At 35.8% G+C, this 67794-nt stretch overlaps 5 protein-coding genes and 2 non-coding genes across 10 annotated transcripts; 2 read left to right on the forward strand and 5 right to left on the reverse strand.

Moving 5' to 3' along the window:
- Positions 1–21673: 21673 nt before the first annotated feature.
- Positions 21674–21747, reverse strand: TRNAN-GUU. Its single transcript has one exon. It is a non-coding gene; the product is annotated as a tRNA-Asn (tRNA).
- Positions 21748–21947: 200 nt separating this feature from the next.
- LOC122024618 (CCR4-NOT transcription complex subunit 9-like) lies at positions 21948–25242 on the reverse strand. Of its 4 annotated transcripts, none has more exons than XR_006123476.1 (5): positions 24913–25242; positions 24786–24802; positions 22640–22830; positions 22476–22545; positions 21948–22314 (listed from the first exon to the last, which is right to left on the reverse strand). XR_006123476.1 is itself a non-coding variant. In XM_042583275.1 (4 exons), the coding sequence occupies exons 2-4, from the start codon at positions 22723–22725 to the stop codon at positions 22204–22206; spliced, it is 267 nt and encodes an 88-aa protein (XP_042439209.1). In that variant the 5' UTR covers positions 22726–22830; positions 24786–25242; the 3' UTR covers positions 21948–22203. The 4 variants fall into 4 exon arrangements, 2 of the variants coding, with proteins under 2 accessions (XP_042439209.1, XP_042439210.1); XR_006123477.1 differs by having other exon boundaries at positions 24764–24802; XM_042583275.1 differs by having other exon boundaries at positions 24786–25242.
- Positions 25243–28571: 3329 nt separating this feature from the next.
- On the forward strand, positions 28572–29300 carry LOC122022833. The gene is made up of 3 exons (XM_042580948.1): positions 28572–28677; positions 28843–28898; positions 28983–29300. Exons 1-3 carry the CDS (start codon positions 28572–28574, stop codon positions 29298–29300), a joined length of 480 nt encoding a protein of 159 aa, XP_042436882.1.
- Positions 29301–30291: 991 nt separating this feature from the next.
- Positions 30292–31259, forward strand: LOC122023495. Its single transcript, XM_042581620.1, has 3 exons — positions 30292–30370; positions 30445–30670; positions 31099–31259. Exons 1-3 carry the CDS (start codon positions 30299–30301, stop codon positions 31257–31259), a joined length of 459 nt encoding a protein of 152 aa, XP_042437554.1. The 5' UTR covers positions 30292–30298.
- Positions 31260–40030: 8771 nt separating this feature from the next.
- On the reverse strand, positions 40031–40104 carry TRNAN-GUU. The gene has a single exon. It is a non-coding gene; the product is annotated as a tRNA-Asn (tRNA).
- Positions 40105–40379: 275 nt separating this feature from the next.
- LOC122025143 (CCR4-NOT transcription complex subunit 9-like) lies at positions 40380–46589 on the reverse strand. The gene is made up of 9 exons (XM_042583909.1): positions 46386–46589; positions 45188–45259; positions 44470–44559; positions 43276–43318; positions 42160–42266; positions 41506–41601; positions 40951–41141; positions 40787–40856; positions 40380–40652 (listed from the first exon to the last, which is right to left on the reverse strand). The coding sequence occupies exons 1-9, from the start codon at positions 46572–46574 to the stop codon at positions 40542–40544; spliced, it is 969 nt and encodes a 322-aa protein (XP_042439843.1). The 5' UTR covers positions 46575–46589; the 3' UTR covers positions 40380–40541.
- Positions 46590–47215: 626 nt separating this feature from the next.
- LOC122022770 (homeobox-leucine zipper protein HOX32-like) lies at positions 47216–54308 on the reverse strand. The gene is made up of 18 exons (XM_042580879.1): positions 53788–54308; positions 52210–52369; positions 51624–51739; positions 51441–51531; positions 51251–51346; positions 51011–51124; positions 50835–50918; positions 50264–50419; positions 50105–50179; positions 49921–50027; positions 49643–49838; positions 49335–49526; positions 49167–49244; positions 48754–48888; positions 48157–48485; positions 47875–47980; positions 47611–47760; positions 47216–47520 (listed from the first exon to the last, which is right to left on the reverse strand). The coding sequence occupies exons 1-18, from the start codon at positions 53997–53999 to the stop codon at positions 47374–47376; spliced, it is 2544 nt and encodes an 847-aa protein (XP_042436813.1). The 5' UTR covers positions 54000–54308; the 3' UTR covers positions 47216–47373.
- Between the last annotated feature and the right edge of the window lie 13486 nt (positions 54309–67794).

The raw sequence follows: 67794 nt of genomic DNA on the forward strand, positions 1-67794 counted from the left end.
AACTATACTACCTATGTAGTACTTAATAACTTCTATGGATTGGCAAAAACTGTATATGCTGAATTATCTTATTTCTCTATATAGAAATGGACACTTTAATTTGACACTACGGTACTCTAAATGGATTGATATTATTATTTCTCACCAATTTTTTTTAACAAATTGTTTGTGACTTTTGTCTTTGCTAGGAGCATGCAAGGGATATATTCCAGACCAGTGATGGAAGTTAACATATATGTACCATTAGTTAAAAATAACTTTTTTTCGTGCTTATAAAATTGCACCTGCGTAGTTATTTTAGATTGTTCCTGGCGGTTAAAAGATGTCTCAAGTATATCTCTCCCAGCAAATTTTATATATTTTGTTGCCTTTAATCTTGGATCCAAGATTTTAGTTGGTCACTGGTGTATAGTAGTTGGTTCATATAAAATGATATTATTATCAATAGGTCTCTCATTGGTTGTCTCATAATACTATAGTACCTTTGGGAAGCCCAAAATAAAAAATAGAAGACATCTTTGGACTCTTAACAACCTCAGAAATCTACAGAATCTGAAATTGATATAATTTGAACTCTCTAAATTAATCAATGGATTTTAAACGAAACTCACTTATGAACCCAAGCTACTTAGATTTCTAGAAACTTACATCCATTTGATAGGATTGAGTGAGAGGAAGATAAATATCATGTCAAATCTGGATTATGAAAAAAAAAACTATAGTCAATGGGGAGACTATAACCACTTTAGGCCTGATATTGGAGATCAGACCTTGCACTTGGTCTAGTTTAAATTAGGCCCAAAGTGGGCCCGGTCTCCCTAGACATTAGGATCAAATTGGGCCGGATCTATTATTAGACCATGCCCAAAGTAGTCATGGTCTGCCCACACCAAGTCCATAGTTTCCCTCGATTAAAATCAAGGTTTGACATCATATTTATCTTTCTCTCACTCAACGATATCGGATGGGTGCAAGTTTATAGAAATCCAAATAATCCAAATTTATTAGTGAGTTTTAGTGAAAATCGATCTAAAGAGCTTATCTTGCACTCATTTAAGGTATTGTGGGCTTCTATGGTAGTAAGGAATTCAAATGTATCCTTCATTACTTATTGTAAGCTCTCCAGATATACTTTAGTATTATATTAACTTTTAGATAGAATAATTAGACATACTCTTTTAGAGACTAGAATCACATTAGACCTAATTTGAGAGTATGAAAGTTGGTCTTGATGTTTTCACCACCACGGTGTTAGGTTTTAGAAATTAGCACCATATCGTTCATGCATGCATGCATGTGAAAACAGAGAAACACAAAGAAAAATGTAAACGGATGAAATAGACGATAGAAAAAGTTGCATGTCCAAAAACAGTAAAAAGGGATTAAAAAGTGACAGAAAGGGTAGAACAGCAAAGCTATCCAAATCAATGTCTCTTTGATTATTCTCAAAGCATGATGCATGATGCATGATGTATAATGCATGATGAAAATTTTGCAAATCATGCGTACGCTGCTTGATCAATTCCCGTTTCTTTACGACAACTTTTCGATATTATGTTATTAGGTTGTTGTTAACTTTAGTATCTCTTTTTGAGGTCCTGTCTCCCTATGACGTCCATATTTTATATTTAGATGCCTATCAATTTCTTGGTCAATTAGTCTTTTGACTATAATTTACTACAAATTTACCAAAAAAACAAAACTCAAAACACAGACAAAAGTGATTTTTGACGGGAGTGAGAGCATGGACTTTTTATATTCAAATAAACGCTCGGGACATAATTATACGTGAGGTAGAAGTTCATAAATATTCCTATAAATTTTTTTTAAAGAAAACTAAGGCTTTAACGTCAACTTGTGTGACGATAGTCATATAATTAATTTATCTTGTAAACAGATATTATGTGAAAGAATCTTCTGATTCTATAAAGGATGATAATATGAATTATTTATTATTCTTTATATTATTATTATTATCCCAAGATAATCAAGTCAATCTTATCGTAATATAAAATTGTACTTGTTAATAAATTTCTTATTTCTTATTATATTTGTCTCAACTATCATTCTTATACAATGCATCTTAAAAGGTAGTGCATATAATTTTTCTTTTATTTACTCTTAGCCAGATATAATAAAAAGTATTCAATATTATTTCATTTAATTAACTCTAAAAAAAATATGATAGTATAGATTTTATCATTATCTGTTAGGCATTCGTATTGATATTAAAGAGTGCTATTGATAATGTGTGATAATTCAGTAGTAAATCTTTTCCAACCATTTGTATCTGCTTTGTTTATAATTATTACTGATCCTATTTAAAAACGATGAAAGTGGCACTGATATTGACAAATGAAAACTCCTCAGTCCTCACTGTCCTGCGTTTTAAAAAGTGTTAACAACCAAACTAAAGAAGAGATCTTTGACGCATACCTCTAACGTCTAAGTCAGTGACCGGTTTAAAGATGATAAATAGTAGAATAAATAGTAATAAATAAGGGGGTGTTTGGTTGATGGGTTTGGAAATAAGAGAATAGAATGATACTAAAAGATAGTGTTTGGATTGTGGGTTCGAGAATGACATTTTGAGAATGATTACTAGATTTATGGGAATCAACCAAACTCATATAATTTGATGGGTTTCATTTCCATTCCTATTCCCATTCCACCTTACTATCAAACTCATACCCATAGTCATTCCCATCATTTAACCAAACACCCCCTAAGTGTGTGTAATCACGTAGTATCACTTACATGTGCTTGTAGATGGAGACCCCTTTTTATAGTGTCACTATTGTGTCTATACATATTTGTGGGGCCGGACCCAGGGGGCCGCTAAGGTGGCGGTTCCACCTTTTTTGCAACTATTGTGTCTATACATGAATCTCAATGCATTTTCAAAAAAAGATAGACCATAAAGAGACACTAACACATTTCCCAAAATGGACTCGTAATCTTTACGCCTGATAGGTTGGAAGCTACGAATATGCAGCTTGCATACAAAATACTCTCTGTTATCCATGGCACACAATGCCAAAATGAATATTAGGATGTTGGGTTACAGAGATGACACTAGGCTTACCTAGCAAGCCGATCGAGTCCTTAATGCAAGAGCCTATAGGTTGGCTTTGATGAATGCAATCGGTGAATTAGTATTTCGCTCGACTTCTTTACTTGGGCAGAGAGCTATCGAGTGGACCAGGTGTCCAGTACATCCGATCAAACATAAATCCGATCGGTAGGAGCACTTGGTCGAGCTAGTTAATTGTGCTATTTCTGAACCAGGGATAATACTGTCTCTGTCGAATGATTCAGCTTGAAGCTTTAGCAATGTTGCATGCATCAGCGTCCGACCGGCCCCTTAGTTCGGTCGGCTATCAGTCTGGTCAGCCATTAGTCCTGTCGGCTATCTCTAGGCCGAAGTAATGAATTGTTCTAACCTTGAAGGTTGATCATTTCTTGACTTTGACTGCCATATCAGTTGGCCCTCGGGACTTTGACTCGACTCGGAGGGTCCTACATTATTAACTGTATCACAAACCTCTCATTCAAGTCTAGTTGAAGAAGGTTACAAGTCCGATTGACTGAACACTTGTATTGTTTGTACTCCTTATTCTCCGATCAAACATTCATTCATCATGTTGTCACTCGGTTGGAGTTGAGGCTATACTTAGTTGCTGACGATTCTAACATCCTCTATTTGCCAACTGGACGTTCATTCCATGCGCCGTCGGTCCTTTAGAATTGTCGTCAATCTGACACCTTCGAAGGAGGGCATGCCACTTGTCATTAATGCTAAACATGATGAGCACGACTTTTTACTGTAAGCCTGCTTATTGCCTCTCATCCCTCATAAATGTTGCTCATGTTTAGTTGCCACGTGTCACACGCTTGCACATAGAGAATACCCGATGTAATAGACGACTGTTGAGATTTGATGTGACTGTTGGCGGATTAAATTCAACGCTCTTGATTAACTATCTATTTTTTGTGCTCTTGATCAAACGATTGTGAGCGACCCTCATTAGGGTTTTTAAGTTTCACGTTTAGCGACACTTTATCATTTTCGTGGTCTCCATCTTCATTTTCTTTCTTCTTTGTTTGTTGCCGCCAGCGATTATTCAAACTTTCTACTCCTTTAGTTCCTAGTAAGTTCCATTTCTTTTTATCTTCTCGTCCTTCCTATCCTCTCTTTATGGCTTTCGGTCCATTTGTTGCTATCCAAGGGCTTTGATACACCTCCGTCACCTCCGATTTTAATGGCAACGAGATGGACGAGATGCACCATTCTTATCACATTCCCCCAAACCACCGCATTGTGATTCCTTCTAGTTATGACCATCCCCATCTTCCTCCAACTGATTTTATCACTTTCTTCAAGGACCAATTCATAGTCGGCCTCCACTTTCCCTTTCACCCTTTTCTTTCTGAGGTTTACTCTTATTTCCACATCCCTCTACAACAGTTAGCACCTAACTCCATTAGATTACTATGCAGGATTATCATATTATTATGACTGTATCGAGTCCCGTTACATCCTCAGGTTTTCCATTACTTTTACTATCCAAATAAATCCGAGTCGGGTGTTTTCCTCTTTCAAATCCAAGTGGGGTGGTATTCTTTAACAAAATGTTCTCTTCCAATAAAGGAAGGAAGTTCCATTCCTTCTTCCTCCAACCAGCTCGTCTGGTAACTTTCCCGATCGGATGACAAATGGAACTACCCAATCCTCCCAACCTACCCAAGTATCGCTGGGAGCGAGTCTACCTTGAAGCCTTTGCCCGGCTGGTTGGTCGGTCTAAAATATCACATCCATAAATTACTGACTAGGGCGTATTGTATGTGTTTGGGCTGCGTCCCATCCGCACTCGACTGTCTGCTACCTTCAGTGAGACGATAATCTTTTTATTATTGTTGGATTTAATTGATTTTTCTTGCTATCTTGCAGCTAAAACCACATGGAAAGCTTTGGTGAGCAACTTCACCAAGTTGGCAGACGAAGATATAGAGGATTGAGGGGAAGTAGAGCGAGAGGTCACTAGCTCCTGCCGATCGGACCATCTAAGGAGATGATTGGGAAAGAAGGGATGAGCCAAGCCGTAGGGAGTGGTGCGACCTCAAATACGAAGGAAATGCCCCCACCGCAACCTTCCTTAGTGCCAATAGAAATTCCCTCAGAGTCCACAACTTTTGCCGAGCTGTTGATCGAGCATCAATGCCACAAAAGACGCCGATCGACAACGCCGTTGCACATGGCTACTCTAGTTCCACAAAAATCTGCTGCATCCTCAACCGCGCGGCCACCATCCGAGTGGGGAGAAAGTTCCACCTCTACCATCCCTGAAGGCACTATCGGTCTTCCTACACCCACTTCGTCCTAGCGGACGCCTTCGCTCTCCGAGCTACCAGCTGGAGCAATTCCTATCGCACCAATTTCCTTTTTGTTGCCACTACCAATAGAACCAGTACGACCCCTCTCTACAATACACTCTACTCCCCTATCAAAATCTAGGAGCAAATAAAAATCCAACTCTACTAAACCGAGTGGACTAGGTAAGCAAAAGTAGGTTCAGGTGATTATTAGACTGCTCGCTCAGGATTTTATATCCACGCACTCTGCCGAGTCCCTAGACCTAGAGCATAAAATAAAGATTTGAGGACCCTTGGCCCAAATTTGGGGGGATGCACGAACCCGAGAGGCCAGTTCCTCCGAGGAGCTAATTGACTACTTTAGTCAAGGCACAACTAGGGTAAGCATATTTTGTCCTAGTATATTTGTTTATCATGTGCTTCATCTAACCTTCTTACTTTGATAGTTCATGGTGGAGGGCTTAGCACTTTGTCAGAAATTGGCTAGGTTGAGCCATAAACATAAAACTCTCCAGGGCTTGATCGGTGAAGCAGGAACCTCGCAAGGCACAGTCAAGTGGCTATCCACAGAGGTAGCTCAACTAAAGAAAGAATTAGAGAGCCAGTCGAAGATACTATTGAAGGCCAAGCGGGTCCTCTCCATAGAAAAAGATAAAAATCACAACCAGACCATTCAGCTCGAGAGGCAACAAAAGCAAGCTCAAACTTATGATTCTTGTCTCTAGTCGGCCAACGCTTGAAAGGTCAGAGCCATAGATGACTTAGACTTCATGAACAAGGAGGCTCCAACTCTGACCAAGAAGTTAGAAGAAACGAGCCAATCCTCTCGCAAAACAAGCTACCCGAGCGGCTAAGCAAGTGGCTAGGGAGATTTAGGTCGAGGAGCTTCAACAAGTCCTCACTATAAAAGATGTCGAGCTGGAGGCGCTGAAGGCCGAGCTTGAGGCCTCAAAGGTAGAGTTTACTAAGTATAAAGAGGGAGAGTCTGATCGGCTTGAGAGCTTTAGAGTAGACTATTTACGATCCAAAGACTTCAATGAAATGTTGGTCGATCGAACTACTAAAATGTTATGGAGCAAAGGGAACCATGGAGTATCTAAGGGAAGGTCACTATCTGATAGCTAGTGTCCCTAAAAATTTCATTAAGTGTCAGAAAATCATGGAGGATATCCCTGACGATGCTTTTCCTGACTTTGCCTGATGTTTTTTGTAAAAAATTTTGCTTTGTAAGAACTTAACCACTCTGTGGTTGTAAATATTCTCCTTTACTTTCCAGCTTCATCACTTGTTATGACTTAGCATTTTGTCCTTCCTTTTGCTTTCCTTAATCTTGCTTCCTCCAGTTTACACATATGCAACTCGAGCGAACCTCAACTTGGGTAACTTCAGCTTTGCAGGCTTTCTTAGAGTTATAAGTACGACACATTTAAATATTTAAGCAAGACCCTTTGCAATGTGAGTGAGTGAGATGCAAATCAGATACTTAGCCATGAGAGTAAATTCACTTATAAGTCGTTCACTCAACGAGAGAGTTTAGGACTTGGTCATGAGAACAAGCTCACTTATAACTCGATCGCTAGGCGCGAGAGTTTAGGACTAGGTCGTGAGAGCAAACTCACTTATAACTATGTTACTCGGTGTGAGTGTCTGGGATTGGGTCGTGAGAGTAATTTCACTTATAACTCGACCACTCAACACGAGAGTCTAGAACTTAGTCATGAGAGCAAGTTTAGTTATAACTTGGTCGCTCAGCATAAGAGTCTGAGGCTTGGTTGTGAGAGCAAACTTACTTACAACTCAACAGCTCGGTGCGAGAGTATGAGATTTGGTCGTGAGAGTGAGCTCACTTATAACTCACCCACTCGGCCAGAGAGTCTGGGACTTGGTTGTGAGAGCAAGCTCACTTATAACTCGATAGCTCGGTGCGAGAGTGTGAGGCTTGATCGTGAGAGCCATCTCACTTATAACTTGACCACTCGGTGCGAGAGTGTAAGACTTGGTCGTGAGAGGTAGCTCACTTATAACTCGGCTGCTCGGTGTGAGAATTTAGGACTTGGTCGTGAGAGTCAGCTCACTTATAACTCGATCGCTTGGCGCGAGAGTCTGAGACTTGGTCGCGAGAACAATCTCACTTATAACTCGGTTGTTTGGCGCGAAAGTTTGGGACTTAGTTTTTTCAACTTGAATTTGCCTACATTCATTAAGTGTAAGTTCTTACAAACTATGCTACTTTAGTACTAAAATACGCCCAGACCCAATAAGGCTATAGATAATTCGTGCTCTAAGGTCGGTTCAAGTATTTCCATTTGAATCTTGAAGGTAATAGGAGCTTGAACTGAGCTTTTGCACCACCTTGTACGGGTTGCTCCATTGTAGCTCCAATTTACTAACGTCGCTAACCGATTTAACTCACTTCCACACTAGGTCGCCAACCTGAAAAGATCTTGGAATAACTCTTTGATTATAGCACTACCTCATTCTCTGTCATACGCCATTAGTCGAGTGGTTGTATTGTCTTTGATTTCTTTTATAAGATCCAGCTCCATAAGATGTTGAGCGGAATTATTTTCATCATATAATTATCTCCGATTGGACTCAACATCAATTTTCACTGGAACAACTGCCTCTCCTCCATATACCAAATGGAAAGGGAGTATGCACGTAGCTTCCCGAGGTGTAGTACGATAAGCTCAAACTACACTGGAAAGTTCATCGACGCAACTCCCTCTAACATGGTTCAGCCAGGTTCTGAGTACTCTGATAATTTCTTTATTAGTGACTTTCATCTGACCATTGCTTTGGGTATAAGCCACTGAAGTGAAAGCTTATTGAATGTTATAACTCATGTACCATTCTCTAATCCTCTGCACTTAGAACTGCCTTTTGTTATCAGAGACAATCTTGTAAGGAATATTGAATCGGCACACGATGTTTTTCCATAAAAATTTTATGACCATCTATTCGGTAATCTTAGCAAGCGGCTCAGCTTCCACCCACTTGGAGAAGTAATCCACTGCTAATAGGAGGAACTTCCTTTGACCGGTCGCCATTGGGAATGACCCCACAATATCCACGCCCTATTAGTAAAACAGGCAAGAAACAATTGAAGTCTTTAATAATTGCGTGGGTTGGTGTGGAATGTTTTGGTACTTTTGACATGATAAACAAATGACTACTATGGGTCCCTTGGAGGTCGGCTAGAGGAGAATAAATAGCCTTGCAAATAAAAATGAACTTTCTCGATCTTTACAGCTTGATTAAACTAACATTTGCATAAAAGAATTAATAAGCTAATTAAATAAAGAAGATGTACAATAAGAGTTACTTGGTTTACAATAAGGGAATTGCTAATCCAAGGAAGTTGAAAAATCACTAAAATCTCCTTCGGGCAGAGAAACCTCTTACAGCAGTCAAATCTCACAACTACATAGCTAAACTGATTTAGAATTGATTACAAGCGTTGTTCTAAGCTACTAGGATCAGGGCTGTATTTATAGCCCTGGTTGGGACACCTGAAAGGGTTCCAAGCGCCTGGATGAGGATAAACTTTTATCCCCATAGTAACAAAATGCGCCACGTCGTGTTTCGATAAACTTCTGGTCCGGATGCCTGAATTTAAAAGTCAACATCCTATTGACTTTTTGGTCCGGGTCTTCCGCTTTGGTTCAGATCGCTTGGGTTTGGATCTTCCGCTCTGGCTCCGTTTACTTGGGTGATTTTGGCCATCCAAAATAGTGCTCACTTGAACTCATTTTTCGACTTTTGAGCAATCTTCTGCTTCGGCTTCTCGTCCCTCAGAAACGTCGCATGCCTCGTTCTCGTCTGCCAGCATACTCTTCCGCAGCGCCTTGTTCCTCGGACGCACCGAGTCCGTCAGCTCTCTCCCGTGCTGTCTTTCTCGCTAGCTGCGTCTTTCGCTCAACTTCCTATCCTCCTAAGTTTCTGCACACTTAGACACAATGCATTAAAATAACAACAGGACCTAACTTGACTTGGTTAATCACATCAAAACTACCATGGGGTACTTACAATCTTTCTCTTTTTGATGTGAGCAACCCAAGTTAAGTTAGAGTAAACCAAACAAAAATAACAATAAGGTAATGAATTTTGCAAGTACAAAATATGAAAAAAAATCTACCTCCCCCTAGACTTCACTAATTCTCCCCCTTTGATCACATTAAAATGGGGTAGTCCAAGAAAATAATATGAAATAGAATATAAGGGTTAAAAAACTGACTGATATCCAAAAGAATGCATTTTTAAATTTTGGATAAAGACGTTTTTGTTTCAATTTAAAAAGTATTTTTAGACTAAAAATAATTCTGAAGATTTTATAACAGTAGAACAAATATATTTAAAGCATATTTAAAAATTTTCACAAAAGATTAAAAATTATTTAAAGAAGAAATAAATTCATTTTATCATGCATTTAAGAAGTTAAAAATATTTATTAACCTCAAAAAATCTTGAAATATTTTATGAGAATGTATAATAGCTAGTAACTTTGTAGAAAAAATTTCAAAAATTGAAAAAAAATTAATGTTAGAAATTTACATTTGGATAAATAATTCATTGAAAATTCATCAACAGTAAAAATTTTCATAGATAGAGAAAAGAATAAAGTTTCACAGAAAATATTTTTTTTGTAAAAAATAGCACTGCAAGATATTTTTAAATCGAAGAATACGAATTTTGTAAAAAAATCATAAAAAAATAGTACAACGGTAAAAAAAATTTTTAAAAAATTCTATAGATGAATATTGAAATTCTCTTTCTTAAAAAAATAATTTTAATTAAAATTTTTAACAAAAATTATGCAAAATTATTTATTTGATAATTCTAAGCAAGAATATGAAATCAAAATACAAGTGTCACGTGTATTATGATTTTTCAATTTAAGCATGATTTTGAAACTCACTATAGGTTTCTTCCAACTAAATTAATTAAAAATTTCTTCAAAATATATTTTTGTGATATTCTTTTAACTTGGCCCTTATGAAATCTAAAATGCCAATTAAATCCTCGATCATATTTAAAATTTCTCTCATTAGCATCTTAGAAAATTTGAGCATAAATCATCTTTTTCTGGTATTTCAATTTTATCTTTTAATTTTGTATTTTTATTTATTAGTTTTTCAAATTCTTCATTTTGCATGCATGTTCTTTCTTTGACTTTATATACTTTGTTCTATTTTTATATAATAATTTACTTAGCACTTGCTCAATTTTAAATAATTTCTCTCAAGGAAGCTTACTTACCTAACTTACATATATTCGTCGGTAGACGCTCCCCTTTCATTGTTGCTTTCTTCTGCAGTGTCTCCCCCTTCATCGATGCTCTCGATGCTCATTTTCGAGGTGCTTTCGTCATCTTCGGATAGGTACTCGACAATTAGCATTGTTCCAGTAATCTACTCGGATCTTGATACTTTTGAAGACGAGTCAGTATCCATAGCATAATCAGATTTTTCTTTGGTTGATTTTTCATAGAGCTCCAAGAACTTTTTCTAAAGTTCTTTTGTGCTTTGGTAGTTGCCAATTTTTTGAAGTTTTAGAGCAGGAAGAACACTCAGTAGGTGGAACTCGGTCATACCATTTGCTATGAATTTCTCACGCTGCTTCTAAGTCCAAAGATGCTCCTCGAATTTTTTTCCATCTTTACTTTTGAAGACATCAAAACCAAATTTCATAGAAAGCATTATATCAAAATCCATTCAAAAAAATACCTCCACTTTCATTTCCAGAATAAGAACTCCCCCTTAAATATTGGCGGGTAGATGCCAGCTCCGGCCATTTCTTGTACTTCGGTCGACGATTAGCCCTTTTGAAGTGGTTGGACTCTGATACCACTTGTGGGTCCCTTGGCGGCAGGCTAGAGGGTGTTGAATAACCCTACAAATAAAAATAAACCTTTCTCGATCTTTACATCTTGATTAAACTAACACTCGCATAAAAGAGTTAATAAGCTAATTAAAGAAAGAAGTGGCACAGTAAGAGTTACTTGGTTTGCAATTAGGGGATTGCTAATCCAAGGAAGTTGAAAGCTCACTAAAATTTCCTCTTGACAGAGAATCCTCTTACAGCAGTCAAATCTCACAACTACAAAGTTAAACTGAATTAGAATCAATTACAAGTGTCATTCTAAGTTACTGGGATTAGTGTATTTATAGCCCTAGTCGAGACGCCTGGAAGGGTTCCAGGTGCCTGGAGGGGTAAAATTTTATCATCGTCATAATGGAATAAGCCACATCGTGTTCTGATAAACTTCTGGTCTGGGCGTCCGGAAGGGTTCTGAAAGCCCGAAGTACGGGCGCCCGGACTCAAAAGTCAACACCCTATTGATTTTTTGGTCCGGATCTTCCGCTCCAGTTCCGCTCGCTTGGGTCCGGATCTTCCGCTCCGGCTTTGCTTACTTAGGTGATTTCATCCATCCAGAATAGGGCTCACCCAAACCAATTTTCTAGTCTTCGAGCAGTCTTCCGCTCCGACTTCTCGTCCCTTGGAAATGCCACGTGTATCATTCTTGTTTGCCAACGTACTCTTCCCTAGCGCCTCGTCTCTCGGACGCACTGAGCTCGTCGGCTCTCTCCCATGCCGTCATTCTCGCTAGCTGTGTCTTTCGCTCAACTTCCTGTGCTCCTAAGTTCCTACACACTTAGACACAAGACATTAAAATAACAATAGGACCTAACTTGACTTAGTTGATCACATCAAAACTACCATAGGGTTCTTACAAAAGTTGAGTTGAGTCCTCTTACAGGGTGGACCAAAAATATCCAGCTAATAGAATCTTGGGCGATCAACCGCTCGAATGGCTTTCACATAAACCCTGATGTACTTCTTGAAAAATGTAATGAATGGCGTCCAATCCGATATAATTGAACAATGATCTTAAAAATGCTCTCTTGTATAAATGATCTTCAATCAGTGTGAACCAACCGATTGTCTTCTTTATCATACGTGATTGCTCCCGGTCTGCCAGTAAACTTCCCAATCGGAGGAACACAATCAATGGTGATTGCCAATCGCTTTGTGTTTTTGCTTTAACTGGTCGTTCGATATGAGCCACTAATAGTGTTTGCTTGATTGGCTTATCCAATGACCAAGGGCTCAAGGAACTAGCTAGCTAGCTTGGCCAGCTGATCCGCATACTGGTTCTCCGCTCGGAGAATTTTTTGTAGCACCACCTCTTGAAATCTTGACTCTAACTTTTCAAATGCTTCTGCATATAACTTTAATCGTTCATTATTTATTCCAAAATTACCTGAGAGTTGTTGAGCTACTAATTAAGAATCTGATTAAATGAAGACTCTAACGGCTCCCACATATCTCTCTGCCTGTAGGCCGATTATTAGTGTCTCATACTCCACCTCATTATTAGTGGCCTAATAGTCCAACCGAACGGACAATTGCATTCTATCTTCACTAGACGATATTAAAAGGATTCCAACTCCACTATCTTACCGAGTGGACGATCCATCCACATATATTCTCCAAGTTTTGTTCGACTCAAGATTTTGTATCCCCGTCACAAAATCGGCTAAAGGCTAAGATTTGATGGTCGATCGAGATTGGTATTGTATGTCATACTCACTTAACTCCATGGTCCACTTAATCAATCTTCCAGATGCCTCCGAGTTGATGAGTACTAGACCCAACGTACTGTTAGTTAAATAATTATGGGGTGAGAGATAAAGTAAGAGTGTAACCTCCGAGTGGCTAAGACCAACCCGTACACCAACTTCTCAATAGCAGTATATAAGCATTCAACATATTTCAATAAATAGCTTAAAAGATACACCAGCTGTTGTTCATTGTCGTCCCGCCATACCAACACCAACTTGAGATCCCTCTTATTGGAAGACAAGTATATCCACAGTGGCTCACCGACGATGGGTTCCGTGAATACAAGTAAAGAAGATAAGTACTTTGTAAGCTCTTCTAGCACTTTATCACATCCAACATCCCACTGAAATTTTATGATTTGGCGAAGTACTTTGAAGAAAGGTAAACTCCGATCGGAGAACTTCGAGATAAACCAAGAGAGAGTCATAATCCGTTCAGTAAAACGTTGAGCTTCCTTTAGATTGCGTGGTAGAGACATATCTTGGAGGGTCTTCACCTTGCTCAGGTTTGCTTTGATTTCCCACTCATAATATAACCAAGAAAGCGTCCACTCTTATCCCCAAATAAGTATTTGTTGGACTTGAGCTTGACCTGTATTTCCTGAGGGTCTGACACATCTTCTCAACATCTACACATAAATTAGCAGTTTGGAGGGATTTGATTAGTATATCATTAACATATACCTCTATATTTCTGCCGATCTACTTTCGGAATACCTAGTTCATAAGTCATCGATATGTTGCTCTGGCGTTCTTTAGTTCGAACGACATGACATTATAGCAGTATGTTCCCTCCGCAATGATGAAGCTAACTTTCTCTTAATCTTCCTTGGTGAGCAGGACTTGGTGGTAACCCTGACATTATAGCAGTATGTTCCCTCCATAGTGATGAAGCTAACTTTCTCTTGATCTTCCTTAGTGAGCGGGACTTGGTGGTAATCCTGATATACATCCATCATGCATGTCAACTCATAGCCAGCAGTCGACTCTACCACTTGGACAATGCATGGCAATGGATAATCGTCTTTTGGGCACGTCTTGTTCAAATCTCTAAAATCAACGCAGACTCGCCACTTTTCCGGGCTTGGACACCAGTACTACATTTGCTAGCCAGCTCAGGAACTGCACTTAATAGATATGTCCGGTCTCGAGTAATTTGTCCACCTCCGCTCGGATGATTTGGTTCTGCTCTACTCTGAAATCTCTTTTTCTTTGTTTAACTAGTTGAGCGTCTGGTCGAACATGCAACGCATGCTCCATTATTGTTGGCGAGATTCCTGTGAACTCGTGAGGTATCCAAGAGAAGACATCATTGTTGCATTTCAAGCAAGCGATCAATTATGCTTTATCCTCGGGACCCAAATCGGCTGCAACATAAGTCGTGGCCATCAGTCAGTTGTGATGGATCTGAACTTCCTCTTTTTCTTTATAGACTAAGGCCGAAGGAGCTTCTTGAATTGCATTAACTTCCATCCGTTGTGTTTTTTGAGCGATGCAAGCCTCGGTCTTCACAATCTCTACTTAGCATTTGCGTGTCACCAACTAATCCCCTTTGACTTTGTCGATCGGGAATTTTATCTTCTGGCAAAATGTGAAAACGATGACTCAAAATTCATTTAGCACCGGTCGACCCAAAATTGCTTTATACGCCGATGGTGCATCTACCACAATGAAGTTTGACTGACAAGTTCTCATGAGCGACTCTTCCCTCAAATAGATAGCTACCTTGACTTGTCTGATCGGCTGCACCTCATTATGAGTTAACTCGTACAGAGGTGTAGTTATTGGCTGAAGCTCACTTTGTCTATCTAAAGTTGCTCGAATGCCTTCTTGAAAATGATATTGATCTAGCTCCCTATGTCAACAAAAGTACGGTGAATATTATAATTGACGATCACAACTTTAATAATTAATGCATCATCATAGGGTATTCCACCCTCATCAAATCTTTGGGACTAAAACTAATCTCTAACCCTTGTGCTTTCTCTTGACTACACCCAACTATGTGGATCTCCAGTCGACGTGCATGCAACTTCCTGATCCGATTGAAATTACCATCTGTCGGACCACCTGCTATTATACCGATGTCACCTCGAGAGGCATTGCTATAATTTTCTTCCTCCCGAGTGTGTTAGCACAGAGAGCGCTTGGCAGGCGCTCGAGCCGGTGCTTGGTTATTTCCTTGTTGGGCCCATTGCTAGTTCCTATCAGTTGCAACAGGGTTCTGACCCGGGGGTATATTCAGTCGACGTTGATGCTGGGGGTTAGAAGAAGGGGATTGTTGACAAAATCCCTAATTAGCTGGTCGACGCAACTCTTGATTATAATAGTAGCAATCTTATGTAATATGAGTCCTCGAGCGGTGGTAAGTACAAAACATAGGAGCCCATTGTTGGGGCTTGGGGAGGTGCACTCGATCGACCTCAATATGTTGGACTACGTGTAGCCTTAGAACATGTTGTGGTTGGGGCCCTTTTGGAGGCACGGTATTGGGGGCCGCTCGACGCTTAGTAGCGGTGACGAGAGTAGGAGCCACCTCTTTTTTCTGAGTAGACTGAGTTTCTTCAACATTGATGCATTTGTTGCTCATCCGAGTAGGTGATCGAAATCCCTCGGAGGCTTCTTGATGAGGGATCGAAAAAAATCACTATTCGTGAGTCCCTATGAGAAGTCACTCACTAAAATCTCCTAGGTGGCAGAGGGGGCGTCCATGACCGCCTGATTGAATCTTTTTATGTAGGCCCTCAATATCTCCTTGGGCCCCTGCTTGAGCGAAAACAGACTTAACACCGTCTTGTGATAACAACGGCTACTTGCAAAATGATGGAGGAGCGCCCGGCAAAAGTCTTTGAAACAACATATGGACTCAGCTGGAAGTCGGTTGAACCATTGCTATGTCGAACCCGACAGAATGGTGAGGAACACTCTGCACTTGACTTTACTGGCGAAGGATAGCCGCATTTTCAAATTTGAGTAAGTGATCCTCGAAGTCGGTCGCGCCTCTATACTCGCCAATAGACAAGGGTCAGAAATGAGCCGACAGTTTATCATCCAAGATTTCTTGGAAGAACAGCAAACTCACCCACTCGAGAGAGACGCTCAGCCCATGTCATCAACACTACAAAATTAAGGGTTTTAGAACTGGTTGTTTAAATTTTTCGAAGCGGTTTCTGACCGCTTCAAATATATTAGAAGCGGTTTTATTTACGGCCCAATTTCTACCACCCCAAATGGGGCACGCAACTAAAGGATACTGGGCTCTTGGGCTGTACGATGCGAGCGCTTCCCAATTTACCCTGATGGCCGGTAGAAAACTTCTATAAAACTAGGCCGATCATTCCAAGTTTGATGTTATCCAGTTTGATTAATATTTTTTTTTTATTGTATCGTAATACCCACCGGTGGTGGTGAAACAAAAAATAACCGGTCCAAATAATTGTTTTTGAAGCGGTTAGTAACTGTATCAAAATGCAAGTACTTGGAGCGTTTTATTAACCGCTCATGTTGTTTGAGTATAGAAACGGTTTTTAACCGATCGGAAATGTCCTCATAGCAACCGCTTCAAAATAAAGATGTATGAGCGGTTTCCCTGAACGCATGTATTGTTTTCATGTTCTCGAGTTTTAAGCTTTGCTGTTGCTTCATTAATGAAGCGGTTAGGAACTGCTTCAAAATTAAGATGTTGGAGCGTTCTTATTTTCAAGAGCCATTTAAAACTGCTTCGGAAATCAATTTTTTATAAATTTAAAATATTTTTAGATTTTTTCATTCCATTCCCCCACAAGCAACTTGACAATGGGAAAAATATTATATATCCAATAGAAATAACTTGGCAATAACAAAAATAAACAGCCAATTACTGGCAAACAAAAAAACTGCACTTTATAATCCACAAAATCAATATCTAAGCGTAAAGAAACATTAAATTCTAAAAAGAAAAAAAAACATACTAATGATCACAAAAGATGGCTCAAACTAAAATATGTTTCCCCTTTAAAATTTTATCTAATTACCATCTGATTCTTCTGATGAAGGAGTTCTACGATCATTTTACTGTGAATTTGATGTGTCATCCATGTGTTGATGCATGATATTTATCATTATAGATGTCATCTGTAAAAAAAAATTCAAAATTAACATCATACACTTGTAAAAGTAATTGACTTGTTCATTTGATATTATACAATATGTAAATACCTATATTGGTAACAATTATATTCAAGTCCACTAGACTCTCCATTTTTGTCTTGTGCTTTTTGTGCCTTAATTTCTATCCACCACTGTGACTCACGAATCTCTATATCTTTCTTCATTTGTTCTTTCATTTCATTGAATTTCTCTGTAATATCTGCAGCAGACTGATAGCTTTTCCTCTATAATGAGCTACGTCTACATTGATCAAGGAAGACTTGGCTAGGTAGTGCACGGAGTAGACATCGAACTCGACCAGAATACTCAGGTCCGAAAACATCACTACATATAACTTATAATTAATACATACACATTATATTGTAGCTTTAACAAAAATGATATGAAATTTTAAAGAAAATATAATCGAAATACATACTCGTGCACTTTCATTACTTGTGTTCCCTTAGGCATGTCTTGTATGCGACACTGCACAGCCTCATCCAACAAATTCTAACAAACAAAATTTAAATTGAATGAAAAAATAAAACTTATATTGCTAATTCACACATTTCAAACTACAAAATAAATATGAAAAAAAAAAAACTACAACCAATAGTTAACAACAAAAAAAAAAAAAAAAAAAAACGTTAACTGCATTGTTACAATACTATATATATATATATATATATATATAAAAGGCGCGCAGCACCTCATTGTCGCCTGATAAATATACTCAAAATATGTTTTTTATTCGGTGCTTTAATACTATTAAAAAAGAATTAATCATATATATATATAGAGAGAGAGAGAGAGGAGTGCGCGCGCAGGAGATCGTTCGGGTTTTTTTTTTTTTTCCGTTTTTTTTAATATTTTAAATTTAAAAAATCAATTAAAAAATTAAATATTTCCTTATATAAATTTTTAATACCTTAATATATCCCCTTAACATATTACAATATTCAATAAATACTTAAATTAATTTTATTTTAATATTTTTTTTAAATCAAATACTATAACCTAATTGGAAAGCCTAAACCCCATAGGTAAAATCTAAAAAAAAAAATAACTTTAACACTACAACTAAAGCCTGAATCCTAGAAATAAAATTATAAAGAAATTTTTTAATTTAAAAACTAATAATAATACAAAATTATAATAGCGAAGAAGATGGTAAAGATACCTAAAGAATAAATGGACGAATGTAAAGAGAAAGAATACACCAATTAATTTACACCAGTATGTAATAGCTGATTTCTGATGTGGTAAAGTTATTGATCGCTAATATTTTAACAACAAGAATTAGGTTGACACAAATTTTTAACATAACACTGGAACACTTAATAAAATCAAAACTCAGAAGGGTTCGCGATCAATTTATATTTTATAGCAAATAACCTAAAAATTTACGATAGGTTCACACAGATATCTAAACACTAAATTCATTATTTAAAACATAATAGGCAAAGAATTTACCTCCAGAAACCATAATCTATTACAGCTTAGGGTAGAGCGATGGTGGCACAAGATAAGGGGGAAAATCGATCGTGAGGTATATTAACTTCATAATAGACGGGAATGTAAAATAGAAAGCGGGAGTCTGAAATAGGGCAGGTGGTTCATGGGTATTGCTTTTAAGAGAAATAAATGAGCCTTTTTATTTTCATAGTTTTTTTTTTTAAAAAAAATAATGCCGACCATGTTTCCAAGTTTTTTTGAAAGAAAATAACTGATTACTCAAATAAGGCCGACCATGTTTCCAAGTTTTTTTGAAAGAAAATAACTGATTACTCAAATAAGTTGAGAGATTACCAAAACAATGGCAAAATCAATTCCTAGTAACAGTGGACATGGTGGCTGGCCGATTGGACTGATGAAATATGAGAGTTGTAAATGACAGAGTTAGAACCCTTCTGTTCCTATTTCTAAAAAAAATATCGTGCTTTTAGGACGGTTGTAACCGCTTCTATAAGTAATCTATAGGGCCGGTCTCAGCAACTGCTTCTAAACGTGTATTTTCTAACTTATTAGAAACGTGTGATGTTTTAAGAGTGGTTTCGCCCGCTTCAAAAAAATAACATGTAGAAGTAGGGATGTAAACGAGCCGAACCGAGCCGAACAGTATCAGGCTCGAGCTCGGCTCGTTTAAGTTATATTCGGGCTTGAGCTCGGCTCGAGCTCGAATCAAGCTTTTATCACAAGGCTCGAGCTCGGCTCGTTTTAGAATTATCAAGCTCGCGAACAGTTCGAGCTCGGCTCGTTATTAGCTCGATTATCAAAATTAACGAGCCTAACTCGTTAAGCGAGCTCGGACTCGTTTTCAGACTCTTTTAGAGCCCGTTTTTTGCTAGTTTTAGAGCTCATTTTTTGGCTCATTTTAAGGCTCGTTTTAGAGCTCGTTTTTTTGGCTCATTTTAGAGCTCGTTTTTTGGCTCATTTTAAGGCTCGTTTTAGAGCTCGTTTTAGAGCTCGTTTTTTTGGCTCGTTTAAGGCTCGTTTTAAGGCTCGATTTAAGGCTCGTTTTAAGGCTCGTTTTTTTGGCTCGCGAGCTTATAAACGAACATGTTCGCGAGCTCACGAGCCGAATATCCTTAAGCTCGAGCTCGGCTCGATAAAACTGTCGAGCTCGAAATCGAGCTCGAGCTCGGCTCGATAAGATAAACGAACGAACTCGAACGAGCTTTTTACCGAATCGAGCTTCGAATAGCTCGCAAACCGTTTGGTTCATTTACATCCCTATGTAGAAGTGATTAATGTAACTGCTTCAATATATGATAATTAGAAGCAGTTATATTGAAACGCTTCTAAACCATTTCTATTGAAGCGGTGTTTCGATAAACGGTTTGATATCTGCAGGTTTTTCATGCGGTTGTAAAACCGCTGGTAAAATACCGATTCTAAAACACCATTTTTTTTTTATTTTTAGTGCAAGGGGCGTTCAGAACAACGCTGGGTGATGGGCAATTCGTGATGAGGAGATGGGTGGAAGGTTGGTCGGCTGCATAAGTATTTGCGGGAGGGTGGATCAATTGGAACGCACTCGGGCCTTCCACTTGGATCACTCGATCGGCTTAATGGTCGGTCGTAGATATTGCGGGGTCATTCGGCTAAGGGCACTCGGTCGCCACTTGTTGTTACATTATCTTTGTCGCTCGGGCAATTATCAATAGTTATAAATCTTCTTATGTCAGAGTTACGGTGGTGAGTCGTCATGTCTCATCCATCTTAACATTTCAAATACAGGTGAAGTTTCTACAGACGACGTCAAATATGATCCTGTTCAAAATGGTGAAGGTGGTTATATAGCTGGGAAGGTGGCTCCGATGTTGACCAAACGAAGACTCCTCGTTGTCATGCATGTCAAAAGGAGCGTTAGAAACTGTGTCAGGGAAGAGATCCCAATGCACAGTTTAAAGATGATGAATAGTGGAATGAACAGTAGCAAATAAGCATGTGTAATCGCATAGCATCGCGTACTTTCACCTGTAGATGGAGACCCCATTTTATAGTATTACTGTTATATCTATGCACGAATTCTAAAATATTTTTAAAAAAGGGCAGACCATAGATAGGCCCGGACACCTTTCCCAAAATAAAATCGCAATCTCTACAATTGACAAGTTGGAAGTTTCGAATGTGCAGCTTGCATGCAGAATATTCTCTGTCCTCCGTGATGCAAAATGCTAAAAAAGAATATTAGGTTGTTGGGCTACGGGGCCCACAATATGCTTACCTAGCAAGCTGACCGAGTACTTAATGTAGTCCGATCGATCATCACTCGGAAGAGCCGCTAGGTTGGCCTTGATGAATGCAGTCGATGACTCGGTATTCACTCGACTTCTTTACTGAGATAGAGAGCTCGGGTGGATCAGGTGTCCAGTATGTCCAATCGGGCATATATCTGATCGATAGGAGCACTTGGTCGAGATAGTTAATTATATTATTTCTGAATTAGAACTAAGACGGTCTCTATTGAATGATTCGACTTGAAGTTTTAGCAATGCTACATGGATTGGCATCTAACCGGACCCTTAGTCCGGTCGACTATCAGTTCGGTCTGCCATTGGTCCGGTAGACTATCTCTAGGCCAAAGTAATCAACTGCACTGGTCTTGAAAGTTGATCATTTCTTGACTTTGACTGCTATGTCAGCCGACCTCTAAGACTTTGACCCAACTCGGTCTGCATTACTCTCTGTATCAATTACAATCTAAAATGTTTTAATTAAAATTTTGTATAGTAGGCTCTTTGGTATTTTTTTAGAACAGTATAACCTAATAAAATTCTTTTGATTTTAATCCTTACCATCAGTTAAGAGATGTAAAAAATCAAATAAATTGTGGAATAAAATATTTTTTTTAAAAAACGCACCGTATCAATTACAATCTAAAATATTTTAATTTAATTTTTGTATAGTAGCTAGAATGATATTTTTGGTATTTTTTTTTAGAATAGTATATCCTAATAATTTTTTTATTTTATTTTAATCCTGACCATCTAAGAGATGTAAAAAATCGAATAAATTGTGTAATAATAAAATAGGAAAAACGCTAGAAGGAGGGCTTGAACCTCCGACCTTGTGGTTAACAGCCACACGCTCTAACCAACTGAGCTATTCCAGCGTTCTATGTGAACCTATTTATAAATATTCTATGCCATAATACGAATTAAAAGAAGCATACCTATTTTTAAAAGGTGCATTTTGTTCAAAAATGAACTCATATTTACTCATCGCATGAACAAAAAGATTAGTACTATTCGCGCTCAATTTGATTCTAAATATAATGAATTAATGAAGAAAAATTAAAAAAAATCGCCTTAAATAGAACTTCACAAGCATTACATTTTCATGAGTCTTGGAACGAATCAAGAACTATACAAGCTTCTGAGCTCAATGAGTCCCTTCATCACCCGACCGTGGAAGAGTAAACAAAATGAAAACATGCTGCTTTGTGGCTTAGTATTTAAAGAACAATAAATACAATACAATACAATACACAACAGTCATATAAATTAAGAACCTACGACATGATCTCTGCAATGGCCCTCGTCCCTACAAAGGAGTGATGAAATCCATACTAGTTGCCCATCAGGTGATCGAACCCTCCCTGTTGAAGAGATGCCCCTAGGTTAGTGTTGGACACATTGTGTAGTAGTTGTGTAAGCCAACGACGAGTTGCTGGGTCATCCTGCAAAATAAGAGAGCGCCATGGTTAAGGTTGATGGAAGGAACATAAAGGACTGGATTTGATCATTTGCTAATAACATAAGCTTTCAAAATAACTGTTAACCTGCTCACTCATGCACAAGGAGTGTTTCCTGTGGATGACTTAGTTTTTCTAGCACTTACCCGAAGACAGTTGTTGAATGTTCCATCTTTCAGCATCTCCGGGAGACAACCACGCAGTCCTCCACATGCCCTGCAAATAAGGGGAACAGAGTTACAAGAGCAGCAGTCATTAGTAAACACAAAATCATGATGTTAATAATCCCCTAATGGTTTGTAAAACAGACCTTTGATTATCCGACAGCCTCAGGTAACATCTGATTATGTGCTTAAGCAATCTTGTAGAAGGTTGGTCAGCCAGAGACGCAACCATGTTGCCCAAAACGCTGCCGACAGCGAAGAACCGCTCTGCAGTAGCACAAATATAGCGAAGGCCTACATTGTCCAACAAGATCTTCTGAACAATGAATGTCGCCACCTAATAAAAGATGGATGCAGAAAAATTAATTATCTTAGATGAAGAATAATATTTTCCACCCAGAAATGACTCAAGGACAATAACAGATATCACCGCTTAGAAATGAGTTACATATTGAGTGATCGACAAGGCCAAAAACTTATCGACGCTAAGAATTTAGATTCATCCCTCTGTCAGTGAGAGCAACCCTACATTGTTTAAGATCATTTCAACCAGATGGGAATCCTGATTTTTGGATACAGGCTTTGAGTTTTCAATATCAATCTTCTGACTAGGCAAGTTTTTTGTAGCTTTCCATGCAGTGGGCACCCTAGACATGACAGTGCTTGGGTAGGTCTACAAAGTTACATACAATGGCAATTGAGAGAAAGGAAACATGGGAGATTCATGTCAAAGGAATACAATAGAAAACCAACATTTATATATAGTAAAATGCATATCATACTTTTTATGCATACCATGCAGAAAAAACAAACAGTATTTATGAATCTTCAACTTACATGCCCCTAGAAGAGTAGAATCAAATGTGAACTGGAATAAAGATTAAATTAAAGACATGAACCGAGATATATCACATCCTAAGCTATATAATGATCCTATTTCTTATTTTGAGATGATCCTAAATAAAGACAATACTGTGAGGAATAATGATTCAGGCTGAATACATAAGTGCCACTACATGAGAATGTATTTAGGGAATCAAAGTGGGGAACAATTTTTTTTTAATTATAATACATGGGTGTTAAGGTTAAAATGTAATTAGTATTCCATCTAGATCATGGTATGTAAGAGTTAGCATCTTTTCCATCCTTGACCAAAGTATCGTGCACTAACAGCATGCTCAGGCAGCAACATTGATTGTAAACACCATGTTTCAGCCTGAAAGATGAGGATGCAGTTGCAGCTTTGCTGAAAGACAATGCATAGGGTAGGGCACTGCTTTAATTATAGATCCATACACATAGGGAGACACTAATTGGATACATTTGAACCAGGTGACCCATAAACCTTATTCCGCAGTTGATTAACTCATTTAGGCCTTAAAAATAATCCAGATACCTTGCACCCTTAGTTTGGATTAAATCATTAACTCAGAGTGTTATAATCACCCAGCTTAATGCTTGAAGAACTCATCAAATCCTTGGTATGCTTGGCACAAAACACTTTTTTTTGACTAAAATACATATAGGTAGGATCCATACCAAGTGGCCAAAATGCTTAGACACAAGTCAATGGCAGCATCTGGCAGCATCCTTTTCAACCATTACGACTAGTCTATAACCTCTTCAAGATTAAATCATGTGCTAAAAATGATCCTTGTTCACATTCTCATTTCTCTTGCATTGAGGGATAAGAAATTCTACAAATATCTTTAGATTCTTTATAGTTTAGTTGAAGACAATAAACAGGTGCTCCAAGGAAAAGGCCTAGATATAGAGTTTTTTTCTCTAGTGATGGTTCCTGTTTCTTAATGGGTAATGTGTGTGTACTAATCTTCTTCTAGGATACACTACTGATTCCATCATTATTTGCAAAACGGTAGATTCATTTGGTTCTGATAATATTTCCAAAACCCTCAACTTCTTGATCATATGCAGCAGCTATTGTTGAACCCAACAACAAAACAAAGAACTCCTGTGACAATTTAGAATCTCAAAACTAGATTATTTTAGCAAGCAAAAACCTTTGAATACCTGAAAGAAAAATTAAAAATATTAAGCACTCCTATTCAGTTCTCAACAGCAGCATATAAAGTTAGAGAAGAGACTAAATCAATATACAGCAGCGTTGCAAATCGCTAGATAAGTCATAGGACGCAAGAATCTAACATCCATCTCTCAAATTGCACCAGAGAATGATATGGTTCAATCGAATAAGTGATGATGGTGTTTGAATGCATTCAAATTGACTTCATAGTTGAGAAATTACTCACAATTCAACTAGGAGATGCATACCTTAGTGGACGGCGCAGCTTATCATGCGAAAGAAGAAAAGCAAATAGTTAGTTTTCTAGGAAAACAAGGAAAAGACGTTCTAGAAAGAAGCATTCACAATCGATTTGCTTTCCATAAAAAGGATTACCTGTCCTCTGCGATAGCACCTGTAGTAAACCTTTAATCGCATCGGACCAATAAATCCCTTCGAATGACCGACCTCAAAAGAGAGGACATCAGGGACTCGAACGGCCTTAGCCTCGAGCATGACGCGCTGCGCGTTTCGGTAGTGGGCGATGGCGTCGTCTGCGAACTGCGAAGTCCCACTCCTCGGCCCGGACGGTCATGTCAATCTCCTCCTTGGCCAGCTCGAAATATCCTTTGAGCTTGAGGGCGACGACCTCGGGAGGCGCAGCGGAGGGAAGGGAATCCGTGGCGCCGTTGAATTCGATCGAACGAGGCGAGTGGACGAGGAAAAGGAAAGATCCACAACAAATCGAAGAATAATGAAAAAATTCTAAAAATTTTCTTAACGTTCAACGAGAGTATATAGATTAGACTAAAAAATTTTATGAAAAATATCTAAATATTTTTACAGAAATAATTTACTTTACAGACATAATTTTTAACAAAATAAATATTAAAAATAGATTCTGATTAAAAAAAATATTCCGAATTTTTTAAAGTAAAAAATGTAACAAGCGGAATTCAAACCGAGCCAGATCGCCTTGACAAGTGAATCTGTTCGCAAATTGATTAACCCAGATTAGATAGGGTTTCTGTAATAAGAACTAAGAAGAGTCTTAGGGGACGTTTAATTCTTTCCTAGGAATAGAATCGGAATGAGAATCATTGTATTGTGGAATAAGAATAAGTATGAATATAATATCACTCTTAAAAGTAATATTTGGTTAGCTGCATAGTTTCTATTGGAATAAATCAAAATTTCCTTTTTTACCCTTCAAGGAAAATAAGAGGAAAAATTAGATATGAAAGAAAAATATGATGAAAGAGTGTGATGAGAGAGAAAGTATGATGAGAAAGAATGAAGAGAGAGAAAGTATGATGAGAGAAAATGAAAAAAGCGAGTGTGATAGGAGAGAGCATGATGAGAGAAGATGAGAGAGAAAAAATGATGTGAGAGAGAGTATGATGGGAGAGGATGAAAAGAGAGAAAATATAATGAGAAAAAATAAGGAGAGATAGTGTGATGAGAGAGATTGAGGAGAGAGAAAGTATGGTGAGAGAGAAAAGTATGATGAGAGAGAAAGTGTGATGAGAAAAAAAGAGAACAATGAGTGTGATGGAAGAGATTGAGGAGAGAGAAAGTATGATGAGGGAGAAAGTGTGTTGAGAAAAAAAAAAGAGGGAGTGTGGCAAAAGAGATTGAGGAGAGAGAAAGTGTGATGAGAAAAAAAAAGAGTGTGATGGGAGAGATTGAGGAGAGAGAAAGTATGATGAGAAAAAAGAAGAAAAAGAGTGCGATGGAAAAGATTGAGGAGAGAGAAAATATTATGAAAGAGAAAGTGTAATGAGAAAAAAAGAGGAAATAGAGTGTGATAGGAGAGATTAAGGAGAGAGAAAGTGTGTGATAAAATGATAAGAGAGAAAATATTACAGCAAAAGGCGAAAACCCTCGCCCCCAGGGCCCCCACCGACCGGACCCACGGTCATTGTGAGGGAGGTAAATCACAGCACCCGAGCTAACATGGGACGGACCGGGTGGGATACAGGGATAGGGGATTTATTCTCCCGTTGCCACTGAGTTTCGACCGGGCGGCCTCATTGCAGCAACCTCCGCCCCATGCCATCTCGGATAAGAGAGAAAATATGATTAGAGAGAACAAGAAGAGAGAAGTGATATGCAAGAAAAATAAATAAATATATTTTGATATTTGATATTTGATATTAAGGGAGAAAATTTTAGTTTTAGGTCAAGGGTATTTTTGGAATAAGGGCATATTTTGATTGATGAAAATAGAGTAATGACTCATTGAAGGGGAGGTACATGGAAATAAGTTATTACCCAATTTCAAGGATTCATTCCCTTATTTATATTCCTATTCCTATAATCCAAACATTAACAATGACAATCAATGATTCTCATTCCCATTCTCCACTCCTATTTCCCTAAATCAAATGCCCCCTTAGTAATTGAAAGCTTAAACCCTAAATTCTAAATTCAAATAGCATCATAAATAAATATGCAGCTCTAATATGTTTGTATAGTCTAGTGTTTAATAAAAAAATTTTGTCAGGACTAGTTGGATTTATTATTTTTTTCTATTACATTTGTATATATTTAAACAGAAAAGCTCAAGGATAAAATTATAATCAAATTATTAGAGAACTTTATTTTTGAACCATTCCTAAATATCTTTGATTTATTTTATATTGAATGAATATAAATGAGAACTTAAGGACTGTCAAGTTTAAGGGGGGTGTATTAAAACTAGACTTTTAATGACTCTTCTAAAATTTAAAAGTCTAGAGGTATTGAAATTAGACTTTTATAAACTCTTTACAAATTTAGTGGTATTCAAAATAGATTTTCAAAGAGTTATAAAAAATCATGTGGTATTCAAACTTGACTTTTAAAGACTCCATAAAAGTTTAAAGGTATCCAAAATTGCAATAGATTTCCAAGGATTCTTAGAAAATTCTTTAGTATATATTTAAATGCCTTAGGTATTATCATAAAAAGTAAAAAATTGTCTTCCATTTTACCTAGAGATTTTGACAGATTTTAATCACACTAAACTCTCTCAAGACGTCTCTAGGGTTGTCTCCTCTCACGATAAAAAAAACCTCCTCTCACGACCAAAAAATTCTCCTTCAAAGGTATGATTGTTACTGTTTCGATTGTTCGTCTACAATTTTTCTCTTATTTCATAACGATTAGTACTGTTTTAATTGTTCGTCTATATATCTACAATTTTTCCCATCCCGATTGGTACCATAAACCTATATATTTGTCTACCGTCTCTAACACAATCTCTAACTATTAGTATATACTTTTTTCAACTCTATGAGTCAACGTAAGTAAATATTGAATTATTATACGAATAGTGGAGCAAAATTTTTTGTTTGATTTCATTTTTTAATGGGGTTTGATTTTATTTTTTCTTTTATAAAGCACAATTTGTATATGGAAAATTAATAGTAGCATTTATTATATCTCTAACGATTACTATTATATGAATAGTGGAGCAGAATTTTTTATTTGATTTCATTTTTTAGTGGGTGTTTGATTTTATTTTATGGAGCACAATTTGTATATAGAAAATTAATCGTAGAAACTTCGTGTAAAATATTTTTCTTTCGTGGTTCATAGGTGGCTATTTTTGCATCATTCTAACTCAAAATCGACTTTGAAATGTTGCTGGTTTTGGATTTATATAATTTGGGAAAAATGGAGCAGCTGCTCTATGTTTTGTAATTTCCAATATTCATTTTAGCAAAGAACAAAGGATTAAAGAAAATATCAATTATTTATCAATTTTTATACATGATGGCTTGCTTTTATAAACATGTGCAAATATGTAACCAAGAATATATGAACTTTGAGGCATTAGGGAGAGCATATAAATAACATAGTATTTTATTTTCATTGAAGGAGTCAATGAAAATCTCATATAATTTAATAGTGAAATTAATAAATTAAGAAGCATTTGATTGTTGAAATTTTCTTTTTCTGTTTAATTGGTTGTATAAGCCAAACTTTTATTATAAAACAGCAAAGAATATTGTTATATATGTGCTCATCCACCATTTTTCTATCTTATGCATGCTAAAGAAGTACTATCAATGGGGGATTCACAAGCAAAATATAATATATGGACTGCGGAGGAGAACAATGAATTATTAAGACTTATGGTTGATGCTGCAATGCGAGGATGGCGTGATAGGAATGGTGTGTTGAACAAAAGAACAGTGGAAATAAAAATACTTCCCACTCTTAATGCAAAACTTGGGTGTGAAAAGACTTTTGCACGGTATCAAAGTCGTTTGAAGTGGTTCAAACAACGATATAACAACTACTGTAAGCTTATGCGTCATAGTTCTGGGTTTGGATGAGATTCTATGACAAAGAAATTCACAGCTAGTGATGAAGTATGGGAGGATTATTTTAAGGTTAGAATAATAAATTGTATATTTACAAACTGTATATTTACAATTAGAATTTGAATTACACTTATGATTTTTGTTCTTTGGCAGTCTCACCCTAAACATGAACATTATCGGACTGATACTTTTGAGGATTATGAAGACTTAAGACTTGTAGTTGGGAATGGAACTGCTACAGGAAAATACGCAATTGGACTTGGAGATGACACTGATGCGAGAACCTTTGAAACAGAAGAAAATGGGGGTACTAACTTATTAGATGATTACGTGTTTGATCACAACAGTGGTGAATTCATACAAAGCAATAGGCAAGAATCTTCATATCAGCCTCTATTTTCTGAGGACCTTGCTTCACCATTACCATCTCAACCTATGAGTTCTGAGGTTCCACAAGCAACTAGAAAATGAGATAGGAGCGAATTTGAAGCAAAATCAAGCACTTCAAAGAATATAGACCCAAATGTTTTAAATAGGCTCTCTTACACCATTGAGAAAGCATCTTCTAAGATTGAATTAGTTGGCGTTGCAGATGATAACTGTTTGGATGCTATAAAACAAGTCCCAAACTTGGATAATCGTACTCGTTACAAGGCGCTTGACTGACTCAATACTAGAGCAAAGAAGGTGGCTTTCTTGAAAATGACAATTGAAGATCGTTTGGAGTGGATAGATTTTAAAATGAGTGAATGAGTAGTTTTTGGGGGCATAAATAAGTAATTAATGTTAGAATTTTTATTTATAGTATTTTGAATTGGTTTCTAATTATTGAACTAGTAGCGAATTATTAGCTCTTGAATGTTTTCTAGTTCTACAAGGTTTGGATTGTTTATTGAACACATCTTTATTTTGGTTATGCATGGTATGTTTTTTTTATGATTTCGTAGATGTTCTTTCATTTTAATTGCTTGTTAATGTCAGGCATTTAAATGGCAAATATCAATATGCATGAAGTAGATGAACAAATGGAAGAAGAAGAATTGCAACAAGAGTTGCATGAAACCATTGAGTCTTTGTTGATGGAAATTTCCAAGACCCTCTATGTGCTATATCAATATATAGCAAACATACAAGATGAATATGTTCATCGTCCCTTAAATAGACAACCAATAAGTACAAGTGGATATAATTATATTCATAGAATATTAAAAGAGAATCCAATAAACTTTCGAGAAATTTATAGAATGTACCCAGACATATTTTTAAAATTATGCAAGATCCTTAGAGAAAGAACCTCCTTACAAGATACAAGACACATCTGCGTCGAAGAAATGTTTGCCATGTTTTTACTTGTTGTTGGTCATAATACTCGGTATTGCTTGATTCGTAAAACATTTGGTCGATCACATTACAATACTAGCCAAAACTTCAACAAGGTGTTGAAAGCATTGAAGAGCATTGCAGTAGATATGATGGTCAAACCTGGATCTGCAGTGCCAGAAAAAATAAGAGAGAGTACAAGATTTTACCCTTACTTTAAAGTAAGTATGAAATTCTTTTATTATTATTATTATTATTAGTGATGACGATGGTGGTTATGTTATTGTTGTTGTAGGATTGTATTGGAGCTATTGATGGCACTCACATTCCAGCTATGGTACCTGGGCAAGATATTAACAGTTATCGTAACCGTCATGGAGAAATTTCTCAAAATGTTTTAGCAGCTTGTAACTTTGATTTAGAATTTATATATGTACTCAGTGGGTGGGAGGGGTTTGCCCATGATTCACTTGTGTTGACAGATGCTTTATCAAGAAATAATGGGCTTAAAGTGCCCGGAGGTATTTTTTTGTTCTATATGTTTCTTAACTATTTATATTTTTGTAATTTTAAAGAATATATATGTTACTCATTGGTTATTTGATACTACATATATATGGTTTGACAGGTAAATATTTTTTAGTGGATGGCGGGTATCCAAATCGATGTCAATTCTTGGCTCCTTTTCGAGGTGTACGTTCTCATCTTCAAGAATTCACTGGTCAGGGTCGTCACCCTGAAAATGCAAAAGAGTTGTTCAATCTTCATCATGCTTCTTTGAGGAATGCAATTGAGAGGATATTTGGTATATTTAAATCGAGGTTCAAAATATTCAAAACAGCTCCGCCATTTCCATATACAACACAAGCAGAGCTTGTATTGGCTTGTGTCGGATTGCACAATTTTCTTCACAGGGAGTGTCATTCTGATGAATTTTCAATCGAACTAGATAATGAAGTCCCATCATCTTCATCAGAACAAGTTTATGAAGATGACAACTTTGATCAATTATTTTCTCAAGAACAACAACGAGCGAATGCTAACTCATGGAGAGAGAGTATAGTCAATCAAATGTGGAGTGATATTGATCATGTTGTCAATAACAATTAGATTTTTTCCATACAAGACTATCTTGGTATGTATTATTAAAAACAATTGATTAATGAATTATATACGTTGAATTGACTTGAAGAATTTAAATTTGATTTTAATAAATTGAATAGTGATTCACTCATCATTTTTCTTAAATTAAAGTTAATTTGATTTTAAGCTAAGAAAAATTCACTTATACAAATAAATAATAAAAAGTTGAAGATGTTATCGTTCATTTACTAGTTAAAAGAAATCAATAAAAAAAATGACATAATTATACAAGTTACAAAATCCATAAAAATCCAGAACTCTATAAAAAATATTACGAATGTCTATAAAAATCTTGCAAAAAAAGTCAATAAGAGTCTATGAAATTTTGTTTATAAAAGTCTGTGAAATTCTATTAAAGTCAATAGAAATCAATCAACTCTATAAAAATCTATTATTTTAAAAACTCATTAAAAGTTATTAGAAGTCTAGAATGAATACACCCCTAAGTTTATCATTAATACTTTGACAACAAACAGCTGGTAAAACAGTCACACGATTCCATTTGTCAGTTTATAAACCAATTTTTAAATCAGATCCGATGAGAAAATTTTCAAATGGAAACCGAACAAAAATCAAATAACTAGAGAGCCAAATTGACCGACCAATAAGGAAAAAAGAAAAAATTTCCTTTTCATTTTTAGTGGTAAATGGACGAAATGGTTGCTTAATGTGTTCTCGTGTTACTAGGAGACGATCCTGATGAAGTTAAAGCAAGGCTGAAGTATCGGGCTCAAGCAGTAGTCTGTACTATCAGATTATGCAACTGAGCATCAATGTTTCTGATGATCCAAAGGCCTAATCATCAAGTGCAGTCAAGGGCCGAACAAATGAATCCGGCAATGGAGCAATGAGAATGAGGAGATGGCATTGGAAGGACGAAAAGAAGGAAGTAGTAGAAGAGGAGGTTGACAACATATTCTTACTGCATTATTCCTGTAGGAAGTGAGAATAATGCGCTATTCTGCAAGGTGACATTGATTTCGATGATTCGCAAGAGTTTAGCAAATTGTAAATGGCAGCAAACAATGAGGATAACCCGCATTACCTGAATCATATGCCAGACACATCTCCATGCATCCCTAGAGAATATAATACAGTTGTCATTATCTCTACAAATCTAGTTAGACAAAGAACAAAGTCATAATTTTCAGAGACACTTGCAAAAATATAATAATCATTGATGCTGTGATAAAAAAGGTCATGTTACGCGATGATAAGAAGGGGTCTATATTGAAAAAGGTCTTCGTCATAATAGAGGTCAAAATTAAGACAGTCAACACTCCACTATCACTGGCTGGGCAAGTGAGTGGTTCGCCTGACCAAAACATGAAAGGCTCGATCCGACATCACTACTAGCTCGGCCACCAGCTGAGCTAAGACGCTCAAGATAGGAATGAACGCCAAGTGTCTGCAGAAGCAGGCCGAGCGGCTACCCCGCTCGGCCTTACATCAATGTCTAGATCAGCAGAGTAGAGTCATGGCCGAGCAAACCACACGCGGGCAACGCTACTACAGCCGAACGGCTATCCCATTCGATCTAGGTACACATGCAGCAACCAAACAATGGAAGTATATATCAGCCGAGCGGCTACCCTGCTTGGCCAAATAGTAGATTCATCAGCCAGACAATGGAGACTCCAGGTGAGTGGCCACCTCACTCGACCCAGCAATGGACGACACTGGAACAGAGGACTTTCACCCGAGCGATCATTCCGTTCGGCTGAGCAACAGACACAACAGGATATCCTTCGACATCCTTTTGGGAGTTAGTGTCATAGATGGGCGGCATGGTCACACAGAAGATCGTACGGGGGAAGCTTCCACTGTAACTTCAGATATATGCTCAGTCCATCAAGGTACCATGTCAGAGACACTTTACTTACATGTCTCTTTAGAGAAAGTTTGGGATTGCGTGTCTGCTTTAAAAAGCGTGCACCCATATACAAGAGTCCTATATAAAGGGAGGTCCAGACATCGGCGGAGATATACTTTTCCCGTGATCTCTACAGTTGCATTACAGTGCCCTTTGCTTCTTACTTCGCCTGACTTGAGCGTCGGAGGGTCATCGTCGGGATCCCTTCCCTGGCTCGACATTGACGCTACTTGTGTTACAGATAGGTGTGAAGTCCCTCGGAGATCAATAAAAATATCACGTCCTTAGTATCCACCTTCTCAACTTTCGGACAAAATGAATCATAAAATAGTACTTCAAAAGCTTATTTATGGACTTCACGATCACCTCTTATCTTGGTCATTTGCAAAGTTAGACCATTGTTCGGCTTTAAACCAGGCTGCGAAATCTCTAGGCCATGCTTCTTGAATAATTTAATATACCTAAAAGTGATTCTCACATGGTAGTCTGTGTTTACACTTCATAGTGACACTGATATATGTAATAATTATGATCATGACCCATTAATATGCAATAATTTTGAAACCATAACTAAACATAACCCATTAGGTGATGATTAATGTACATAGAAGTAGAGTAGCATATATATACTAAACATAACTAAGCTAAGCAACCATGCCACTTTTACTTTTCAATGAAAAATCATATTAGGTTATCTAAATATTTTAACAAAGTTAGCAAAAAATAAATAATTAATGCTTATTCAGAGCCACTTACTAGAACCGTACTTAATAGTTAACTATTCACCTTTTAAACTGCATCATTGATATATTTTTTTTATCATATCCAACAGTGAATGCTGTATGTGTCTGCTAGAAGTTATCAAATTGATCTATATATCGTAAATGAAAAAAAAAATCAAACATGCCATTACATGCACAAGGTTATATTTGTGTTGACCCTGAATATAGAATATACTGTTGATGCTCGAAGAGAATACAGGTCAAATTTATGATGTTCATGCGTAAAAAAAATATGATGATACGTCAAATGGATGAAAAATCCAATAATATATATTTTTAGACAGTTAAAATATGTACCAGTCATTTAATCCAATCAAAGATTCATAATTTCATAGATGTCAATGATCAAACTCGCTGTCAGCTATGCACCAAGAAACTATGAAAATAATTAAAAAAAAATTATACATTTCTTACAAGTTATACAGTTTAGAGCAATAATTTCACAGATTAATTAATAGTATATATGATAAATAATTTGATAGTGCAAACTAATATTTGTTGTTACAAGAGTTGCAAAACTTTGATATATGTATATATATAAATGGTGCGTACCAAAAAAATAAGTTAAGTTAAGAAACTATCTACCTCATTTGGGTTTTTCCATAATCTAAGTATATAAAAATCTGATTCAGGCGCAAGGACCCCAGGTGGTAGTCTCTCAGCACCGTTGGGATTTGTTGAAACATGAATATAGAAGAATCAATAAAAAAAATGAATGCAATATATTCAGAAAAGTATCAAATCCTTTGGCATAAACATAGCTTTTCATTGTTTCATCAACTATATATATATATATATATATATATATATATATATATATATATATATATATATATATTAACCAATTCAGTTTCATCAACTACAGTATGTGTCTAATATAGAATTGGGATTCGTTTTACATGGAAAATAAATAAATTTAGTGAAAAAGATAAATAATAAAGTATATCTTGATAACTAATAATTAGCATTTAACCAGAATCATGAAACGATATAGTTCAAAAGGAAAATGAGTAGAATACACTTGATGAGAACATAGTAGTAGACTAATAGATCACATTCGAAAAATGGTACAACATAAAAATAATTATTTTTCATATTACTCAAAACTACACTTCTCTTTTGTTAAATATCAAGATGGACCCATCTTATTTTATTTTTCAAATGTTTTTTTCTTATAAAAACTCAATCTGTCACCTCTTCCCTCCATTTTTCTCCAAGATCAGTTTCGAACTCCATTTTTCTGATCCAGTTTATGGCGGAGAGCTTTCCTTGCTCGTCCAAAGAGCAAGGGGCGTCATCGAACAAAAGGAGCTCCTGGCTGTGAACCTCTCCGGAGGTGCCTCCTCTGTTACCTTATTTGTTACCCTTATTTGTTGTGTTTTTGTATTTTCCGATTTCTTCTCCTTTATTTATCAAGTACAACATCCTCAGTGGTGGTTCAAGAGATCACGGAGATTGAGGAATCCCGAATGGCAGTGGTATCATCGAAATCGGTGCTTCCTCAACGCGACTATCTAAATTTTTAATTTCTCTTACTTATTTTAGAATACTTATTCTTTATAACTTAAGCCCATAGAATCAGATGACGAACCACTTACATTGAAAATCGAGGTAAGCATTAGGTCAATGTTAATCATAAATTAATCGAATTAATCAAAAATTGATTTAATATTTGTTAACGGACTCAAATCAAAATTTTATTAAAACTAAATTAACCGAATCAAATTAAAAATCAGTTATTTCGGTTAACACCGAATTAACAAAATTTATTTAAAAAATTATATAAAATTAATATCAAATTAACCGAATTATTCGAATGAAGAATTCAAAGCGATATTGAAGTTGGAACTGAATGATCTAAAGAAAATTTTCTTACCGAAGTCTGAGGAAAGTAATATATCTTTTTTTTAATGTTTTTTTAAATTAACTGAATATATTTATTTATCTTGTTAATAATGATGAACCACTTACATGGAAAGAATTCAAAACGATAAAATCTGAACTGAATGATTTAAAGGAAACTCTATTACTAAAGTCCTAGGAAGGTAATATATATTTTTTTCGTTTTTTTTTATAAATTAAGTAACTGATTATAATTTTTTATCTTGTTAATAAATAATAATGTTTTTTAGGCAACACTAGAAGAGCAACATATGCCAAGAAGATAGTTATTTTTACAGTGGGATTTATCTTGTATGTCATTGCTTGGGTATACAAAGAGAACTTTGCAATGGGATTGCCGATCCTAGCTACGATGGTTTTTAGTTTGATGTATTTTGTATAAATAGGATATATAGCACATAGAAGAGTTGGATGCTATAGGAAGGCAACTTTAACTTCTATTTTTGTTGTTGGATTAGCTTAGTACTTGAGCATACTCAACTCTTTTGTGGTGACAAAATATTATATCATTTATAGATATATACTGTTACAATATAAATACATACGTTTGATAGTTTGTTAATGTTTTGTGTTTTTTTTTATCTTGTTAATTTGATACTTATTTGATCCGGTCAATTAGATAGATATTGCTAGACTCCTTTTCTTTTCCCAAGTATTGCCACATATATTTTCATATCAGGAATAGACATTGGATGATGAAAATATATTCTTGATCTATGTCTATTTTTCTTGATGTTTTTTCATGTCAGTGTAGGAGAAGAAAGATAACTATGCAGAACTCTAATTTTGGAAGAATTAGGAATGTAGTAGATCAGTTCAGAAAGAGAGAAGTAATTAAACTGAAGAAAATGAATCTATCTGCTAGATTCTGAATCTCAGAAGTTGACAACTTTGCAATTTTAATTTTATGCACCATTCTTACTATGTATAAAATCTCTGAAAAGAATATATCTAATACCATTTACCTTCAACTGTATTAGCAATTACTGAAGGTATGTTATATATATCATCTTGATGGTTTACCTCAGATCTTATACCTAATGAAGAGCAAAGGATTGCAAATAGATATGCAATCCATCTTTTAAAATAAGAGTTATTACAGTTACTTTTGACCCAATGAACCCAAGTACCCAATTTGAAAATACAACACTTTAATCATATACCGAGTACCATAGCATCCTGGAATTATTTAGAATCATTTATCTTTGGTGAAAAAATGCTTTAGCAATCTGATATCTAATAAATAACAATATATTTGAAATTTAATAATGGGATTCTGAGTGAAAGGATTGCTAGTCCTCAACAATGACAACACTAGACTTTCTGCAAATTGGCAAGTGGTATCTAATGAAGGTGCATAGTCTCACATCCAAGCATTATCAGGACTTCAAATTGGAAATTCTTTGAATATTCTCATTATGTTATGAGACAAATATCATTATTTTTAAGAATTAAATAATCAATTTTTGAATGGAATGGCTAATATCTTTCATCATCTTCTATACAATAGACTTTCTGTAAATGTAATTTCTAATGAAAAGTGCACTAGCTAGCGGAACTTTAATTTATCAAATTGCATTAATTGTTTGAACATATGCTTATTTCATTCCATACCAAAGCCAACGCTTCTCATTGCCACTAAGCATGATATGGTCAAGTTAACAGTAGGCTCTAGCAGAGAAGGTTACATTGTTCAATGCTTGATAAATATCATGCCTTGTTTCATGATACTTGATATATATATATATATATATATATATGTTTATATCCTTTCACATTGTTCCTTATAGTTAATTATTTGTTATCTAAGCTAACGAGGTTTGCCTTTTGAAGATATTGATGCAGGTTGAGCAAGAACAGGAGGTTACAAAAGAAGCCCACCTCTTGGCAAAGCAAGAGGCTAGTGCTCAAAGACATTCTGCCTATGTCTTGCAGGTTATTCTCATGGTTGATTCTTTGTTTTGATCAAGTTTGAGTATTCATACCTTATTCTCATAATTAAAAATTATACAATAGACATATTCCAGGGATTAAATACTATCTATTGTTAAATAAGATGATGATTTGTATTAAACATCAGTTTTACAAGTTCTAAAATACAAAAATTTTATCAATGTTTTGGCATCAAATTTGAAAGTTACAATGCATAGAGATATATTTAATTATTTATTTGGTTCATGAATAATAATGCAGATGAAACCAACTCAGAGTATGATATATATGTGGTAGATAGCTAAGAACCAATTAGTGTGGAGCTCACAATTATGTCAGAATTTGTATTCTAAACCAATTTTCCAACAAAATTATAGGAATAGCAATTTTGTTGTATTAGACCGTGTTAAGACCATACTCAACTATTCTTGAGGCCTAGACATAATCATAGCACAATCTTATGTCAAATCCCACTTCTTTATTAATAAAATTAAAAAAAATAAAAATATTTTAAGTTAACTAATTTGAGAGTAATAAATTATTGTAATATTATTAATATACATTTTAATTACTAATTTTTTTAAAAAAATTATCAATTAATTTTAATTTTAATAAAGAAAAGTCTTGATGGAACGGTAAAATTTATTATTATGTAAACTAGATATAATAAGTTGAGTAATAAATATAAATATAAACTTGTTTATCAATTCCCGTTTCTTTATGACAACTTTTCAATATTATGTTATTATTACATTGTTAACTTAAGTAGCTCTCTTTCTCTTTAACCCATTACGTCTATATTTTATATTTAGATGCCTCGGTATTGCATCTATTTCTTGATCATTTCAATTAGTCTTTTGACCGTAATTTACTGCGAATTTACCAAAAAATAAAACTCAAAACACAAAGAAAAATGATTTTTTTGACAGGAGCAAGAGCATGAACTTTCAATATTCAAATAAACACTCGGGGCATAATTATATGTGATGGAGAGGTCTACAAATATCTCCGTTTAAATCATTTTCAAGAAAATTAGAGTATCAACGTCAACCTTTACAAGCAGGTCTTATAGTTAATTTGTCTTTAAATAAGTTATACATCAAAAGATTATTATATAAAAAAATCTTCTAATTCTTAAAGGAAGAATAAGTGAATTATTTATTCTTCTTCACATATTAGATGACTAAATCGTCATAATATGAAACTAAACTGTGTCAATAAACTTCTAATTTATTATTATATTTGTCTCAACTATTTTTATTATTTTACAATACATCCAAGAAAAGAGTACACATAATTTTTTTATATACTTCCAGTCAGATATAGTATAAAGATATTTAATATTATTTTCATTTAATGTTTCGATATAATATCCATTTGAGTTAATAAAATTTGTACTGGATTTACTAATATAAAGTGCATTTTCAATGTACAAGATTTTATTATTTTGTAAAATGATACTTGTTTTTCTATTATCTTCAATAACTTTTTTATGTATTCAATATTATTATAATATTATTTTCAACTAATGTTAACTTAAAAAAAAATACCTTTTACCTTAAAGGATGATAGGGTATTTTTTATATTAACTTTTTTATGTATTCAATATTTGTTAGGCATTCGTCCTGATTTATTTAAAGAGCATTAATAAAAATAAAAAATACAATGATTTATCAATTAAAAATCAAATTAATCTTCTATTATAACAAATATATTATCTCTGGGATTATAATATCACGATAGGACATCTAAATTATCATTTAAGTGTTCACAGTCTAATCCGTAACTATAGTGTATTTGTAAAAAAATTTCCTCTAAATGGGAAACGCAATCAATTATTGCTAGATTTCTAGGTTGATCATCACGTGCGCTTCTCGATTTATCCTGGTGACCGATGAAAAATTTCTATGGGATTGAACCGATCATCCCAGAAATAACGAATGAGACTAATAGGAATTATCATTTTTTTATAACAAATATATTATATATTTATATAGATAAATTACTAATATTAGTCGTGAAAGTTTTAATATTGAAAATTTAACTATAGTGTCAACCATTTGTATCCACTTTGCTTATAACTATAACCATCTAAAATATTTTAGTTAAAATTTTGTATAGTAGCTAGGATGTTCTTTTGGTTTTTTTTAGAACAGTATGTCCTTAATAAAATTATTTTGATTTTTATCCTTACATCTTTTAATAGATGTAAAAATAAAATAAATTGTGGAGCAAATTAAAAAATATATCGCTAGAAGGAGGGCTTGAACCTCCGACCTTGTGGTTAACAGCCACACGCTCTAACCAACTGAGCTATTCCAGCGAGTTACTAACGTATTATATAAATTATAATTAAGTTTTATAATATCTACGCCACAAACAGCTAGCAATTTTTAAAAAGTGCATTTTGTTCAAACATGAACTCATATTTACTCATTCCATGAACAAAAAGATTAGTACTATTCACGCTCAATTTGATTCTAAATATAATGAATCAATGAAGAAAAATAAAAAATGTTTCCACTTAAACAGAACTTCACAAGCATTACATTTTCGGCTTCCGAGCTGAGAAAGTCCCTTCACCCGACCGTGGAAGAGTAAACAAAATGAAAACATGCTGCTTTGCTGCTTAGTTCTTAAAGTACAGTACAATACAATATAATACAATACAATACACAACCGTCAATATAAATTAAGACCCTACGACATGAAGATCTCTACAGTGGCCCTCGTACCGACAAAGGAGTGACGAAATCCATACTAGTTGCCCATCATGTGATCAAACCCTCCCTGTTGAAGAGATGCCCCCAGGTTAGTGTTGGACACATTGTGTAGTAGTTGTGTAAGCCAACGACGGGTTGCTGGGTCGTCCTGCAAAATAAGAGAGTGCCATGGTTAAGGCTGATGGAAGGAACATAAAGGATTGCTTTCAAAATAATTGTAAACTTGCTCACTCATGCACAAGGAGTGTTTTCTGTGGATGACTTAGTTTTTCTAGCACTTACCCGAAGACAGTTGTTGAATGTTCCATCTTTCAGCATCTCCGGGAGACAACCGCGCAGTGCTCCACATGCCCTGCAAATAAGGGGAACAGAGATACAAGGGCAGCAGTCATTTGTAAACACAAAATCATGATGTTAATAATCCCCTAATGGTTTGTAAAACAGACCTTTGATTATCCGACAGCCTCAGGTAACATCTGATTATGTGCTTAAGCAACCTTGTAGAAGGTTGGTCAGCCAGAGACACAACCATGTTGCCCAAAACGCTGCCGACAGCGAAGAACCGCTCTGCAGTAGCACAAATATAGCGAAGGCCTACATCGTCCAACAAGATCTTCTGAACAATGAATGTCGCCACCTAATAAAAGATGGATGCAGAAAAATTAATTATCTTAGATGATAGAATAATATTTTCCACCCAGAAAATGACTCAAGGACAATAACAGATATCACAGCTTAGAAATGAGTTGCATATTGAGTGATCGAGAAGGTCAAAAATTTTATCAACGATAATAATTTAGATTCATCCATCTGTCAGTAAGAGCAACCCTACATTGTTTAAGTTAGATTCGATATAAAGATGATGGCATAGGAAGACACAAGCAAAAGGTCAAATCAATAAGCATATACATTTGATATGGCAATTGCTATAGTTGCAGCAGGAGAAAACTAATGTGAAGTCCAGAACTACAGATACGAAAATGGAATTGTATATCACGCACTGTTTTTGAGAGCTCACTCCCCATCTCCATGGTGCGCAGACACAGAGGAATTATTTCAGTCTGGAGAAGAAAGCTGATGACCTCGGTATCGTCAACCTACAAAGTTAGGAAATCTATGTTCGTGATTCATTATTTGAACATATAAAAATAAGAGAATAATACATTATTAAAGGGGGAAAACATCACTATCAATAAGAAGATAACAGATATTCACCTAGTTTATGTACAAAATAATATAAAGCTGTCTTTTAAATTAAATTTCTTATCTTGTCAGGCAAATTATGCTGCAAGCATCCATGGATTTCAGATAATTCAGCATTTTGGTAACACATTTAGGTGCATGGCTCTGATCATTAAGTTTGCTTTCATTTTCGAGAATATTTCCTTCTATGAGCTTGCCTTTGCCTAGTTTCCAATCAAGTTAAAAAATTATGACGAAACTTCTATAGTTCAATGACCAATGTCAATTTGTCCAAGTTATTTGTAGTATCTGATTGATTACTCTCAAGATTGTGAAGGTAGCCAGCCACATGATATAGTCCATAGAAAATCAAATTTGTCAAGCATTAGTTTGGTGGCCTATGCAATATTCATTTCCGTGACAATTGTCAATCATGCACAAAGCTATAGTAAAAGAGTTCATGAAATATTAACCTTCACAAGTGCTCCAATTACTCCCAAGCTGGTAAGCCTCAAGTACTCGAATGGCCTTGTCTTACTTGTTGTATTCAAAAATGGATACAGATAAAGAGGTATATGTGCTGTCAAAAAATAAACACGTTAAACCACAGAAAAATAAAAAGGAAATAATTGTGATCATATAACAACGATGGAACAGGTCATAAAAGAACTTCCTTGAACCTCAATTTAAAATGGATTCAGATAAGAACACCAAAGGTTCATACAATGTGATAGGATCCAAAGAACTAAACAAAACAGTTCATTTTAATATGCAATATCACCAAATTATAAAAAATCTTCATGTAGAGTAGCTATTTTATGCTTGCATCTCGTTTCATTCAAGTGTTACAAATTCATAATTTTCCATCTTTATTTTTAATATGGATGGTCAGAAACAAGAAAAACCAATTCTTAAAAAAAAGCAAAGCTGATCCAAATGATAATACCTATCCGGCAAACTATGCGTGCAAAAGCTAATATTAGTCGGAAGGAAATAGAGGAACAGAATGCAATGAGCAGATTTACATATATAATTTTCTATGTCAAATCTCAAAGGTGAGTAGGATAACTATTATAACATAGTACTTGTAACTTTTTTGGCTCAAAAGGTTGCTTCATTCTCAGTACCTCAGAAGGTCGCTTCGCTGAGCAAGCAGCATTTCCTAAATCTTCATGTGCATGAATCAATCATGAATGCAAAAATATCCTGACTAATCTAGTAATCGGTTCAAAAGGGTCTTCTTAAAGGTCAATATTACAATATTGTTTGAGCAGCCATTTGCCGTGCACAGATTAAGGAAAATTTGGCTTGGTGGAGATTCATTAACAGTTCCCTGGTTATCTCACTCCAGTTGTAACCAGATTTGAACCCATTTTGGGGGAAAATGACAATCAAATCCATGAAGAAAGCATAGGCATTATTGTATAGAGTCATCAACCTAACATTATCATACAAACAGTAGATACAAATGCTAACAAAAATTATGACAATATGACCACCAAGCCTTTTATCAAATCATAAAATTATCAAACGTTACAATCAAACATACACATTAATTAATGAAAACTTCGTGATAATAAGCAACTTACCATTCAGAAAAAGAATCCGTGTATCCGGATGTGATGCAACACACTGGAAAATTATGTTAAAGGAAAGTGATTAGCTTTCAGCAAATAATAAAGCACCGAAGGAAATTAATGCTTATGCAATATCATATTAACCAACTTGTACAAAACAAAACATCTTCAGCTAAAAAATTATACATAGCATTCATCAGTTGAATTAAAATCTTAATCTTTACAAAGAAAATCTTATTTAAATCTGTGAGCTTCTGAAATTTTGTGTAGCAATGGAAAACTTCAAAACCAAAGCAATGTCAAATGTGCATTTCTCAAACTAAAGACTTAATTTCCTAAAGCTTCGTCTCAAGGAGTTTTTTTTGCAGCTCTGTGCTCAGCCAAAATGAGCTTCAAATTTTAGTGCATTATTATGCAAATTTTGATCCTTAGCTATCTAAACAATTACAAATCACTGAAGCATAATGCACATTAGGGATTGAATAATATTCAGACAAAGACTGAAAGATTAAGACCTAATTGGTTAGAGAAAATTCCTATTGAGTCTGGTTTTTTTCAACTGGGCTATCTGGCTGAGAGGGAGAACCAATAAAAATCTACCTCGCTTAAAGTACTAGCTCAAGTGTTGACTTAGTCACTCAAGTTACAAAAGAGGTAATGAAAATAGTGATCCTATCTTCCACCTCATCTGCCTATCAGGAATAAGAAAATTATAAAATGAAAATCAGTATCATAGTATGTTTACATGGGAATGGTGATAAAGGAATGAAAAATGAAAAACCTTCATTACTTGGGTTTGGGGTGTATGATCTGGAGTGAACACTAAAACTGGTATGTAAACAAAGAAATAAACAACCAATTAGTTCTTCATGTATTTTCATTACAATTTCATCCATCCCAGTCTCTTCTGGAAGACCATAGGGGCATTAGACTAGCAAATAGTTTCATTAAAATTTGAAACTATTTTTTCCTTGTATCTATTTTGGTTTTATATATATGAGTATATTATAATTTTAACAAATAAAATTTTGAAATTTGAGTTTCTCTCTTTCATTCCTTCCCTCCAAGGAAACCAAAATTAGGGAAAGATTTCCTAATCACATTCCCATGAATTTTTCTTCCTTTCCCTTCTTGTTTCCTTGTATGTAACAAGACATAAAGATTTTCAAACAAAGGATTTGGTGTAGTTATGGGTGAACAACTAACCTGGAGAAGAGCAAGGGCATTGCAAACTCGATTTGAAGCTCCTGGTGACAATGTTGGCGGTGAAAGTGCAGGATATATTGAAACTATCTCCTGCGAAGATATTGACAAATTGTCTTCGATAATAGACCAAATTTAAGTGATATCTAGCAACCAAATTAGAAAAAAGAACCAATATCACAATGATTAACATACTATCTGTACAGAAATTTATAGCTGCTAGAGTAATACTTAGACTTAAGAGGGTAGTCTGATGCACAAAGCTCTACCAATGCTAGATCCTGGGGAAGAGTCGGACCACATTAAGTCTATTGTATGCAACCTTACTTTATATTGCAAAAGGTTGTTTCCACAACTCAAACCTGTGACCACAAGGTCACACAACAACTTTACCATTGTGTCAAGGCTCCCCTTCATTGCTTAAACTTAAAAATCAACAAAAACATATCCCCAATTATAATATAATACTACAAGTACAACACGATTCAATTGAAGTATCTAACAAACTAGTTCTCTTTTAGACATTGAAACAATCGTAAATCCCATACCTCTATGAAACTAGCAATTGGTGAATGGATGCGAGAAAATATAGTAATATGAAAACATCAATACTGGATTGAATTGACATTACACATATGAAGATCTATTTTAACCATCCAAAAACAACTTGCGCAAACACAATTTTGCATGTCAACATACTAAAAATGTGGTCAATACATACCTGAAGAAGTATTGCAATAGTGCCATAAGAATGCCACAATAATGGAGCCAAATCTTGAAATATATCCCTTTTCTGAAAGGAAAATTTCAAAGAGTATGCTGATTACTTTCTCATACAAGAAATAGACTCATCTGAACCAAGTTTAGACCAGAGAAACCAATAATAATATGTTTTAAGATTGCCTAAAATGTTTCAACTGATCTCTAAAAAAAGACGTGAGTGGCCATTCAAAAAATGAATACACCAGCCATAATAATAAATTGGTTGGAATAATGTATGATCAATTAAATTGACAGGCATGAAAATGTATGTTTAAACTTGGAGGTTGTTAGAAAGGGAAACTTCTAATCCGTCCATTAAGAAAGGATAATGGATTATAGGAAATTCCCAAATTACAAGAAAAGCATTAAAAGGTGGCCTAAGTGACCACTTAATCATATGTAGCATGAGACTCCGCATATAGCTTATGCCCCCCACATACAGTGGGCTCAGTATACTAGACAAGTTGATTTATGCTGCCCACATATACAGACCCAAAAATCAGAACTCTGGATCAGTTGAATTGATTTGGGTTCAGTCAAATAAAATAAAAATCCTAAGCAATACTAGTCCTAGTCTCTTCTCATATGATGAGAGATTGTATGATGCTTTTCCTTGTCATCAAAGGATAGTTCTTGTGATTGTAAAACACTTTAAAGCTATATTTTGATGTGGAAACTTGTAAAATACTCGTATTCAAGTGTTCAATTACATGAATGTTAGCTATATGATATGGTCTCGATTAACCACATGCAAAATGCACGCGCTTTTCAAAACCTTGATACCAAGAATTAAAACTGTCCTAGACCGCTTCACCCTGAGTTCGCCATTTCCTTTCTAGTAGTTGCAAATACTTCCACAAATGCCCTGTTCCAGAATCTGACAAAGCAACTATAGGAAGATACAGTCGAACATTCCTTGTACCATGTCTATACTAAGCATTCTACAGATTATGCATCTTACTCAGACAAGCGGTGTCCAAATTAACACAAAGACCACTATAACCAAAAAAAATCTTCCTTCCCCGAAAAAACACACACATAATTTTCCCTACACAACAAAACCTGAACAAATATTTCAATCAGTAACCATGATCTGCTAATCCAAGGAACGGGCTTTCGACGAGGAGGTATGGGGGACTGGTTGGAGGGAAGAATACCTTGGATAAATCAAGGAGGGCGTTCTCCCTGAGCTCAGCATCACAGAGGTCCAACACCAGCTGCTCCGCGGACGCAATCTTGCGGTCCTTGGGGGGCTGACCGGAGGAGGCGGCGGAGGGGGAGGGCGGGGCGGGGCCTCCGACGAACGAAGCGCCACCAAGGGAGAGATTAGGGGGCAGATTCGCCATTCTCTCTAGGTCCTGTTCTTCTACCTCTGCAACCAAGAAAAGGGGAGAAAAGAAGCGTGCAAGAATTACACTTCGAAACTAACTTTCCTGTTAATAAGTAAATCGATAAATATTTATAGTCATAAAAGAATATTAATAAATAGATATTTGAAGTCAAGATATTTGAGTCTTTGACTTCGTTTACTTTTTTTTTTTTGAAAAAAAATTATCTGAAAACAATTTTTTTTTTATCCAAAAGTATATCCTAAATAATAATAATAAAAAGAAATTTTCATTTTGCTTCAGAATTTTCTTCTAAAATACCTTTTTTAAAACTCTATTTATATTATCTTTCATTTTTCACATATTATAAATACTAAATTTAAAAAATAAAAAAATCTATAAAATAAACAGATAAATTTATATGTTATTTATATATATATTAACAGACGGAACTCAATACTTTAAACTTATTTATTTTATATTTTTTTTTATAATTAAACGAACCGGTTCATTTACAGCCCTCTATCAATATTTGTCCATTAAGTTGCAGAAAAATAATTCACCATGGAAAGATCATAGACATGTAAAATTGCTTTACACAGAATTTTTGAGAAGTTTATCATCCGTTGGCCCATGCATCTTCCTGTTCAAAGATTTCATTGAACAAATCACGTCGTATCTAACTTAAGATAGCATATTTAGGTGTTCAACATATCATCATCTACTTGTTTAAATTACAGAATCATTGCATGAATCGAAAACTCAAGTGCCTTTGCTATCAATCACAATTCAAAGTACCCGAATGCTATCACAGATCTCAAACAAAAGACCAATTCACGAACATGAAAGCCAGGCAATAGGGCGCGTCCGCATCGTTCAAGACCTTCCAAGCTACGACTTGCTCGTACGATATCGGCCTCCCCATGCTCGAAGAACCAATGCCGGCAGGAAGGTAAGCAAAGCCCTGAAGTAGCAGGAGGGTTTGAGGTGCGTTCTTACGGCATTGGCGATGGTGAAGTAAGAAATTTTTATCAGAGCTCGAAAATCAGCTCACCTGTTGCATGATCTTGGGGAATTCGGTATAAAGCACCTTCCTGCTGTTGTCGTCCATAACTCTGTCTAGTGATATGTCCTGCAGAGCTATAAGTGTAGTTTCCAGCATGTCGAGGCCGGCTTGGTTGGCAAAGTTGAAGACGGGCGGAACCTATGCAGGAGTTGAGACGTCTCGATCAGAATATTGCAACTACATACAGCAAGTTAAGGGAAGATGGAAACAAGTCTGACAAATCAGAAATCGAAGTACTCGATGGAAACTTGCCTTCAAGGCACAGCACATGATTGCATCTGAATGGTTCCATATGTTCTTCAGACACGATTCCTTAGTTTGTGGGTCTGCTGGGAAGAGCTCTATTCCAGTGTGAAACCTGGAATTTTATTCTATTTTATCATTCGATGTCATGAATATAAAAGCATCATGAATATAAAAGCAGAACCCCGATACAGGCGAGAAGGTACAAGGTTTGAAAACCATAGCAGGTTCATTCAAATGGACAAAAATAGAAAAACAATCAGGAACATAGGGAGCAGAAAAAGATAGTACCTGTAACTCCGAAAAATCCATTCGGACAGTGTACGGGCTTCAGGTGAAACAAGGGAATGCTTCACCCCGACATTAGAACTGAGATGCGAAGGTGCAATTGCCATAGCTACTCTCTGCACCGAGGCTACTATGCTTCGTACATACTGTCGTGCCATTTCAGCCACATTATCCCGGAGATGATTTTCGTATGTGAACTGAAATGCTATCGTCAAAACTGATCGTAAATTCAATGCACTGCCAGGAGTTTCATTTTCAGCACGCGCTGCGGTTCCAGAACCAACCTCAAGCGTGGAAGCCAAATCAAGGGTTCGAGTAGCTTTTGGAGAATCCTGTGACAAATTTACACAACTAAGAAGCAAGACGACACAAAAAACCAAGCATTCTCACTAGGCACTTCCTAGACAATTGACTATATACAGAAATGAACACAAAAAACTATAGGAACTACTAACTGATCGAGTTCAGAACAAGTAATAATTACCTAATAAAGAGAAAAATTATCGAATATCGTAGAGCTTCTCGATAAATGAATGATCCATAGACATAGAGTTTTACAATAAATAATTTATGAAATAAGAGAAATTCAGAATTCCAAACTGTTTTGGGATCCAGCGGCATTATACGGAAACCGGAAGGTAGAAGAGGCGTTTCGTCAGCAAAAGATTCATCGAATGGTGCAAAAACAAGCTGCGAACGTGCACCAACTGCATTCTCATCAATGCCACTACAAAGCTGCCAATAAAAGAAACAATAGCTGTCAGTGAGAGACAGAAAATATGCCATCACATGATACATGAAACATGGAACAGCTTATTATTTGTTGATTCTTCTTTTATCTGGCATTTGATTTGTAGAACTAAACCAGAATCTTAGAAAGGCCGGGAATCATGAAAATAACCTCACTTGTCGAAGTTCATCCCTTTAAGTAAATGGAACAAGAAAAATTTAAATTGCATGTAGAAAGAAAGATTGATGTTAATTCTGTTCGAAATTTTTTCTTTGAGACTGACCTGTAGCAAGTTGACATTTCTAGACAAAGCAGGATCTTGGGTAAAGCCATGGTCTACAAGCCTGACTACCTCCAACATCTACATGTAAGGATGATGTAAATTATCCACATAATCGAATTAGACGTATAGAACTGCAAATCTTGATTCTTGACAGCATAAGTAGATTACCTCTTCCTTCTCGATGGTGTGAGCAAGAGGAAGTATAACCTGATTGCCTGAAAAGCCACCACCAGTCCTCACACCAGGAATAGAATATGGGGTAGACCTCAAAGATACAGCAGCATAAGCATCAATGCCGAAGTCAGCCCATTCGGAACGGTGCTCCCTCAGAAAGCAAACCAATAAAGCAGGTGGAACATTCTACATCACAGAAGAAATATATCTTACTTGCAACAACAAGATTAGATGGATGAAGCTGGAAAGCAGGAAACTGTCTCAGAAGAAACATTGATCCCATGAATATGGCAGAAGACTACCTGCAATAACATGGATGCTTTCGCACATAGGATGCCACAGCCAAGGGAAGAAAACATGGCTGAAGAGTTAAAATGAGACCCGTGAAGTTTGTTTGGAGATGACCTTATAGCTATAGTGACATCCTCAGATCCAGCATCACTACTCATCAATGACCATCCATCGTCAGCAAAACCATTCACGGCATCATTGAAGCCTCTGCAGTTTAGCAATGTGGTTGCCAATAATTCCATGAAAGATAGAACATTGTTTTGTCAAATGACAAGAAAGAGTTATCAACCTGCTCAGTCGCTGGCTGAAGTTCCTCAACACCGCAGGGTGATATCCCCCACCACAAACAACTTCATTGCCAGTCTCTTGTGAAACTTGTCTAATGTGACATAGTGCCTGTAAAAGACATCTCAGCATGTGAGAAAAGAAAAGCACAATAAAATCCACAATCATAATGGCAAAATAAGACTTACAGCAACTGTCATATTCTGTGCTACAAGTTTGGGCGATTCGTACATTGGTCTAATAACCTCAGGCACACTGCAGGCCTATATCATACAATGAAAATTATGGAAAAAGATTAAAATTTTATTTAGTCCAACGAGAAATAGAAGTCAGACCATGAAACTCACATCCAAATCTACATGGTCAACAATATGAATCATTGAACCACCTCCCTCGCATGGGCGAATAAGATACCCACTAGGAAGCATCTCAGCTCTAACAAAATCTGAAGCTGCTGGCCCAACAGGACCACCAGTTGCAGGAGTCAATGATCTTTCACAAATCTACAAGTAGGAAGAGGTCAATGTATTAGTGCCTTGCATTGTTAGCCACTTAAACAAATTAGTTGCGACACTAACATAATAAGCTGTATTGGTGACAACTATAAATTAATTGCAACATTATGAGAGTAAAGTGTGAAGGGGAGCCTTGGCGCAACGGTAAAATTGTTGTCATGTGACCAAAAGATCACGGGTTCGAATCCTGCAAACAGCTTCTTGCAAAAAACAGGGTAAGGCTGCGTACAATGAATCCTTCCCTGGGACTCCGCATGATGGGAACTTCGTGCACCGGACTGCCCTTTTTTTTTTATTATGAGAGTAAAGTGCACCATGATAATTATTGCAAAAAGAATATCATGTCATCTTGGCAACTAGAGATCAAAATACTTCATACAGATCAAGGACATCATGGTCATACCACAAGACTGCCATCTTCCAGACCAGTAGTGTATCTGAGAGTCCAAAAGTCACGTGCTGATGCCAAAGTAGTAGGTGCATATGTCTAGAAACAATATATAAATAGTCACAAAAAAATTCAACTTAAATAATTTAATATATGTATCCCAGAGACCCTAAAAAGGCAACAGAAAAGACCTGCATATAACAAAGCTCAATACTCCCTCCATTTCCAATAGGAATTACTGTAAGCACATCAAGGCAACGACAATCGCGATACCAAGATGAACGATCTTTAAGAATCTCTGCAACCTAGAGCAAACATTTCCAATTAATTATACAGAGAATGATATTACATCCACTGGAAAACTGTATAGCATTATCTCCGTGTGGCTGAGAAACATATCCCGCAAGAGAACTTGACACTCAGTAACTTACCTTAATGGGATCTAGACTCACAAGACCACAGGCTCGAGCTGCTACTCCAGTACAATTGTGGGAAACAGCAACAATTCCAATAGAATCCGGACCAGGCTGTAGATAAAATAACATATACAATACCATCATAAACTCAAAATTGAACAGTGAACACTTCTTGACGTATAGCAGAGGATCGCATTAGTATCACCTTCATTCCAACCATCTGAACCCAATCGACAGCAGTTCCAGTAGCCTTTGAGAGGAACTCTGCCAAGGTCTCCTCCGCAATAGCAAGTAGACTTTGAAGGAAATTTCATAAAACCAGAGTATATTTAGAAGAACAAACAAAAGTCATATAGTGTAATAAATCACAATGAGAAAATTTTTCTACCCAGCTGGATTGTTAGCATCTCTTTGTGGATGCTGAGGTGTTGGATTTTTTTGGTGTGGCTGCTGACCACTTGTCACTGCAGATTCACAACTGGTGTCGGTAGTTGCTGCAGATGCCTGAAATATTTTAAGGAAATTGAGGTATGAGCTATATATATATATACATATATATATATATAAAGTGGAAAAAGACAATTGGCAACCAGGATAGGCTGAGATGGATTGGCAAACAAAGATATACCAAGCAACAAATCAATTCATTGTGGTTGTACAATCAAAATCATAAGATGAAAACCAGAAGTACTTGTCAAATGCAGAAGCAGGAAGCATAGAAGGGTAGATGGATGCCTAGTAATAAAATTCAAAAAAAAATTTAAATCATGCTTAAATCCTAAGCGAGTGTCAGATTTAAGAACACAGTAGGATGCAGAATTCTAAGTACACAAGCAACTAGAAGGACAAGGATTCATAAAAAATATGCAATGAGGAAAGAAATATAATCTGCCAACAAAAATAAAGAAAGAATTATTTCAAAATTAACAGGAAATACCCTCAGAAGAATTGAGATTTCAAATAAGTAACCATACATTGTGCAGTTGCTGGCGCATATAGCCATTGTCATAAACAAGTTGAGAAACCTGCTTCTGCAACCTGTCATTCTCCTCCATCAACAGTTTGTTCAAAGCAGACAACTTTCTGTTAACAGTTTGGAGCCGAGAAGACTCTTTCTTTTGTTTTTCTCGACATCTGCAAAAGGTGATTACAATAAGCACAGGAAAAACACACATGAATTAAAATGTGTGCGAAAAAAGGAAGCACATAAATTTTCAAAGTAGAAACAAATATGAAATTTAAGCTCCACAAAATTTGAATACTAGCTCCTGAATGCTAGTGTCGAATGTGTTCAGGGAGCAAGAAAATAAGTTCCAACTTCCAAAATACATTCGAGGAGTATTTTCTTCATACAGTTTATTCCCACCATTCTTCATTGATGGATTTTTTTTGTTTTTTCTTGGAAAATTCTTCATTTATGGAAATAGCATTAGGTCAAAGTCAATATTAGCTCAATCTTCCTTTGCTTAAAAGCTACCCTTTCTACTCCAAACAATGAACTTCACAGAAGATGCAAGCTTGTAAAGCCAGAAGCAGTGAGGTAAACTTCTCAAACTTGTCTTCTTAATGACCACCATCAACTTCATTTATTAAAATGAGAGATAAGACCTAAAGGGTCTAAGGTCCCAAACATAGTCCTAAGGGAGGATTTAAGAAACAAAACCAAGTAATTTTGGTATCCGGCTTATTTTTAGAAGACCAACAAAGCAAACTGCTATACATAATCATCCAACTCACAGATCTATTAAATTGATATTAACAGTTACGATAGCACCATAAATCCATAGAATATCATCACAAAAAGATCTGAATAAGAAAAGACACAACCCAGTCGTTGAAATTGCAGGACAACCGAATCACGCACTGATTTATTGGCATCTTGTTCAAATATTAAACGACACAATCATGTTCACCAAATTAATCATGACAAAAGAATAATATATTCAGTATCTTCATTCTATACCACTCATAAATCTCAGCTCCCAGGTAGCTCAACTAGTAGACAGCGCAGTAAGAGAAAAAGGTCGCACTGAACTTCACTTGCCCACTTCACCTGACATTTGACCCATTGGCAAAACAGTTCTCCTTTTCACTCCTTTCATTTTCCTTCCCAAACAAGGGGGAGGTTCTTTTGCTTCTTTCTCCTCATTTATATTACTCAAACAAGGAGGAAAGAAGCTTGCCCTTCTTTTCAAGTTATGAGACAAGCCAAAAACGTAAAAATAAGCAAATAAACTCAGAATAAGAATAGTTTCAGAGACAAAACAAGGAGTAATGGAAATGCAAAATCACCAAAACATCCAAAATTTTCACTATCTTTCCCTATGACGTATTTTTCCATTTTTTTTTAAAAAAATAAAAGTAGAAGGAGGCAGTTCATAGGTGAAGTAACAATAAGCATTTGAGACATTCCCAAGCACCAAAAACCAGCTTGAAAACCCGACAAATAACCAAGTCGGAGAAGAAGAAAAAACACTCTACTGTTTAAGTAAAGCGCTCCAAATCTCCCAAACTCCAATCTTTTCAACCACAAGTTTCTTCCTGTTAATTACCTGCGGTTCTGGAACCAGACTTTGAGCTGCTTCGGCTCAATATTGGACAGGATAGGGCACTCCCTGATTAGCTGCTGTCGCCTAAGAGAACTGGGCTTCGGGCACTCATTGTACACCCTCTCGAGCGCATCCACTTGCTCCGGCGTGTACCTAACGTATTTCCCTCCGTCCACCGCTAGTTTCTGCCCCTTTCCAGACACTACCGTCGCCATCTACCCTCCAAAGCTTAAAAAAAATCTTATCTTTACTAACAATCCACCGACTCCCACCGAGAAAACTCAAACCCTAGCACGCACCGAGCTCCCTTCTCTTCCGTCTCGTTGGTGGCAGAAAAGAAGCGCAATCGAAATCCAGCATCACAACCCAAAAGAGCTTGTCAGCCCCGCCGCTCGCAACTCGACGAAGAAAGATTTACCGAACCCTAGTCGCTGCTCCGCTGGATTCTCTGCCCCGTCGCAGTGGCCATTACTGATGGGAGAGCACCGAGGTCTCTTCCTTTTATTAGCTTCAGCTCAAAGCTCTTTTTTTATAACTCGCCCATTAAGCCTTTTCCGTTCATAGACCCTCTAATATCGGAAATTACCATTTGACCCTCCAAAGTACAAATTTGCACAATAAAGAGAAATATTGCGAACGGAATTGATCAAGGATCAGAAAAAACATGTGAGAAAAAATATTTTTGAAAAATATAAATAATTTACAAATATTGATATCGTAATTTTTCACTGAGCAGAAACTATGTTTACTAGTACATGAAACAGTATAAGGATAAATTGTGTGCAGTAAGCAACTGTTCAGTTTACTTGTGTGTTTTATCTGCATGGTTCCAAGCACCCACATCTTTCCTCTTGGAATCGAAAATTCAAATTTTAGCACACAAATATTCTGAATTTTTTTTTCAAAAGAGAGAGAGAAAGAAATAGTGATCATAAATGCCATGCATGCTGTCATTGCTGTGTTCAAGTCTGTTGGAGTTTTCTGCATGCTTCAGAGCCATTGTTGCATCGTTACCTGCCCTTCATGACAAAGGGAGAGGAACAGCGTGTGTTTTGTGCACTGCAGCACTCCAAAGAAACAGAGAAGAGCAGCAGTGTGCTGTCTTTGTTCCCTTTCTTTATGCTATGACTGTGCAAGTTCCATGATCAATCTCTATCTCTCCACCAATGAATGCGTGCCAATGTTTGGCATGTGAGTCTCCCTGCACCCGTTCAAGTCAGAATTACAGTGATCATCAGTGAGCAAAGATATCATGGTTAGAAGGTGAATTCTAAAGGCATATTAGCAATCTAAGGGACACTTTGAAAAGGGGGATAAAGTTCAAATGCAAACTGAAACTTTTCTGTAATCAGACTAAAATAAAAAAAGCATCAATTCCATCTTAAAGATGCCATTAGGCACACACTTTGAGGACTTTAGTCCCTAGGGCCATGGCCTTAGGCCATTAAAGCCACTTTATTGGCATGAGATACAACCAAACAAACAATCACTTTCCAATATAAATTGTTCCTGCAGCAGTGACAGTGGCAGTGTTGGCCACATTCCCTTCTTCCCTTTCCTTCAGTCCCAATCTTGTCATTGGCTCCCTCCACAGACAAAGAGAATGTACTCTGAAAAAGCTTGTAGCCTAAAACCCCTAGCGGCTCACTCAACTTTGCATCAAAGAAACACACTGGCTATGTGATTATACTACTTCTTTTGCTTCGCTGAAAGAACATAGAACAGAATGTCTGAAAAGGTGTTTGTGGTGTGTGGTTGATTTTAACTTCTCTAAAGGAAAATACTCTAAGCATTGTCATCTAGAGAAAAGTTTAAGGGCCTAACAACAACCATTAATGGATAATGATGATGATGATGAGAAGGGTAGTAGAGCCAAAGAGCACAGGCCTCATGATGTCTGCTTGTCTCCTACTCGGCTTGAGCTATTCATGTGTTTGCTACATGTGTATCTCCCCATTGCTTGCCTTTAAAATAAAGCAAGGGCATGGGCTACGGACATGTTCTCTTCCATGGCATGAGCTCTGCACAATCAACAAAGGGGGGGTTAGTGGCATTTTAACACATATCTGATCGACAAGGAATGGTCCCTAAACTATTGCATAACGTGATTTCTCAACCACCATCAACTTTAAGCGTTCATCACAAGCTGAAATGACTGATTTTTAAAATCAGCGGTTCTGTAGATTAGCTTTTGATTAATGAAGGAGAAGTGTGAGGTTCTCGGGGTGTCAGGGACCGCAGCTCACGCGTGTTCTTCGAGTTCTGTGCTAGCTTTGCATGCCTGCAAGTCTTCGGCTGTCTCTCTCTCTCTCTTTGTTCTTTTTTCGCTAGAAAATGGCATGGAATTGTTGATCACTGTGAAGAAACTTTCTGATTCAAGGCATTGACTCATGCAAGATTTCAGGAGTACGTTCGACAGGGAATTGCTAGTGCACTGGGCCTGCTCTTTCGACTCATGCTGGGGGTTTGCTTTTTGCAAATCCAACGGGTCAGAAATTTCAGTTCAAGCAGAATGAACCTGGCCGAGCTATTGTTGCGGTTGGATTTAGATTTGGGTGAACTTTTTATTAGAATTTGAGTCTAATAGACATACGATTGTTTGTGCTTCTCCTTTAATGTACAAGTAATCACAAGAAAAATAGGAATTGTTTTTTGTGAGGAATATGGCTGTAGAAGGCTAAAATGGAATTACTCTTTGAATTGAAAGTAGAAAAAGTATAAAGACATGTTTAAGAAAAATAAATAAAGGTAAAAATTAAGATCACATTCCATTTGTTTTAATATGTAAAATTTATATTAAAAAAAAAATCAGAATACAATATTTGAAAATTAATAGCTTTTATAAATACACTTCTAATTCCCGTTAAATATGAATTTAACATAGATTTACACACTCATGTAGATCGACTCACTATCCAAACTTTTATTTTTAACCCTCTATATAAAAGGATGGGATCCTCTAATCCGCAAAGACTAGACCAGTGTCTGGTCCAAACTTTACATTGGTGGGGGTAATGACCCCCACTTCTTGACAAGTGGGGGTCATTGCCTCCCACCAATTCCCTTTTCCTGGTCTAGGAGTGGACCAGGAAAAGGGGACCAGAGGATCTCATCACCTATACAAGATATATCAAAGCAGACATAATAATGTGCATTGCCTTTGTCAATAAATATTTATCAAGGAAATAATACTCAAATACTCATAACAATATCTTTTTGTAAGTAGACATTTCTTGTTTCAGGGGCGGAACTAGGATATTAGTTTAGTGTAGGTGCGGTTGTGGTCGCTCATGCTATCCAGAGGCAATTAATGTTATCCTGGTTGATGTTGTTAGAGTGTATACTAAAAGCCTAGCTTTTGGTATAAACATTAATCTAGAAATAAGAATCGCATTGGTCAAATATCTACATTTATGATAAATGTAGTTGTTCAATTAATTTATATTATAGATAACATGGTGTGTGGTGTCACACACAGAGGATCATGTTATCAGTACCTTATAAATTATAAACAGTAGCTCATGACCATAATGGAAAAGAACAAACCATTGAAAGGTCGTAGTGTAATTAGGTATTAGTTTATCTTAACTATATAATTACACTAGTACACTTAGAGTGTATTGAGTAGGACCATTTGAGGTCGTTTCTTTTATACTGACTTTATAAAGAAACAAAGACCTCAGTTATTATGGAAGTGTGTGCTCTTAATCCTAATATAATAACAAGCACATATGTTTGATATTTATTTCTTTAATTTATCAATGGGTGAGATTTAGTTCGATGAATCAATAAACCCGATAAGTTGGGAAATGGTATCACTTATAGTGTGTGTTGTTGATTATAGAAGGAAACTGTGTCCTAAAGATACTAGGTTGATAATGTCCCCAAGAGGAGCTCATAAAGATTGTCATGTTAAACCCTGCAGGTGGACTTAGTCCGACATGACGATAAGGTTGAGTGGTACTACTCTTGGACCTAGATATTAATTAAATGAGTTGTCAGTAACTCACTTAATTAGTGGACATTTGATATCTTAAACACAGGGAGACTAACATGCTCATAATAAGAAGGAGCCCAAAATGTAATTTGGGATTGGTGCGGTAGTTCAATAATAGTTCTTTAGTGGAATGAATTATTATTGATGAAATTAAGTTGTGTGTTCGGGGCGAACACGGGATGCTTAATTTCATCGGGAGACCAAAACCAATTCCTCCTCTCGGTCCCTATCGTAGCCTCTAGTATATAGAGATTTATATCCACCGATACCACCTTCTTACCCATCCAATGGGGGGCCAAGCTAGCTTGGAACCCAAGCTAGCTGCCAAGACCAAGTGGATGAGTCATATAGGGGTGGCCAAAGCTTGGGTCCCAAGCTTGGGTGGCCGACCACTAGAATATTAAAAGAATTTTATTAAAATTATTTCTTATGTGGATATCATGATTTTAAAGAGAGTTTAAAATTAAAAATTTCCTTTTATAACTTTCTACAAAAGATTAAGAGAAGAGATTAATCTCTTTCCTTATTTGTAGATTAAAAGGATGGTTTTAATTTTGGTAAAACTTTCCTTATTTGTAAATCATCTACATGTTTAAAAGAGAGTTTAAAATTTGAAATCTTTCCTTATTTTTTGATTAAAGGAGGATTTTAAATTTTAAGAAAACTTTCCTTTTTAACCATATTCATGATTTAAAAGAAAGTTTAAAAATCAATAATTCTCTTTTATTAGTTTCTACAAAAGATTGAGAAAAGATTTGATATCTTTCCTTATTTGTAGATTAAAAGAGATTTTAATTTTTAGAGATAACTTTCTTTTTATCCACATGTTTAAAAGAAAGATTTTAATTTATTAAATTTCCTTTTTATAAACCAATCATGAAGGGATTAAATTATTGGAGAAATTTTATAAATTTCTGGAGACAAATTAGAAAGTTTTAATTAATTAAAACTCTCCTTGTTTATAGCTTGATGGTGGCCGGCCATGTAAATTGAGAAAAGGAAAATTGTTTTTAATTAAATAAATTTTTCCTTTTCATGGCAAAAGAATTAAGGAAGTTTTTAATTAAATTTCCTTATTTGCCAAGACCAAGGATTATAAAAGAGGGGGTAGAGAAGGCTTCATTGTGAACAACCTCTATTATTTCTCTCCCTCTTTTCCTTGGTGTTGTGGCCGCCAACCTCTCTTCCTCTCTTCCTCTTGGTGGTGGCCGAACCTTCTCTATTTGCTTGGAGGTGTTGTGGTGGCCGGATACTACTTGGAGAAGAAGAAGAAGGAGAGAAAGCTTGTATCCCTTGGAGCTTGGTTGGTGGAAAAAGATCTTCATCTTTTGGAAGCTTTGTGCTTGGCCGAAACTTGAAGAAAGGAGAAGAAGGTGCTTTGGTGGATTCTCATCTCGGAAGATTGTTGCCCACACAACGTCCGAGGTTAGAAGAGGAATACGGTAGAAGATCAAGAGGTCTTTCTAAAAGGTATAACTAGTATTTTTTCTTTCCGCATCATACTAGTTATTTTTGGAAATAATACCAAATACAATAGGCTTACGATTCTAGTATTTCGAATATGTTTTTCGAAGTTGTGTTCTTTTGTTTTATTTTTCCTTGTGATTTGATTGTTCTTTTCGGTTAACCTAAAGTTATTTTAGGAAATTAAATATTAGATTTCTATAAAAGGTTTTGTCTAGTCGGTGGTGGTTGCTCCCATATCCAAGAAGGCTATGTGCCTCGCCACGTCAGTACTGGGAACCAATTATGGAAATTAATATTTAATGGAATTAATAACTTAAGGTGATTTGGGTCGAACGTGTTAAGTTCCGCAGGAGATCCAAGTCAAAACCTAAAAGAACAAATAGATTAAGTTTTGGATCAAACGTGTTAAGTTCCGCAGGCGATCCAAAATTTAATTTAAAAGAACACATGGTAGCTAGGAAAAGGTTCAGACCTTTGTATAAAACTTGTTTACAGGGGAACCTCTAGGGTTTCCAAGTAGCAACCAGCAGTATTGATCAGAGCTAGAGTTTTGCCTCTGTATTTGGTATTAGTTTAATTATGCACATGTCATACATAATTTAGGCAGGTTAATAGTAGGATGTGCTAACTTTGTGGACGCAGGATCCAACTATTATGGCTTTTAGTTATTATGTGTGTGATTGGACCCTTGGACATGTCAAGGGCATTTATCTGTGTGTGCATGATTGTATTAAAATACAGCAGGAGCTGTATTTAGTTTTATTAGGATTTTATTTTTGATCTAGATACATGTACATTCCTTTTATGGAATATAGGATCAAAATGTAAAATTCTATTTATGTCACGGATCGAATCTTGCAAAGCGTGGAACCTTCTAAGGACCAGAGGCGCAGCGGAACTAGGAGCAAGATGGATGCGACAGCTAGACCCGGTGGCGGTGGCCAAATATGGCAGCAGCTTGGGATGACAACACACGGAGGACAACTAGAGATAAAAGCCATAATAGTTGAAAATTAGATTTTCTATTTATTGCTTTTATATTGTCGTGCATGTTAGTATACATGACTAGTAGGCTAGCATAGTTAAAATTCCTCGTTTATAAATAACTAAGTGGGAGAAGGATTTTAAATAAATCTCATGGTCTCCATTACTGGTTTGTAAGTGATGCAAACAAGCTTGCGCGTTGCCTTCCTCCATAACGGATGAGCTTGTTTGTGAATCACTAGAACAGACTTCCATTTTTGAATGACTATAGGAAGTTAATTAAGAGCGTGTGATCTTCCCCAACGGAAGGGGCATAATCTTATTAATGGACTTAGTGTCAAGTAATGGTATACACTTAGACACATCTAATAGTATCCTCCCCATCGGAGTCACTGCTATTATTTGTGTGACCAAATAAAACCAACTATTAATTTGTCATAAAACTAGGTTGACAAGATAATAAAATTAAAGGGTTAAAACCCCTCTTACAAATGATTGATTTTGTATACGTCCACACTAACGTGGCATACAAAATTAACGGTGTTTGAGATAATTTTATTTGTCATAAAGATACGTTGACAAGATAGTTAATGGGTAAAACCCTCCTTTTACAAATGTTGAATTTGTATACGTCCACACTAACGTGGCATGCAAAATTCACGGTGTTTGAGGTGTTGGTGAATTTAAATAATATTGTTTGAGGAATCAATATTTTATTTTAAATTCAAAAGGTTTTGACCAAATATTTGATTAAAGACAGATCAACTATTAATTTTATTCGTCATAAAGTAAAGTTGACGAGATAATAAAATTAATGGATAAAATCTCCTTTTTGATTTTGTATACGTCCACACTATCGTGGCATACAAAATTCATGGGGATTTTAAAGAATTGATCTTGACCAAATATTTTTGTGATTCTTAGGATTTATGATGTTTGTCAATCCCTAGTAGTCATACTATAGAAAAGACTTAGTAGTCCCAATTGTAATGATTGGAAATAGGACTTGGACATTAAGGTAGACTGTCTTCTTAGAACTAAGAACAATTTAGGTGTATTTAATTCATTAGTTGAAACATGTCTAGTGGTGTTATCTACCAGAACCTGGAGTGTAGATACAAGATGCCATTAATCATGTCTGCAATTCATTGCAGGGTTCCAGGAAACCCGACAACTAAATGAAAGGTAAATCACCGTCCACATGGGCACTACTGTAAAAGTGGTAACTGTTGCAGTGGGAGATGTTTATCCTTTGATAAGAATAAAATATGGATTTTAAGTAATTGTCTTTACGTACCAAGTTTAGAAAGAACCTGATTTCAGTTTCTAAACTATTATAGATATTATGTCTATTTTGATAACAAAGTTGTTATCAAGAAAAATAGGAAAGTTATCTATTTTGGTATGATGGTTGACAATTTATAATCCAATAACTCCCACGATGCAACAAATGAAAATTAGTAACACATCTTCTAATTTTAAGAGAAAGCAACCTTCGGAAATGAACCAATTATATCTTTGGCATCTAAAGATAGGTTATACTTGAGTAGGATTCATTGGTAGCTGATGAACTTTTGGGTTCATTGGTAGTGGAAATCTTTCCAACATGCGAGTCTTACTTGGAAGAAAAATAACCAAGAAGCTTTTAAGTCCAAGGGGTATGGAGTCAAAGATATGTTGAAATCGGTTCATTCTGATTTGTGTGATCCTATGACTATCCAGACAAGAGGTAGTATTGAATATTTTGTCTAATTTATAGACAACTATTCAAGATACAAATAAATTTACTTAATGTACCGCAAGACTAAGTACTTTGATTAGTTCAAAGAGTACAAGGTTGATGCGGAGGAATAAAGTACAAAGTCACTATGGAAGATCGTAGTGACAAGTACCTCTTGAGAGATTTTAGGAGTCACTTATCAGAAGTTGGATTTCAATCCTAACTAACTGCATCTGGTACACCCCAACAGAATGGTGTAGTAGAAAGAAGGAAAAGAACTCTTATGGAATAATTAGATAGATGATGAGTTATTAAGAAAATTACCAAATTTGTTTTAAGGATAAACTCTGAAAATGAAAGTGAACATAGTGCCTTCCAAGTCATAACTCTCTACTCATATAGAATTGCTGAATAGGCGTAAGCCTATTTTGAAGCATATTCGGATTCAGGTAATCCAGCATATATGTTAAAGAGAGATAATGATAAGTTGGATAGGAGTTCACTTGTTTGTAAGTTATCCTAGATAAACAAAAGTAGGTTTATAGTCTTAAAAATCAAAAGGTCATTGATAACATCAATGACTGATTTTTAGAAAAGGACTATATAATGAACCACGTGCTCATAAGTAAATTTGTTCTTAAAAAAATAATAAAAGACATGTCTAATATAGTACCAACTGTACAAGATGAGATACCACAAGAAAACTGCAACACGTATCACAAATGATACACAATTGCAGAAAATGCCTTGTCGTAGTGGGAGGGTTGTTAAACAACCTTAAAAGATTCATGTTTTGGGAGAGTTTTTGAACTCGATCCCTGAAGGACATGAACCTGATCTCCGGACATATGACGAAGCACTCCAAGATAAATATGAAGCATCTTGGCAAAGAGTAATGAATAATAGAATTAGAATATATGTATTCTAATAAAATCTAGAAGCTTGTAGAACCACCAAGTGGTGTAAAAGCCTTTGGGTGTAAAAGGTCTATAATAGAAAAAGAGGGATAGACAGGAAGGTAGAAACCTTCAAAGCAAGGCTTAATGAAAAAGTAAACCTTTTTCACTGGTAGTCATGCTTAAATCTATCCGGATTCTTTTATCTATTTGGCAAGTGGATGTCAAGACAACATTCCTTAATGGAAGTCTTGAAGAAAGCATCCATATAAAGCAACCAGAAGGGTTCATTACAAAGTGCTAAGAGCATCTTGTGTGCAAGCTCAATCAGTCTATGGACTGATACAAAGCTTCAAGGTCTTGGAACATCCAGTTTATCAAAGTAATCCACACCTATGGATTTATTGAGTAAACGGATAAAGTTTTGTGTATACAAAAGATGTGATGGAAACGTGGTGGTATTTCTTGTACTATACGTAGATAACATTTTTGGTAGTTGGAAACAATATCAAAATGTTGTCAGTAAGGGTATGGTTGTCCAAATAATTCGATATAAAGGACTTGGGAGAATGTATATATTTTTAAGATCAAAGTAATAAGGGATCACAAGAAAAAATATATTTATTCCAAGCTTGATACATCGGAAAAATCCTTGCTCGTTTTAAGCATGCAAAACTCCTCAAAAGGTTTCTTACCTTTTAAGCATGGAGTGTCTTTATCTAAAGAGATGTCTCCGATGACATTAAAGGAGATTGAGGACATGTAGGCAGTTCTTTATGCTTCGGCAGTTAAACAACCTAATGTATGCTATGCATGAGATTTGAAATTTGTTTTGCCAAGGGCATAGTTAGCAGATATCAAAGTAACCCTTGACAAGGACATTGGACTGCAGTAAAGCATATATTAAAGTACCTTAGAGGCGCTAGAGATTATATGCTAGCTTACAAGGCAGTTAATTTGGTCCTAGTGGGTTGCATGGATTTTGGCTTCCAATCGGATAGGGATAATAATAAGTCAACCTCGGGGTTTTGTGATTACTTTAGGAGGTATAGTCATAACTATGGAAGAGTGATAAGAATAGGTGTTTTTCTGGACTCCACCATAGAAGCTTAGCATATGGCAAGCCTCTGAGGTAGCCATAAAAGCTGAATGACTCAATAACCTCAAGATAGACTTAGATATGATTTCTGGTTTGTCCAAAGATTGTTACAATTTAATGTAATAATGTTGGTGCAGTATCAAACTCGAAGAAACCATAAGTCTATAAGGCAAGTAAACACAATAGAGCGCAAGTACCACCCAATACGAGAAATCGTATAAACGAGGAGAAGTTGTTGCTGCCTAGATTGCATCAGGTGATGACCTATAGATCTTTTCACTAAGGTCCTTAAGGCAAGAGCTTTTGATGGACATGTTGAAGGGTTGGGAATCAGATGTATGGCAGCAGATATGACAGCTTAGTCTTTTAGTATAAGTGGGAGATTGTTAGAGTGTATACTAAAAGCCTAGCTTTTGGTATAAACATTAATCTAGAAATAAGAATCGCATTGGTCAAATATCTACATTTATGATAAATGTAGTTGTTCAATTAATTTATATTGTAGATAACATGGTGTGTGGTGTCACACACAGAGGATCATGTTATCAGTATAAATTATAAACAGTAGCTCACGACCATAATGGAAAGGAACAAACCATTGGAAGGTCGTAGTGTAATTAGGTATTAGTTTATCTTAACTATATAATTACACTAGTACACTTAGAGTGTATTGAGTAGGACCATTTGAGGTCGTTTCTTTTATACTGACTTTATAAAGAAACAAAGACCTCAGTTATTATGGAAGTGTGTGCTCTTAATCCTAATATAATAACAAGCACATATGTTTGATATTTATTTCTTTAATTTATCAATGGGTGAGATTTAGTTTGATGAATCAATAAACCCGATAAGTTGGGAAATGGTATCACTTATAGTGTGTGTTGTTGATTATAGAAGGAAACTGTGTCATAAAGATACTAGGTTGATAATGTCCCCAAGAGGAGCTCATAAGGATTGTCATGTTAAACCCTGCAGGTGGACTTAGTCCGACATGACGATAAGGTTGAGTGGTACTACTCTTGGACCTAGATATTAATTAAATGAGTTGTCAGTAACTCACTTAATTAGTGGACATTTGATATCTTAAACACAGGGAGACTAACATGCTCATAATAAGAAGGAGCCCAAAATGTAATTTGGGATTGGTGCGGTAGTTCAATAATAGTTCTTTAGTGGAATGAATTATTATTGATGAAATTAAGTTGTGTGTTCGGGGCGAACACAGGATGCTTAATTTTATCGGGAGACCAAAACCAATTCCTCCTCTCGGTCCCTATCGTAGCCTCTAGTATATAGAGATTTATACCCACCGCATACCCACCTTCTTACCCATCCAATGGGGCCGGCCAAGCTAGCTTGGAACCCAAGCTAGGGCCGGCCAAGACCAAGTGGATGAGTCATGTAGGTGGCCGGCCAAAGCTTGGGTCCCAAGCTTAGGTGGCCGGCCACTAGAATATTAAAAGAATTTTTATTAAAATTATTTCTTATGTGGATATCATGATTTTAAAAGAGAGTTTAAAAATTAAAATTTTCCTTTTATAACTTTCTACAAAAGATTAAGAGAAGAGATTAATCTCTTTCCTTATTTGTAGATTAAAAGGATGGTTTTAATTTTTGGTAAAAACTTTCCTTATTTGTAAATCATCTACATGTTTAAAAGAGAGTTTAAAATTTGAAATCTTTCCTTATTTTTTGATTAAAGGAGGATTTTAAATTTTAAGAAAACTTTCCTTTTAACCATGTTTATGATTTAAAAGAAAGTTTAAAATTAATAATTCTCTTTTATTAGTTTCTACAAAAGATTGAGAAAAGATTTGATATCTTTCCTTATTTGTAGATTAAAAGAGATTTTAATTTTTAGAGATAACTTTCTTTTTATCCACATGTTTAAAAGAAAGATTTTAATTTATTAAATTTCCTTTTTATAAACCAATCATGAAGGGATTAAATTATTGGAGAAATTTTATAAATTTCTGGAGACAAATTAGGAAGTTTTAATTAATTAAAACTCTCCTTGTTTATAGCTTGATGGTGGCCGGCCATGTAAATTGAGAAAAGGAAAATTATTTTTAATTAAATAAAATTTTCCTTTTCATGGCAAAAGAATTAAGGAAGTTTTTAATTAAATTTCCTTATTTGCCAAGACCAAGGATTATAAAAGAGGGGGTAGAGAAGGCTTCATGGTGAACAACCTCTATTATTTCTCTCCCTCTTTTCCTTGGTGTTGTGGCCGGCCAACCTCTCTTCCTCTCTTCCTCTTGGTGGTGGCCGAACCTTCTCTATTTGCTTGGAGCTCTTGTGGTGGCCGGATACTACTTGGAGAAGAAGAAGAAGAAGGAGAGAAAGCTTGTATCCCTTGGAGCTTGGTTGGTGGAAAAGATCTTCATCTTTTGGAAGCTTTGTGCTTGGCCGAAACTTGAAGAAAGGAGAAGAAGGTGCTTTGGTGGATTCTCATCTCGGAAGATCGTTGCCCACACAACGTCCGAGGTTAGAAGAGGAATACGGTAGAAGATCAAGAGGTCTTTCTAAAAGGTATAACTAGTATTTTTCTTTCCGAATCATACTAGTTATTTTTGGAAATAATACCAAATACAATAGGCTTACGATTCTAGTATTTCAAATATGTTTTTCGAAGTTGTGTTCTTTTGTTTTATTTTTCCTTGTGATTTGATTGTTCTTTTCGGTTAACCTAAAGTTATTTTAGGAAATTAAATATTAGATTTCTATAAAAGGTTTTGTCTAGTCGGTGGTGGTTGCTCCCATATCCAAGAAGGCTATGTGCCTCGCCACGTCAGTACTGGGAACCAATTATGGAAATTAATATTTAATGGAATTAATAACTTAAGGTGATTTGGGTCGAACGTGTTAAGTTCCGCAGGAGATCCAAGTCAAAACCTAAAAGAACAAATAGATTAAGTTTTGGATCAAACGTGTTAAGTTCCGCAGGCGATCCAAAATTTAATTTAAAAGAACACATGGTAGCTAGGAAAAGGTTCAGACCTTTGTACAAAATTTTTGTACAGTGGAACCTCTAGGCTTTCCGAGTAGCAACCAACAGATGTGGGGAGAGAAAGTTGGAAGGAGATGAAGTCGAATTATTCCTATTGGAGAGAGAAATGAGACAAAGAGTTTAGGCCTAAGGTAAAAATATGCATAATATTTTTTTATTATTTTATGACCAATGTAGACAACCGTTGCGCCCACATTGTCTCTCTGACCACATTTGAAGTCATAGGAAAGTTATTGTAGATAAGTGTGGTAAGCTAAGCAAATATTACCTGTATGTTTTTATTGACATGACAAATATAATAACGTGCCTTAAGTCAAATATTTCATATGCAGATTAAAAAGTGACATGTGCTAAAGGATTCATCCAGCTAGAGTAGATAACTCATCTTTTATTTTATTTTGTGTGACAAAGGATTGATCTGGTTATAATAAGTATCTTTTAGTGGCACAGTGTAGACAAACTGCCCACACTGGGCCTACATTGGCTCCGTCCATATCTTATTTCATACATAGTCAATCTCTTATCTTCCTTCATAGTGTCCCATTAAATGTTAAAAGGGTACATCTTGTCAAAAAGACATCCTAATATCACTATGTGAAAATGGAAAATAGATTTCGTCACTGTTTACTTCGGCAATTAATAATTACGAAGTAATATATAATAATCAACTTCAATAATAAATTTGATACAGTAAATATAATTTTAGATTTCGTAGATTTAAAATACAGGTCTCACTTCTGATTTTATCTGATATTTTACTTCATAATATATAATCGATGAAGTAATAAGTTATAAAATAAAATTTATATATCTAAGTGCTGAAGTAATAAAACCTAA

Source organism: Zingiber officinale, chromosome 9B (assembly GCF_018446385.1).
Source record: "Zingiber officinale cultivar Zhangliang chromosome 9B, Zo_v1.1, whole genome shotgun sequence".
Lineage (NCBI taxonomy): Eukaryota > Viridiplantae > Streptophyta > Magnoliopsida > Zingiberales > Zingiberaceae > Zingiber > Zingiber officinale.

Excerpts from the sequence above, each read along its gene's own strand:
- LOC122024618 (XM_042583275.1), bottom strand. The coding sequence starts at position 22,725 with ATGGTTGCGTCTCTGGCTGACCAACCTTCTACAAGATTGCTTAAGCAC. Across the intron at positions 22,546-22,639 it reads AGGCTGTCGGATAATCAAAG|GGCATGTGGAGGACTGCGTG; the intron begins GTCTGTTTTACA and ends CCTTATTTGCAG. Across the intron at positions 22,315-22,475 it reads CATTCAACAACTGTCTTCGG|GATGACCCAGCAACTCGTCG; the intron begins GTAAGTGCTAGA and ends CTTATTTTGCAG.
- LOC122022833 (XM_042580948.1), top strand. The coding sequence starts at position 28,572 with ATGGGGGATTCACAAGCAAAATATAATATATGGACTGCGGAGGAGAAC. Across the intron at positions 28,678-28,842 it reads AGGATGGCGTGATAGGAATG|ATTCTATGACAAAGAAATTC; the intron begins GTGTGTTGAACA and ends GGTTTGGATGAG. Across the intron at positions 28,899-28,982 it reads TATGGGAGGATTATTTTAAG|TCTCACCCTAAACATGAACA; the intron begins GTTAGAATAATA and ends GTTCTTTGGCAG.
- LOC122023495 (XM_042581620.1), top strand. The coding sequence starts at position 30,299 with ATGATGGTCAAACCTGGATCTGCAGTGCCAGAAAAAATAAGAGAGAGT. Across the intron at positions 30,371-30,444 it reads GATTTTACCCTTACTTTAAA|GATTGTATTGGAGCTATTGA; the intron begins GTAAGTATGAAA and ends TTGTTGTTGTAG. Across the intron at positions 30,671-31,098 it reads TGGGCTTAAAGTGCCCGGAG|ATAATGAAGTCCCATCATCT; the intron begins GTATTTTTTTGT and ends CAATCGAACTAG.
- LOC122025143 (XM_042583909.1), bottom strand. The coding sequence starts at position 46,574 with ATGGCGAATCTGCCCCCTAATCTCTCCCTTGGTGGCGCTTCGTTCGTC. Across the intron at positions 43,319-44,469 it reads ATGCCCTTGCTCTTCTCCAG|TGTGTTGCATCACATCCGGA; the intron begins GTTAGTTGTTCA and ends ATAATTTTCCAG. Across the intron at positions 40,857-40,950 it reads AGGCTGTCGGATAATCAAAG|GGCATGTGGAGCACTGCGCG; the intron begins GTCTGTTTTACA and ends CCTTATTTGCAG.
- LOC122022770 (XM_042580879.1), bottom strand. The coding sequence starts at position 53,999 with ATGGCGACGGTAGTGTCTGGAAAGGGGCAGAAACTAGCGGTGGACGGA. Across the intron at positions 51,740-52,209 it reads TGCGCCAGCAACTGCACAAT|GCATCTGCAGCAACTACCGA; the intron begins GTATGGTTACTT and ends AAAATATTTCAG. Across the intron at positions 49,245-49,334 it reads ACACCATCGAGAAGGAAGAG|ATGTTGGAGGTAGTCAGGCT; the intron begins GTAATCTACTTA and ends CCTTACATGTAG.